This window comes from Chiloscyllium plagiosum, unplaced genomic scaffold (assembly GCF_037043375.1).
Source record: "Chiloscyllium plagiosum isolate Xiang-an unplaced genomic scaffold, Cpla_swu_hap1 HiC_scaffold_39, whole genome shotgun sequence".
Lineage (NCBI taxonomy): Eukaryota > Metazoa > Chordata > Chondrichthyes > Orectolobiformes > Hemiscylliidae > Chiloscyllium > Chiloscyllium plagiosum.
Genome location: NW_028270177.1, coordinates 29,431,554 through 29,503,642, shown reverse-complemented (window position 1 = coordinate 29,503,642; position 72,089 = coordinate 29,431,554).

Sequence of the window (72,089 nt, the reverse complement as noted above, 5' to 3'; positions counted from 1 at the left end):
TATTAGGATGTTGCCTGGTATGGAGGGAAGGTCTTATGAGGAAAGGCTGAGGGACCTTAGGCTGTTTTCATTACAGAGAAGAAGATTGAGTGGTGACTTAATTGACACATATAAGATAATCAGAGGGTTAGATAGGTTGGACAGTGAGAGCCTTTTTCCTCAGATGGTGATGGCTAGCATGAGGGGGCATAGCATTAAATTGAGAGGTGATAGCTATAGGACAGATGTCAGAGGTAGGTTCTTTACTCAGAGAGTAGTAGGGGTGTGGAACGCACTGCCTGCAACATAGTAGACTCGCCAACCTTAAGAGCATTTAAATGGTCATTGGATAGGCATATGGATGAGAATGGAATCATGTTGGATAGATGGTCTTCAGATAGGTTCCACAGGTAGGCACAACAGCGAGAGCCAAAGGGCCTGTACTGCGCTGTAATGTTCTGCGTTCTATGTTCTATATGAATCTGGAATAAGAATATAATCTTAAAACATGACAATCTAAATATAACATTAAGTGAAAGATGGGGTGGGGAGGAACTTTTTAACACAGTGAGACTTATGCACTGACAGAGGTTGTGACTAAAGGAGCAACCATATTTCAGAATATGAGATAAGTGATTAGAGGAGAATGGCCTAAAGTGATATGAGCATATAGTAAGTACATGGGTTTACTGCTTATATGACAAGAAAAGACGAAGATGGACTGATTTGTCCAAGTGACCTGTTCCTATGCTGTAATTGCTATTCAATGTGCTGGTAGTCCCTATGTTGCAATGAGTTCCATTCTTGAGAATGGTCTCAAATTAAACCTTATGCAAGTTGGAACACAACTCAGGACAACATAAAATAGCCATTCATAAGCACAAGGAAAAATCGATATGTCAAATCTTTAAAATTACTATCAACATATCCCTGAATAGGGTCGTAAGTATGAGCCCTTGTAAGTCAGGTGTTTGTAATGAAAATAATAAAAGTAATATCTTGCTGACACTCTTTCCCAGACTGGTTTGTTTTTAATGCATGACCTTTCAGTATGAAGTTTCCTGTCCCAATTGACTGTGTTGCCATCAGGCTATTCAGACTTGGTGTTGCTGGTTGTGTTGGAAATGCAAGTCTTTTAAGGGTAACAGCTCCAGAGTTGATGCAGAGCAGGTGAATTTGTATTTAGGAGCTTTATTCTTCTCCAGTGAAGTGGAGGTTGTTTTTGGAACAAGGGAAGGATCCAGAAGTGAAATGTGGAAGCTGATGTTTGTACTAAACTATATATTTACAGCAGGCCCTGAAAGTTTTTTTGCTGCCTAATTCAACATAAGAATATTGGTTTACTCAGCAGCTGTTACAACTTTCTCTGTCTCCATTCATCTGGTGGTTTTGCTGTGCTCAGCATTGGCCACACTATTGGTCTCTCCTGTCACAAAAACAAGAGCAACCCAAAGAGACATGTAGACCAGATTTTATTCCTTAGCAATTGTGTTTAGACTATAACTTGAGTGGAACACATGCAGATATGGAGGCTTTTACATCTGTAAGCCAACAGAAATAATTTTACGTCATTTAAATGAAGATACAAAATATTAGGTGCCTTATGTTAGAGACACATGTTCTACAATATCTAAGTTTCAGGGTGGTATTCAAAGCCTTGCAATAATTTAAACATAAGAGAAAAATTGCTTTGGGTCTTTAGTGAGTAGATGTCCTGATTTTGCTGACATAGCAAGCTTAAAAAACTGATGGAATGCTAAAACTACTCCAGAAAAAAAAAGTGAAAATGGGAACAATTCTGCTTCCCGATCTCCAACTAACAGTTTTTTCAATGAGAACTTGAACATTTTTGAGATTGTTTTAATACTTCTCATGACCAGTCTCCTTCAAAGCCTCCTCCAACCCTGTACTCCAATATTTGATCATCCAATTCTTCATTCAACCTTTCAATCTTTAGATTGGCAATTTTCCTTCAGGCTGATTATTACAGGTTCTGATGTCTTCCCTTGCTGTGAATCATTTGCTACTCCCTTTTAAAAGTTTTCTTCATGAGCTGAGCTTTTGGTCAATGTTCCCTAATTCCTCCTCTTTGGCTTAGAAACTATTTTTCACAAGTTTGAAGGGCTACGGGACATCTTTTCTGTGTTATCAATGGCAATTTGACAGCAGGCTTTTATTATCGTCGTTGTGTTATGTTCATTTTAAAAAATATATTTTCACTCAGTACATTGTAATCTCTTCCTTCATCCTTATTCTCAGTTTCGATTAGTCTTCTCTCATAGTGGTGAGCTGGTCTTTTCATCTAATTCCCTCTGGTGCCTTCGAACTCTTCACAGACCATGACATTTTGTGGGTTGAGTTCCTGCCTTGGGATTTTTTTGCAACAGTTTCAAGCTCAGGACTTTTCCTTGCCTCATTCTGTCAAGCAGTCATGCCTCAGTTAATTAGTCCAAGGTTTCCTTTGATTTTTTTTCAGTTTTCCTAAACTTGAAGGGAATATTTGCTTCATAAATTTGTTCCGTGAAAAAGTTTGAAAATTGTCAATGGTATTTGCACTTAGATGGCCTACTTCCTCGTTTGGCATTGTCTGAGACTGAGTTTTCTCATTAGAAATGGTCACGAATTTAATTAGTACTTTATCTACACTTTATATGACACATATTCAGGACAGTTCATTCCTGTCTTCTTTCAGGTTTCTGACATTTCTTTATGACATTTTTTTTCTCCTCAGGGTTTTATTTTAGTTGCTATATATTATTGTAAACAATGATATGGCAGAACATAAGAAATTCAATATTGATTTGCCATTGTTAAACTGTAGCTGCAAGCTTTCTGAGATGAAATGGTTGCCAACCCAATATGGAGCATTCATTTGTTTGAAGTAAATGAAAGGTTCTAAGCAGCATGCCCTATATGACTGGAATTATTATTCTATTATTGATAGATTCCAGAAATGATTTGGATCTGGATAATCAATTTCTTTCCACCTGTACGGTCAATATTTATAGATTGGATAATATCTGTTGTTTTTCAAATTTTAAATTGCTGCTTACAATCAATGAGTCTCACAACTGATTCAGGTCCAATATCAACAGAGATTCTCCTTCCAAGTCTCATCCTCAAGGTTGAGAGATGATCTTATAGAAATTTATAAAATCATGAAGGGTATAGATAGGGATAATGGTAGGTGTCTTTTAGCTAGGATGGGAGGTTTGAAGACTGGAGGCATATTTTTAAAGTGAGAGGAGAGAGATTTGAAAAAAGACATGAGGGGCAACCTTTATACACAGACAGTGGTTCACATGTGCGACCAACGTCCTCAGGAAGTGGTGGATGTCGGAACAATTACAACATTTAAAGTAAATTTGAATAAGTACATAAATAGGAAAGGTTTGGAGGGATATAGACCAGGAACAAGTAGGTGGGACTGGTTTAGTTTGCAGTCATGTTCAGCATAGACTGGTTGGACCGAAGTGTCTGTTTCCATGCTGTACGACTCTATGACTCTCCCATTACATTACTGTTGGTCCTTTGCAGCACAGATCCTGCTGTTAGTGTACAATCAGCCCATCACTCCCATTACTTTTCTGGTCCAGGTTTGAGTCATGAACTCTTGCACTTGGAAGAACATTCAACCGCAGCTCAATCACATGTGTAGACAATACTTTGCCTTTGAGGGTGCTTGAAGTACAGTGGTAGTGTCCCTACCTCTGGACCAGGAGGACTAGGTTCAAGTCCCAGCTGCACCAGGGATGTCTAATAATATCTGTGAATAGGTTGCTTAGAAAAATAGGTTAGTTTTTTAAAATAACTTTGCTTTTGTATGTCCAATTTCAGAACCTCAATGGCACTCATTGGTTTTAATAACACAGAATAGATTGGAGTGTGCAGTGATTCTGTGTTTAAAGTAGCATTCTCCATACTGGTAAGGGTTGCTCATTAGCTGTCTAGGGCATGTATCTGAAATTGCTACATCACATTTACACAATAGGAGGCCTGTCAGTTATTTGATGTCCCTTTGTCCAATTGCTTTGAATTACTGCTCAGCAGTCAACTTGATGGTCCTTAAATGATCTGCCAGAGGCTGTAGTCCAAAGGATAAACACGGCACATTTCATACATTATTATCAGATGCATAAGAACTGTGAGATACTGCTATCTCTGGGCCTGCAGTTGGCACCAGCAACATGCTGCACAATCCAAGTGAAGCCCATTGATCAATATGCTGTGGTCCTATTGCCAGCCTCACGAAATGCTTGAGGCATGTATTCTGAATGGGATAGAGTACAATTTCCAGGTTTCAAATAAGTTTCACTTTTAAAATAGAATCCCTACAGTGTGGAAACAGGCCCTTCAGCCCAACACATCCACACTGACCTGCTGAAGAATAACCCACCCAGACCCATTCGCCTGTCCTATTATTCAACATTTACCCTGACTCATGCACCTAACCTACACATCATAGGCAATTTAACTTGGCCAATTCACTCAGCCTATGTATCTTTGGATTGTGGAAGGAAACCTGAGCACCCGCAGGAAGCCCATGCAGACACGCGGAGAATGTACAAACTCCACACAGACAGTTGCCCAAGGCTGGAATTGAACCCTTGTCCCTGGCACTGTGAGGCAGCAGTTCTAATCACTGAGCCACAATGCCACCTTGTTCTGCTTGAGAAAAATCTTCTAATCAGGAAAAGTATTAACAATGGTCAATGAAAAATGAGCTCGGCGCATGACTCTTAATGGACCATAACTTAGCCCCATATTGCTCAGACCCATAGTAGAGAAGGTACAAGATTTCTGTTCATTGCCTTTTGATAATGGTAATACAAATGTTTGGGGATGCAATATTAACAGTGAGAAGTGGAGAAACCATCTACATGAGTGGAAAGCAGATTGCATCAGAGCTGATGTAGAGATCCTGAACCAGCAATAATGAATTTAGACTGGGGAGTTAAGCAATAACTGAGGTTCAAATTGCCTTTGAAGGCAATAAATCCCAGGAAATATGTAGGATGACTCAAATCTACCTATTTTACATTTGCACAAAGTCAACATTAATCCAATGTATTGGTGCTGTGTTCAAAACTTTAAGCAAATGCTTAAATGATTTGTGGTGACTGCAAGAAAGCTACAATTATTTTTGGAATAAAAATGGCGCTTCATACCCAAAAGGGAAAAAAACGCAAACTGGCAAATGAAACCTCCTGATCTGAACTCCTTTTGTGTACTTCAAAATGGAGATAAAGTATCACCAATATATTGATTTTCTAGCATTACCAGTTTTTAACTGTTTTTTCCCTCTCACGAGTGTCATTTTAATGATGACAATCTAATCAATTGCTTGTCATGGATTGATTAACTTCGTTGGTTAGTTTAATTGAAAAAAAAAACAAATTGCAAGTTATGAAGCAGTTTTACACGAAACCAATTTGTTTCTATGAGAAACAAAAACAGAGACTGCTGGAGAAACTTAATGTCTGGTAGCATCAATGGAGAGAAACCAGAATTAGTGTTTTGAGTCCAGTTAACTTTGCTCAGAACTTCTGTGAGTACAGCTTGCACAGCCATAGTCTAATTGCCATGAAGATTTGCAACATTGCATGCACACAGCGCATGGAAACCTTAAAAAGTGAATGGGACTATGCATATATGGCACCCAGTCACAGAACTTGTTGCTATTACTGACTAATATGGTGCGCCTTAAGTGAATATAAATGTGAAGCAGCCATATAAAAGGCAGCTATTGAAGTGATGACTTAATGTGTGGCTCTTACAGTGCATGCATTAAAATGAAAACAGATTTTTGGCTGTTTTGTCTTGGTGGTTTCAAATATATTCATTTCTTGTTTGGAAACTGACCACTGGAATACTGGGAAATGAACAAATATTTCAACAGAAGTCAGTCACAAGATTCCATCATTGTTCTCACTTCAAGACTTAACTTTTAACTCCAAAAAGTATACCAATTGATTTAGTTCTGGTAGTTAGTTGTAGAATTACATTATCCTTGCAGAAATAAATCATTTCACCTATTGTACTTGTCCTGGTTGTCTGAGAGGGTCACCATTGGGCCCACCTTTCCTCATAGCCCTGTGAATTTTATATCTCAAACATCATGTATATTTTTGTGACATTTTCCATTTGCTTGATGGATCTAAAACAGGATTGAGGAATAACACTAGCAAGCTTATTTATCTAACAGTGCTTCTGATATACAAAATACGGAATTATTACATGGTAAGTGGGTTAAAAATGGCATCTGTAAAGCTTTCTTTAGATCTGTTAAGTGAACAATTTATAAGAATTGCACTGCCAAAATTGAATTTTGATTTTGGAAAAACATTTTGGTGATTTGAAATACATCTATTTCTTTTTAATCCCGATTGTAAATCTGATAAGTCGAAGGTGTTGTAACAAAAATTATTCACAATGTCTTTGGTAAGATGTTACCTTTAATTATGAAATTAAGTTCAATCCAACCCTTGATTTTGGCAATGATTGAGCTATAGCTACCAGGAGGTAATGTGCTGGCAGCATTTTCTGAAGTGGTGACTGGAGCCAAGAATTTTTCCTGAGCTTTGTTTCCCCCAGTTAATACTGATACCTCTCATTACCTGACACACTAGTTTCTTTTGAACTACAGCAGTTATGGCTATCTGCCAACTTCTGGTATGAGCTGTTGGGTTTCAGGCACTTCTTAATGACAGAGAAATAATTCAGAAATTATTGAATATATAATTTACATTGTTGCACACTGATGGATTGTTGCAAAGAGGATGGTCTTTCTGGATCGGTAACCAGAGGACACAGATTTACAGTGATTGCCAAAAGACACAGAGGCAATTTGCAAGAACATTTTTCTACGCAGTGAGTCTTGACCTGGAATGCACTACCTGAAATGGTGGTGGAAGCAAATTCAATAGTAGCTTTCAACAGGGAATTGAATAAATACTTGAAGAAGAAAAATTTCAAGGACTGTGGGAAAAGAGTTTGAAAGTGGAACCAATTGGATAGTTATACCTGGTGTAAGTGCCATCTGCCAAATAGCCTCTTTCTATGCTGCATCACTCGATGGGTCTTTAGTATGCCTCTTTCACTTTCTAGTACATGTCCAGAGAAGGGAAGAAAAGGATTCCGTACTAATACTGGATTAGATTTTGACTACACTGTTATCTTTGCAAATTGTTTTGATGTCGAGGTGCCAGTGTTGGACTGGCTTGGACAAGGTCAAACATCACACATTAGGTTATAGTCCTACAGGTTTACTTTTTCAAATAGATCCATTGGATTAATACCTGGTGTCAGGTTGTTTTGAACACTGGAGACCACAATGCTTGTGGGAGAGGTCAGATATTGGCTGGGAATTAATGGCGATGACGGAGATCTTGCCCATTGGCTGGTGAGCTGTTGCGAGCACCATTTTCCCACCAGAGGGGGTGACAGCTGCCGGTAATCCACCCATCCGAGTCACAGGAGAGCAACAGAGGGTTGGGGTGACATGGGCTGGGGATCATGGAGGAGATGGATCACAGGTGAGGACAGGGGATTGGCTTTCAGTGAATTCCTTATCTTATGATGTCAACTCCCTCAAACGGGTACCTCTGATCAAGGGAACCCCCTTCCATGGGAGATTTTAAGCAACACTGCATGGATTACTTGTCATGTTCCCTTCATGGTGAGCCCACTCGCCTGCCAATGATTTAATATCAGCAGAATGAGGTGCATAACTGAGTATTAATTTCCTGCTTAAGCTAGTATTGAGTGGGAACGACATTCCTCAGCCTTCCTATGTGAGCATTGGGACAGAATGTGATGGCAGCATAATCTGCACTCATCACCCTCCCTTGTGATTTAGTGACACTAGATGTCAAACTCAGCACCAGAGGGGCATTAAATTTCACCCATTGTGTGGGAAGCAATTGCAATTTGAGCACAAACATCTCTGGCATTTATAGCAGCCAACTGATTCTTGCTTAACTCTGGGCTTGCCATTAATTGTATTGGAACTGGCATGATAAAGGCAAACATGGCCTGACTATTACTCCACTGCTGAAAGGACCAGTTGGAAGATGGAATCTAGAGGATTTTGGAGTTGGATGCAAGAGAAGTCAAGGTGTGAAAATGGCGCACCTTCATTTCAACAACACTTTGATGTTTAGTTGTGGGGAATTGTTCCTCAGCTTATGAAGGAAGAATCTTGCTGCTTCAGTAAAGGAGGCATCGCTGGAGGTAGCCCAAGAATGCAGCAGTGGGAGCAGTGTGCCAATCTCCTGAACTTAATGACCTCACCTCACCTGACCTGACCAGGAAAGGCAAGTAGAGTTACAAATGCACTCCATAATTGTGCGCATCACCCTAGCCTCTTTAACCTTATTGTCAAACATAATCCATTGCATCACTCCTCACACTCATTACTTACAAGTTTGGTATCTTTCACTTGCATACATTGCTTGCAGCTCTGCTATTCAAACCACCAATCAATCACTACTGCCCTTTTGCAAGTGTCAATCTCTCCCTGATTGCATTAACTACACTGCATCCATCAGGTCCACAAACATTCTTGTAGTCATTTAAATAACTTTGCTCTGTCAGACTTTAGACAGAACCCATAGGTAAGGGAGCTCTGGGAAGTGGTAGCTTTGACAGTCGTAGGTAGCATATGCCATCAGTTCCATCACACTGCCGTTTTGTGACATTGAGGAAGCTTGGTTAGCCTCTTCTTTGTATGATGTGTGTTGTGGTGATGCCTCATGCAAACTAGATTCCTTGACTGCTGGCCTATCAGCTGCTGTTACCCTCTCTGCTCAAGTCACTGAACAGCTGTTACTGCTCTGGTGGGCACACTGCCCTTTTATCAGAGAGTCAACTTAGATGCCACCTTCTCTCCTGTGATGCAAAAAACTCCATATTGTAGAAAGTAAACTCTATAAAACTACTGTGAACAAACCTTTTTCTCATCCATAGATAGTAAAACATCTGCATACTCTGTGCTCTTATTAATCAAAATCAGCTTCTTTGATTTTCACCGTGCTATATTCTTGCATTCAATAATGTATTTCAGGAAGTGCATGGAACTGATGCTGAAATGCATTCAGTTTCGCAATTACTGTGGGCAGAATTTAATCCTCTCTTCTGGTGGATTTTGGGGGTAATTAACTTTTAAGGTTAATTGTTAATCTGAGAGCACATCTGAACTTTTGTTGACTGTAAGCTGTGTTGTCAACCGATGCTGTGACAATGTTGTGATACTTATTCCCATGTTTAACATGATATCCATGAGCTGTTCATCAATATGAATGTCTACATTTCAAAATGTTTGGTCTGCTTCACTGATTTCCATAAGAAATCTTGGGGTTCTCTTCAACTAGACACTGGTTTTTCTCTTCATACCTTTATATTTCTATGGCTGCCTCTTGCTTTGGTACATTTTCTAATAGTGACCCTATTGTTGTGAGAAAAAAACACTCAACTTGAAAGGCTGACTGCTATTCTTGTCTGTGAGATAATTTGGCTCCACAGCAAATTTTTTATATCTGGTGTCAAACCTAGCTATTGCATTGACTGGCATGTTTGTTGTGGCTTTGTAACTCAAGAAATAATCAATGCTGCTGATCTCCTCCACCAAGTTTTATCTTTGCCTAACAGAAAGCTTTTACTCCCAGATCTTTGTTTCACTTACCATCAGAATGGCTTTCTCTACTGTTGGTCTTCTTTGGATTGTAATAACTCTGATGAAGTTTCAAGTGTAATGCCTACAATAATCCACTCTCTTATGAACTCTGACTTTAAGTCACCATAGTCACATTTTTATACTAGCCTGAAAAGATCATCAATCCATGAATGCTGGACTCTTTTGTTAAAGGTTACCTTTTCAAGAATTTTATTAATTCCGAAGTGGAAATAAATGTTGAAAATTTTCAATACCTCTTAATATTTTTTCTAATGTTTTAATTATCCAATTATAATAGCTGTACTCTCAGTTGGGTACAGAAATAAATTTATTTGTTCAGATTCTGCATTATTATCCAATTTAGAAACTGTCTCATACCTCAAGAATTGTTTTCTCTAGATTGTTGAACCTGCTGCTATATTTGGCCCATTTCTAAAATTCCTCAAAATACAACTCCCAATGGCAAATGTGATGAGCTATATCATGCTCTTTAAAGAATTTGTTCTGCTGTAACTACAGTTCTTTTAAATTTCACGAATGGATTAAGAAATGTGTCATCTCTTGTGGTTGCAATGGATGTTCAACTGTGTTTCATGGCTGTAATTAAGGCTTTCCAGTATGTTATGATTTCCAATGTATTCTTCTTGTCTCCCAAAAACACTTGTGTCAGGCTTATTGTATTATTGCACAGATCTCAGAGAGGCATTTTAGCTATAAGTCATCGAGATGATATCCCATATTGAAGCTAAATATAAGAGATCTCAAACTTATTCTGTGTACATTCCATTAGATGGCAGCTAGTCTGCTAGCAGCTAGCTCATCAATCTTTCCAGCAGCTGGTTGACTAGATGTAACATGGTAGCAATGTCAGTAAACAATTAAAAGAGACTGTATATGTAAGTCTGTTGTAAAGTGAAAGGTAGATAAATATACCCTAACTAACCCTGACAAGGTGGCAATAACTCTTTTTAACTCAGGCACATCACACACTGAGATAGTCAAAGGAGTCCAAAGTCAGGGAACACAACTTTATTAAATAAAACAATATTTATCAGACTTTATTATTGTAATTAAACTAAACTCTCTCAAACTCGATTAATCTCTTTGCAGGACTCTTTAGTAAACAGTCTCAAATCTACATTAACTGTATCCTTCTGACACATATTTCTGAAGGTTTGCTTCACCCTATCCACACGTCAGTACAGCTGTATTTGAGCTGTTTGTCTGAAAGGGTTAGTAATTCCCATTCAGTAAGGCTGGGGCAGACTGTTCCTCAGTCTTTGAAGGTTGGCTGATGTTTCAGGATCTGCAGTTGTCAATTTTGTCTTCCCATGTCATCTAGGGCTGGTTCTGGTCTTCGGGTCATCTCATCGAGGTGGTCTTCAGGGCATGGTCAGTCTGATGATGCTCACCACGAGGTACAAGGAGCTGGAGATGCTGTGCAGCTTGGCTGCCAAAGGGGCTCTCTGGGGACGCTGTTGAAGAAGGGGCAAAAGCAGAGCCAGGCTGCGACTCCAGATTGCCCACTTATCCCTCTCTTCATTCCCTTCTTGAAGATTCTGTGGCCTGTGTCCAATACTAGCATCAGGCAGGGGCAGGAAGATCCAATGAGGTGGCTATGTTCCATATTTATAGATGGCAGAACATAGTTATGAAACTTCTGCTGTTGAGTGCTGTCCTTGCTACACTATACCTCTGGCCTCCTACTGAGCTGGGCACCACCAAGTCTGTGTAACATGCTTCTAGCAAAGCACTTTCACTGGAGTAAACAGTGTGGCCATTAACACCAGGCCAGGCAGCTCCAGGCCTGTCTAGGTCTGATGGAAAGTTGATTGTCCAAGACCTGGCGACATGAATACTGTCTGTTCCAGCTCTATAGTTTGCAAATTGCAGAGTCCCGTTTGGTTTAAATCCAGTTTCCATATTTGGAGATTTTATCCAAGCTTGTGAAAAACCATCAATATTTCTGTAACAATCCTGGAGGTCATGGGTCACCTGACAACAAGTCAAAGATGTCGTATAATAAACTTTAAAATATTTGACTCAATATAAACCTGATTCATTGTGGTACATATTATGTGGGCTAATGTAATACAAAACCATGAAACTTATCAAGTTGGCAGCATGTGGTCATATCATGGCGACAGTCATAGAAGTAAGTGAGTATTTGAAGATGGTGACAGCAAGCAGTCATGAGGAGCTGGCAGCAAATTGGCACCTGATTGGCATTTGCAACATGTTGTTTCTCCCAATGGTCATTCTTCTTCACCCTATTTGAGTTCAGAGCTGGAGTTTCATTTTAAAGATGATGCAGTATTACATCTGAAAGATGACACCTGACCCACCTTTGTCCCTCTTCAGAAAGTGCAGTCTTCACATTCAGGATAAGTTCAAACTGCAATCAGATTCCCTGGTACGAAACAACAACATTTATAGAATTGAACATTCCACTGATTGTTGGAACTCTATTTCTGGTGCTTTGAAGAAAAAGGGTACTCTGCATGGTTGTTTAGATCCATGGGTGCCTGAACATTTGACAAAAAGATTTTTTTCCTGAAAGAGCTTAAGAGTGGTCAGGTGGTGGGAGTCCATCAGGGAGAGGCCAAGGGGCAGTTTGTGGGGGAGAACCAAACAAGAGTTAAAAGAATCAGGGGGGTTTCTCATTGAAACATATAAAATTATGAAGGAATAGATAAGATAGAGGCAGGGAGGTGGTTTCCACCGGCAGGTGAAACTAGGATGAGGAGGCATAGCCTCAAAACAAGAGAGAGCAGATTTAGGACTGAGCTGAGGAGGAATATCTTCACCCAAGGAGTTGTGATGTGGAATTCCCTGCCCAGTGAAGTAGTTGAGGCTACCTCTTTGCATGTTTTTAAGGCAAATATAGATTTTTGAACAGCAAAGGAATTAAGGATTATGGTGAGCGGGTGGGTAAATGGAGCTGAGTCCATGGTAAAGATCAGCCATGATCTTATTGAAAGGTGGAGCAGGCTCGATAGGCCAGATGGCCTACTCCTACTCTGAGTTCTTATGCTCTTATGAATGTGGCACAAGCCCTCATTAGCTAATGGAAACAGTATAGAAACACATTTTCAACACCTTTCCGTCTACAAAATATTTGGGTTTTCTTTCATGGTCTACTTTGCTTAGTTTTCCACTACACCTGACCAAACTAAATTATTTCCAAAATTCAGCCTGAATTTCTGTGCTGTTTAAGATTTCCACTTTGTTAGGAGAGAGTTTTGGTTTTGGCTTACATGTTCTGGTCAGTTCACTGGCTCAGTTTGAACTAGGATTGCTTCCGCAGTCCATTGCCTTGTGATAGTTTCTATCCTCTTCAGAAAGGGCCAAATCAGCTTCTCAGGTCATTTGTCACTCTGCGAAGCAAGGCTGCCATTTGAAGTGAGGGTGTGTTCCCTTCTGACTTTTATTGATGGTGAGGCAGACTCCATGTTTTAATTTGCAAATTGTCTCTCTTGAAGAGGTTGTGCACTATCAATGTGCTTGAGGTAAAGGTTTGGATGGGGATTCTGATATGCCAGCATCCTTTTCGGATTTAAACTCTATCTGCACCCATAGCCTCCTCCAGATTAAAATTCCTTCCATTATATGTTTAGGAATGAAAAGAATTTCAACCATACTGATCCCACTCCACTTGATTGGAGTTGCAAAATGCAGCAACTTAACCTTGCACAGAAAAATTATTAAATCAAAACATTTCTAAAAGTAGTCTTTAAATATTGCGATGCAAGTATTTGTTGTACTGCTCAAAATGCAAAACAAAACAAAGCAAGCCAATGCATTTGCTGAGGCATTTTTGAAGTCGATAACAATATTTAGATAAAGTGGGTCCTTCTCTAGTTTTAGGTTGAAATAGCTCTTGACTCGTTGTCTACATATTGCATAAGTCAAGGATGAGAAAACGCCATTGACCCACTCAAGCTCATTCTTCCATTACCTGAACTCTGTTGCAGCATCTCTTTGTGCCCATCTCAATCACCTCACCCAGAACATTCAATTGTGTCGCTTTATTCCAACAATTTGAATATAGGCCCTTTGGTCACATTTCCCTGGTTTAATGTAAGGTATTATTTTATGGCCATCATACCTGTATCACTTTATATTTTATGAATTCTTTTTGTTTCTGTATGTTACATTATCTATTTTATTTAATATGGAAACAGATTTAATTGTAATTTTCAAAAACGCAATGAATTTACAATGTAGAGGAAAAGCAAGAGTTTGCACACTTATGGAGACACAACAATTTTTGAAAAGAACCAGGAAAGGCAAAATGGACCATATGGTCTCCATCTTGCCATTGCTCCAGAAGGGAAAAAAAACGGTAAAATTGTGAACGATGCATGTGAGCCCAACTTGTAATTTTTCAATGAACTCGTGAGTTGTGGGTGTTGCTGGCTGGATAGCGTTTATTGCCCATCCCTAGTTTCCCTTGAAAAGGTAGAAGTGAGCTGCCTTCTTGAACCGCTGTAGTCTATGCGCTGTAGGTTGACCCACAATGCCATTAGGGAGGAAGTTCCAGGATTTTGACCCAGCAACAGTGAAGGAACAATGATAAATTTCTAAGTTAGGTTGGTGATTGACTTGGAAAGGAACTTGCAGGTGGTGGGGTTCTCATGTATCTGCTGCCTTTGTTGTTCTCAACAGACGTGCCCATGGGTTTGGAAGGTGCTGTCTTATGATCTACCATAAAGTTTTGCAGTGCATCTTGTAGATAGTGTACCCCACTGCTACTGAGCATTGGTGGTGGAGGGAATAGATTTTTGTGGATATGATGTCATTCAAGTGAGTTTCTTTGTCCTAGATGGCGTTAAGCTTCCTGAGTGATGTTGGAGCTGAACTCATCCAGGCAAGTGAGAAGTATCCTATCACACTTCTGAATTGTGCCTTGTAGGTGGTGGACAGGTTTTGGGGAGTCAGGACAAGGGTTATTCCTTGCAGTTTTCGTCGCCTCTGACCTTTTCTTGTAACTGTTTTGTTTATATGGCATGTCCCCCCATTTGAGCTTTTGGTCAATGATAATCCCCAGAATGTTGATATGAGGGAATTCAATGATGGTAACAGCATTAAATGTCAAGTGGTGGTGGTTAGATTGTCTCTTATTGGAGATAGTCATTGTCTGGTATTTGTGTGTTATTTACTACTTATTAGCCCAAGCCTGGATGTTGTCCTGATCCTGTTGCATTTTAACATGGACTGCTTTAGTGTCTAATATGTTGGAAATGGTAGTGGACATCGTGCAATCTTTGGCAAACATCTCCCCATCTGAGCTTATGATGGTGGAAAAGTCGTTGATGAAAGAGCTAAAGATGGTTTGGCCTTCGACACTACCCTGAAGAATTCCTCCAGATCCACGTCCTGGATCTGAGATGACTGACTTACAGCAACCACAACAATCTTCATATGTGTCAAGTATGACTCCAACCGGCAGAGAACTTGCCCCCGATACCCATTGAATCCAGTTTTGCTTGGGCTCCTTGATGCCATACTCGGTCGAATGTAGCCTTGATGTCAAGGGCTAGAGACAAAAAAAACCTGCAGGTGCTGGAATCAAAAGAAGACTGGCAGGAGGCTGGAAGAACATAATAAGCCGGGCAGCATCAGGAGGTGGAGAAATCAATGTTTTGGGTGTAATCCTTCTTAGCCTTCATGTCAAGGGCTGCCATTCTTACCTCACCTCTGGAATTCAGCTGTTTTGTCCCTGTTTGAACCAAGGCTATAATGAGGTCAGGAGCTGAGTGCTCCTCGCGAAACTCAAACTGGGCGTCACTGAACAAGTGACTGCTGAGCATGTGCTGCTTGATATTACTTTGGATGGCACCTTCCATCACTTTACTGATGATCAAGAGTAGACCATCTTGTCAGGTGGATGCCAGTGTTGTACTGGCAAAGCTTGGTTAGGGGATTGGAAAGTTCTGGAGCACATGTCTTCAGCACTATTGCCAGAATTCTGTCCGGGCCCATAGCCTTTTCAGTATCCAGTGCCTCCAACCATTTTTTAATATCATGTGGAGCAAATTGAATTGGCTGAAATCATCATGGAGTGATAAAAGATGCGTCTAAACTATAAAATGAAGGGTTTGCATCTGCTTTCATGAAGGAAACAGATGACACCCAGGTTACATTGAAAGAGAAGAACGCTATACATAGGCTTGTAATACGTAATAAAAAATGGGTACTGAAGTTATTCTGGAGGACTGGAGCTTTCCTAATAATACATCATTGTTCAAGAGAGGGATAAACCAGTAAATACAGATCAATCAGCCTAAAATCAGATGTTAGAACATTCTTTGGAAAGGCTGTCATGGATAAATTGAACTTTCATTTGGAAAGGCATAAGTTGATGAAAGAGCACCAGTATAGATTTGTTAAAGTCAAATTATGTGTGAATGGTTTGATTGAATTCCTTGATGAAATGACACAGAAAGGTTAATCAATGTGGTCTAACAGATGCACATATAGACTTTTGGAACAAAGTGTCACATTCAGAAGTTTATGCAGAAAATGGGAACAGTTTGAATAAGGGGAATTGGATTGAATATAAAATTGACTCTCACAGGAAGCTAAAACAAATGATGCATGGATGCTTTTCACATTGGCTAACGGTTTGCAGTGGAATTTCCTAAAGATCAGGCTTTTGAGTTTGTTACTCTTCTCTGATATTTATGAACAAGCTTAACTCTGGGGTAGGAAGCAATATTTGCAAACAATGCAAAACTTGCCAAAGTGTTAAATATTGTTGAGGATACTCATAGGCTTCAGATGATTTGGACAAGTCAGTAAAACAAACAGACACCTGGCTCATGGCATAAAATGCAGAAAAATGTAGAGTTTGAAAGGACAGATGGAGATGGTATGATACAAATAGTATAATTATATAGGTAGGTGGATACCTTAGTTTCCATGTCCACATATTCTTGGTAGGACAAATCGAGAGTGAGGGACAAAACACATGGGCTTCTTGGGTTCTTGTGTCAAGCAATATAAAAGCAATCAGGTCACCCAAAAGTTCTATTTGTCATGAGTTACATATTATGGATGATTCTAGGCTCACAACTCGGGAAAGATGCAAATTGATTCTAAAAGGTACAGAGGATGTTTCCTAAATATTAACAGGAATGAAAGGTATTCTCCTTGTAACAAAAAATGGTTAAGAAGTAATCTAATTTATAATATAATTTAATGTATAATATACCATTGAGCTGAGGAGTTGGGATGTTATGTTGTTCTGTGTGTTGGTGAGCCCTCTTCCGGAGCACTGTGTCCAGTTCTGGTTGCCCTATCCTTGGAAGAATACTATCAAGCTGGAGAGGGTTCAGGATAGATTTACCAGCATTTTGCTGGGTATGGAGGGTTTGAATTATAAGGAAAGGTTGGATAGGCTGGGACTTCCTTCACTGGAATGGAAGAAATTGAGGAGTGACCTTATACACATTATAAAACAATAAGGGATATAGATAAAGTGAATAGCTGGTGTCTTTACCCAAGGGTGGGGGATTTCAAATCTAGGGGGCATATTTATAAGGTGCGAGGAGAAAGATTAAGAAAAGACATGAGGGGCAATTCTTTTACACAGAGGGTGGTTCGCGTGTGGAATGACATTCCAGAAAAAGTGGTGTCTGTGGGTAAAGCTACAACATTTAAAAGACATTTAGATAAGTTCATGAATTAAACATGTTTGAAGGGGTATGGGCCAAGTGCAGGTGGGTAGGATTAGTTGAATTTGGAATTATGTTTGGTTGGACTGAAGGGTGTGCTTCCATGCTGTATGACTCTATGACTCTGATACAGTTTATTGAGGTTGTGGGGAAATGGAGGTGTAATACTAACATCACTAGATTAGTGAAACAGAGTGAATTAGAGGACCTGGCTAGTGCTCTGGATTCAAATCCCATCATGACAGCTGATGGAATTTCATCTCTATTAATAGAGTTTTGATTGTGATGATTTTGATTTTAAAGGAACCCACATAGTTCATTGATTTCCTTCTCTGCTATCCTTACCTGTCCTGCGTGTGAATCAATTGTCCCACAGCAACGTGGTTGACTCTTGTCTGACCTATTAAGTGGCCTTACCCTCAGTTCAAGGGTAAGTAGGCATGCACAGTTCGTGATAGTGTTGTACAGTGTGGAAACAGACCCTGTAGTTCTACTCATCTGTGCTGACCAGATATCCCAAATTAATCTAGTCCCATTTGGCCCATATCTCTTTAAGCCCTTCCTATTCATGTACCCATCTAGATGCTTTATAAATGTTGTAATTGTATCTGCCTCCACTACCATATCTGGCAGCTCATTCCATACACACACAGTCCATAAAGAAGAGGGATAAAAAGATTAACAGAGGCTTTAGTTAAGTAGATACAGGAAAACTATTTCCTTTGATTTGGAATTGGTACCCATAGGGATGGCCTCAACTGGGACCTTGGGTTTATGTCACACTACAGGTGACCCCATTGCACTATAACATACACAGACACTCCTACACACACACACACACACACAAACACACACATATCTATGTTTATGGGGTGAATTTGTACGTGCAGAGTTACATTGTACTTTGCTCAAAAACTGCATGAATCCATTTAAAATTCTGTTAATTCATTTTTTAGATTAGAATCAGTCTAAACAGTATGGCACTGACAGCAGCACACAGGGGGTTAACACCTTCAACACATTATCTGCGCTGACACCAATTGATAAAGTTCACCTGAGAATGTAACTTTTAAAAACATTTTGTGATTTACATATGAAAGAAGTGAAACCAACGTTCTAACAGATGAGAGGCTTAACAAACAATCAAGGTATTTTTCAATGTATAATTTCAGTTACATCACCCTGTAAACTTTTGCTATAAATTCTGTGTCCTACAACTGTGTACTCCACAACCACCTGAAGGAGCAGCGCTCCGAAAGCTAGTGCTTCCAATTAAACCTGTTGGATTATAATCTGGTGTTGTGTGATTTTTAACTTTGTATTTCCTTCGAACATTGTGCCTATAATCAGAGATTGAAACAACAGCCAACTTATACAGCAACTTCAAGTTAACAAAATATTCTAAGATGCTTCAAAGTACTATAGTGAACCATGGAAGGAGGTTTTCAGATGACCAAAGGTTCAGTCAAAGAAGTAGGTTTTAAGGTATGCTTTAAAGGCAGAGAGTGAGTTGGAGAGGCGGAGATGTATAGTGAAGCATTTCCAGAGTTTGCTGCCTCTATATTTGAAGGTAAAGCCATCCATGAAGGGGCAATTATTACTGGCAATGCAGAAGAAACTAGAATTATCAGAGTGTAGATCTCACAGCATGTTGTGGAGATGGAGTAGATTCCAGAGATAGGGAAGGGCATGACCATAGAGGAATGTGAAAAGGAGGATGAGAATGTTAAGTAAAAGGTATAACTTGATCAGTGTTTGAAAGTATTGGCTAATGTTCGACAGGAAGGATAAGGAGCTTTTTTTTTCATTTAGAGGATTGTCAAGATGTGAAACGTGTGACCTGATAAGGAGTGGAATATGATACCATAAATAACTTTAAAAGGGAGTTGAACAATTACTTGAGATTGGGAAACTGAGAAGGTCGCAGACAAAATAAAGGTAAGGGCATGTAGTTAGTATTTCTGGTCTGTCAGAGCCGGAACAAAGAAGTGCCCATTTAGCCAATCATTTGTTCCAGGTCTCTATGGGTCCAGAAAAATGTCTGTTAAGTTTTCAAGTACTTGGAAAAAGGTTTCACTGAGCTCATTGAATTTATTCTAAAAGTCTAATATGAAATCCTTAAAAACAAATATTATTTTCAATGAGATGTCCTGTGGATAGTCTGATGACAGCACTCAGCGAGCAAAGCTATTTAGAAATGAACGATAAAATTGGCTAAGTAATCTTAATTGACCAAAATATTATAGTTCTGAAACCAGTTTTTAGGTGAGACACTTCATGCTTGTAAATGAAAAAAAGAGAATTATCCACTCCCTGAAACAGTATTAAGAGCTTTGACATGGAACAGAAATTGGACTGTAAATACAACTCTATTAGCTGTTGAGGCGTTGAGTACATGTAAAGCAAGACTGAAACATGAGGGAAGAGAAATGAAATGCAGTAAAGTCTGTTTGCACGAGCTCATTGTTATAGATATTGCATAGGCACCCTACAAAGTCATTTATATAATTTGCTTTAATTATGCTTTCATGTTTGAGTCCCTGGCATTGCCAGTAGTTTTTGTTTATTTGATTTATTATTGTCACATGAACCTAGGTACAGTGAAAACTTTTGTTTGTGTGCAATACAGGCACATCATAGCATACAAAGTGCATAAGGGTAATATAACAGAGTGAGGAATACAATGTTACGGCTGAAGAGAAGGTGCACAACGAGCAAGGACAACATTAAATTTAAAATTTGAGCGGTCCATTCAGAAGTCTAATAACAGCAGAGAAGAAGCTGTTCTTGAATCTGTTGGTATTTGTGTTTAAGCTTTTTGATCTTCTGCCTGATGGAAGAGATTATAACCGGGATGGGAGGAGTGTTTGATTATGTTGGTCTGCCTTTCCAAGTCAGTGAGAAGTATACAGAGGAAGTTCAATTATCCAAAGGACACAGGTGGGGAGTATTTTGTTTAGTTAATTGAATGCCGGATAATTGAATGCCAGATAACATTGTTAGCCAAGCATCAGAACCTTCCAATCTTATTTGGATAATCCAAAATTCTGGTAATCAAATGCCGAATAATCGAGGTTCCTCTGTGGAGGGACTCAATGGATAGGAGGTTGGTTTGCATGATGAACTGGGCTGTGTTTATAACTCTCTGTAGTTTTTTATGGCCTTGGGTAGAGCAGTGGCCACACCAAGCTGTGGTATACTCAGATAGAATGCTTTATACGGTGCATCTATAAAAATTGGTAAGAGTCTTTCCTCAACCACCTAAAGCAGTCGAGGATTGTTGTGCATTCTTGACCTTCGCGTCAACATGGGTGGACCAGGACAAATTGTTGATGATCGTCACTGTTAGGAATTTGACGTTCTCGACCCATCTCCACTTCAGCTCCATTGATGCAGACAGGGGCATGCCCTCCACCCCGCTTCCTGAAGTCAATTACCAGCTCTTCTGTTTTGCTGACACTGAGGGAGAGATTCTTATCCTTATACCAACCGCCAAGCACTCTATCTCCTTGCTATCTCTGTATAGTTGTAGATAAACCCTAATTACCCTTGCAATTAAATGGCTCATTAGTTCATTTCAGAGGATGGTTAAGACTCAGTAATCTTGCTGAAAGTCTGGAGTCACACAAAGACTGGACCAGACAATAACAGCAGATTCCTGATCCTAAATTAGTTAGGCATTTGTAACAATTGATGATAGGTTTGAGGTTATCAATTACTGAGACCAATTTTATATTCCAGTCTTATTTATTGAAATTAAAACCACTAGCTGCCCTGGTTGGATTTGAGCCTGCCTACCAGAACAATAGCTTGGAGTTCTGGATTGCTCGCCCAGTGATAGTACCACAGTTTGATAGTACCACAACTCCACCATTTGACCATGAATAGGATTTGAAGTAAAGGGTCTGAAACCAGGCGCTAGCTGATTAAGTGGGTTGTAATACAAAAGCAAATATTATAGTTTGTATCCAATTCAGACACAATGAATTAACTTTAGCATCAAAAGACAATTCCTGATTAATCTGACTGAGTACATTGATCCAATGACTATTTTTCCACTTTTATTCAATTTAACAAATCAAGTTGTGGCTACACAACAATCTGTGACATTTTAATTCTGTATACAGATTTATTAAAAATATTTCCATTATTATTTTATTTTCCATTTTTATTATCTACATCTCACACTTCAAACTTCACAGCATGATGAAAATTGCCTTGATGTAACTTGTTCTAGAAAAAAGTAAAACAAAATCTCATTATGAAATGTGTAAATTGGTAAGGAAATCTGATTTCATAAATGTCCTTAAAAATGTGAAAAGGCATTACACATTTTTCATAAACCTTTCAAATTACACAAGAAACCTAAAGATTGATTTGATTTATTGTCATGTGTACCTAAGTACAATGATAAGCTTTGTTTGTGAGCATTACAAGCAGATCATAGTTAGCAAGGATATAAAGATCATAGGGTGAAACAGCTTGAACAGAGTAAGACATGCAGGTTATGCTGCACAGGACATGCACGAGGCAAGAATAACATTAGCAAGATTAAGTTAAACTTTTTGCATGTTTTAACTATAGTGTTTAAATAAATTATGTTTTGCTTAACTTCAAGTAGTTGGACCAGTTGCATTGCATCTGGAACATGACACTTCACATCTACCTTTTAAAATAAGATAAAGTTAGAGCTTAGGCTACCTTCTTAACAATACTGAGGGGGTCTACTCCTGTCCATTTCAAGATCTCTCAGGATCATAGTCATCTGCTCAACCATATCTTCGGACCCTTCATCTAAGTTACTTACAGAAACTTATATAAATTGTGAACAGTCAAGGCCCCAGCACTGACCTCTCTGATACATCATTCCATTATAGCTTGCCAATCTGAAAAGACCCTGCAATAGGCAGGAAACTTGTTTTCTTAAGACTTCAAAGATGAAATCAGACACAAAGATGCATTAACTCGTCCACTTTATTGACGAACGTCTATGATAGCACAATTAACAAGGACCTTGATGATCACAGTAATTGAACACTTCATATGAATCAATGGAAGGTAGATCATCATAGGGGTAACGTAATTAAAGTTTCATATTATCACTAATGGGATTTTGTTTAATATCATATTAGTGTTACCTTCAGTGTCACATTGATGATGAACTAAAATGATCAATTTAATTACATGAATCTTTTTCCGGTATGCCATTTGATTGTATAGATATGGGGAGTAGATAATTTTGCTTGTTTTTTTTAAATCATTCATGGGATTTGAGTATCACTTTCAATTATAGAATTTAATACCCATTTTTAGTTTTCCCTGAGAGGTTGTTGCTCGGGACAACATTGAAGTATTGTTGTTTATGTGGTGCAGTACCATTTGGGAGGGAGTTTGGGATTTTAACAAAACAACAATCAAAATGCGGAGATATATAGGAGCAGCAAGGTGGCTCAGTGGCTCAGTGATTAGCACGGTTGCCTTGCAGTGCCAGAGACCTGGGTTTGATTCCACCCTTGGGTGACTGTCTGTGTGTAGTTTTTTCCTGTGTCTACATGTCTTTTTTCTCCAGGTGCTCTGGTTTCCCCCTGCACTCCACAAGTTAAATGGATTAGCCATGCTAAATTCCCCTCGTGTGCAGGTTAGGTGGATTAACCATGGAAAATGCAAGGATGGATCTGGGTGGGTTGCTCTCCAGAGGGTTGGTGTGGACTTGATAGGCCGGATGGCCTGAATCCGTACTGTAGGCATTATATGAATATTTCCAAATCCATGCACTGTGTGACTTTGAAGGGAATTTTAATTAGTTTTCAATCAATTGCTTCATTTCCATCATACACCAAATGCTTACATCATCATTTGGAAGACACTCTTGATGTCAAAGTTCTTCACAAGGTTGGTCATTCACACATTCAAAAATTACAAGACATTAATCAGTCTGTTGGTGTAATGAGGCCCAGGTCAAGTATTCAATAACATTTTAGTCAGAAATATCTGGCAATACCAAGGTGTATGAGTCATTTGGGCCTGAGAGACAATGTGATTGGCATACCCTTTGCTCAGAATATCCAAAAATGTTAGTTGTAAAATACCTGGAATACCTCAAATTCTTCCTTAGCATCATTCATAAGGCACTGGAAGCACCAGAGTGTTAATTAAACACTCTGTGTATCCATGGGCCTCCAAACAGAACCTCTGTGCCCTCTCCCCTATTCTCAGAACACATTCCCAACCACCTCCCTCGATAAAACATACATCAGACTTTGGTATGTTGCTTATCCTCCCTGCCAAGTGCAGAATCTGCCAGCCTCTGATAGACTGATAGTGCTCTTTGAGTGCGATTTCCACTTTCAGGAACTTGACTTCAAAGGAAGGCCCATTGTTGCCCAACAAACTGCCTGACTGAGGGAAGATAGAATGGGACTTGTTGGAAAAAGTTAGGTCAGGTGTCTCACTGCCTTTTCAGTAAACCCCTTGACGACACCAAAAAATCCCATTCCCAAAATTCATTCCATAATAGATGTGTAAAATGGACTTTTAAATAATGTATGTACATTATAAAACAAACTGGAAAACAAGACTCTTTGTCAGATTGATGTTTAAAATTTAAAGTGACTGTAAACCTGAATGTTCACAACCCTACACTGCAATCAGACGTCTGCTGATGTTGAATTGTATTTCAGGAGCATTAGGAATAGGCAACGTCCAGGCACCTCGGCCTGGGGCTCGTCTATCCATCTAAATTTTTCTTTTTCTCTTTTTTTTGTCATTTTTCTCATTCTTCATCTCTCTTTTTTAAAAACAAGATTTTAAGTGTTTTTTTTTAACTTACCATGGAGTGACTAAGGCCTAGAGTGGAGTGGGCTGGAGGCGTGGAGTGGAGCAGGATAGTCAGCAAGCCCAGAGTGGAGTGGACACTGTTGTTGGACTGGGGACTGGTGTGAGTGGTCAGTGGCTTACAGGCCCGGTCAGACCATGTGTGGATCTTCTGTATTGATCTACACCAACGTATTGTTTATCTGTAATCTGTTTATCTGACTGTAAACCTTATCCTTTTAGCTTTATTTCTTATTTTCTAACTTCTGTTATGAATCACTATAAGGTAATGTACTTTTTTATTTCTACATTTTATATTGATGATTTGTACCCAGGGACATTGTACCTAAGATAGAGCTGTGAGGGACAACATTGTAAATTTTTCACTGTATGCTTCTACTTCTGTACTTGAGTACACGTGACAATGAACCAAGTTCTGATTTGCTCTAGATTACTGACAATTCAATTGGTGAATTATTATAAATAATTTCTCTTCCCTGTCTGTACTATTAAGAATATCAGATTGCAATGATGGTTTTAGCAGAGCTCCCCATCAGTGACTAGATACTAAAAGTTAACATTATTTTCTTATCTCTTGTTTTTTCCACATCTAAACAGATCTGCAGTTTGCTTTTATGGACGGTTGAGATCCTGCAGATGAAATTGGTCTTTATTGGCAATGCAAAATTGACTCAGGCTTCTCAACAGGTCTGCTCTCTTCTGCACTTTCACATGACTTGAGCAACTTTATACTGGAAATCTTTCAAATGGGGCTATTAGTTATGACAGTCTTAACTTCTTTAGTTCTTTACACTCATTAGTCTCACCAAAAACCATTTGACCATGTTCTGGTCAAATTGTCTCAAGGAAATAATGGAGGGGCAATAAATGCTGACCTAGCCAGCAATACCCTCATCCTGTGAATGAATGAAAAACAGTTCTGATGTTGTATTGATGAGAAGATTGAGATAGCAGGCACAGACTCAATGGGCCAAATGGCCTCCTTGTGCACCATACCAATTCTATTATTCCACAGAATTCACTCTTTCTTTAAATGTTTGAATTTATTGTTATCATTTTACTTCTCATAAACACCAGCTAATCAAAGTCAAACCAAGTAAGGACATGTTGAAAAAACAAAATCAGGCCTGAAGATCAGTTTATTTGTGAGCTTCCTTTCAAAGTGAAATGTGAACTGGGTATATAAATCTATACATCATCAAAATTGGAAAGAGGTCAGATGGGATATCTAATACGAATCTCATACCTTGTTGTGCTCAAATTTGAATAGGTGACCTCTGATTTTCTCATTCGACACTTTTCAATTTCTCTTGTTAATTATCTTTTATAAGTCGGATGTGGGTATGTATATGAATAATGTGACTGATGCAGCTCAGCTCAGATCTATAGGCTCTGTAATATGTGGACTGCATTTTCTTACTGTCATGAAATCTTCCGTTTTCTTTTTCATTTTTACTGAAGATGTTCTTCTAAGGCCCAGCATCTCACAGAAACAGAGGCAAGAGAAACAAGGGAAGGCCATTTAATTCCTTGAGCCTGCTCAGTTACTTGGTTAGATCATGGCTGACCAACTACCTCAACACTCTTTTTTTTACCCACACTGTTCCCATATCCTCAGATGCCTTCAATACTTAGAAATCTATTGATTTCTGGCTTTAACACAGTCATGATTGAATTTCCACAGCCCCTTGGAGCAGAGCAATCTAAAGATTTGATCTCCAATTCATCCTCATCTCAAACTTGAATGACCTACCCTTTATTTTGAAATGGTGTTCCCTTGTTTTAGACCTGCCAGTCAGAGCAAACATCCTTCCTGTATCTACCATGTTGAGCACTGCAAGAATTCTGGTTTGGGATTGTGTGTCTACTGACGTAATTATCTCAGATCATTGTGGAATTCAGTTTCAGTTTGACATGACAAATAGCTCCCTCTGCCCTAGTCTCGTGCACGATGAATCTTCAGTGGTTGCACTAAATTTGAAGGTTTCATCAATTTTTTTAGTTTTCAACTTTGATGCAATCGACTCAGCAACCACTAGTTCTTTAGCTCCCTCTTTTAGTTTGCAAAGGCAGCTCCCAAGCCCTCTTTAACTTGAGATTTGATACCATTTCCAATTTTGAACTCACCAATACTATCCTTTCAATACAACCCATAATGTATTACCTCAAATTCCTTCTGACTAACTAATAATAACTACTGACTGAATGTAATTCCCTCTCAGTGTTTCAGTATTAGTTCTTTACATTCACAGGCACTGTTCCTAAGTACCTTCAAAATTGTCTTTCTCTTAAGAAAATCTGTCACAGATATCTCTCCTTTACCAAATAACTTCAAATTGGTTTCCTTGCATTATCCATGTTCATGTTAGCAGCAGTTAATTCTGCAATTGACTTTTCAACTGTGCTATTTTTAATTGCTATAGCTTCCAATCACAGTGTTGCTTGATGAAAATCTTTCTCAATGTAATGTCTGACCTTAATCGTAGGGTGTTTTCCTTCCTTATTTTGCTTACTTTCCCCGCTCCCACCAATACTGGGCATCTTATTTCCTTCTTAACCTTGGAGACTGAGATCTACACATCTCACAATTTCACACCAATTCCAACATCTTTATAACAAAACAGTTTTAATTATGTCGTGCAGTTACTTCTCAAGTGGTCCATTTGAAATGAATGTAGGTCACTAAAGAGTGATCTTTGACCAAAATCTTTCTACCTATTTGTCACTGATGCTTCCTGGAGCACTGCCCACTGATGCACCTTTTATCTTCCTTCTTGATTGTTTCTCTATTTCTGTGCCCCAACCCATCACCCTCTCTTTTCACTGCATTACTTATGAAGTACGGTTTTCGGAAGAGCTCGTGTACAATCCTCTTCCGGACTGATTAGTTGGTACATGATTAGCTGTTGGTTTGTGAGCGTATTCTCAAGTTGTTTTCCATTGAGTTACTTACAAACAGAACTCTGCCATATCCTGCTGTGATACTGGTCTGGTTTCAATCAACCTACATGGATTTCAATCATCATGTTGAGCTTAATAGCTGCATTCAGTCTAGCAGTATCTAGTATTCAGGTAATTACTTTCGAAGAAAAGTTGTAAGGAGAAACCAGGGAAGCATAGACCGGCGAGCCTGACCTTAGTGGTGGGCAGGTTGTTGGAAGGAATCCTGAGGGACAGGATTAGATTAGATTAGATTACTTACAGTGTGGAAACAGGCCCTTCGGCCCAACAAGTCCACACCGCCCCGCCGAAGCGCAACCCACCCATACCCCTACATTTACCCCTTACCTAACACTACGGGCAATTTAGCATGACCAATTCACCTGACCTGCACATCTTTGGACTGTGGGAGGAAACCGGAGCACCCGGAGAAAACCCACGCAGATACGGGGAGAACGTGCAAACTCCACACAGTCAGGATGTACATGTACTTGGAAAGGCAAGGGCTGATTAGGGATAGTCAGCATGGCTTTATGTGTGTGAAATCATGGCTCATGAACTTGATTGAGATTCTTGAAGAAGTAACAAAGAGGACTAATGAGGGCAGAGTGGTGGATGTGATCTTTGTGGACTTCAGTAAGGTGTTTGACAAGGTTTCCCATGGGAGACTGGTAAGCGAGGTTAGATCCGATGGAATACAGGAAGAACTAGGCATTTGGATACAGAACTGGCTTGAAGATAGAAGACTGGTAGTGGAGGGTTGTTTTTCAGACTGGAGGCCTGACACCAGTGGGGTGCCACAAAGATCAGTGCTGGGTCCTCTACTTTTGGCCATTTATATAAATGATTTTGATGTGAGCATAGGAGGTAAAGTTAGTAAGTTTGCAGATGACACTAAAATTGAAGGTGTAGTGGACAGCAAAGAAGGGTACCTCAGAGTACCACAGGATCCTGATCAGATGGGCCAATGCGCTGAGTAACAGATAGAGTTTAATTTAGATAAATGTGAGATGCTGCATTTTGGAAAAGCAAATCTTAGCAGGACTTATACACTTAATTGTAAAGTTCTAGGGAGTATTACCTTGGAGTGCAGGTTCTTAGTTCCTTGAAAGTAGAGTCGCAGATAGACAGGATAGTGAAGAAGACGTTCGATATGCTTTCCTTTACTGGTCAGAGCATTGAGTATAGGAGTTGGGAGGTCCTGTTGCAGCTGTACAGGACTTTTGTTTGGCTACTTTAGGAATATTGCATGCAATTCTGGTCTCCTTCCTTTCGGAAGGATGTTGTGAAACTTGGAAGTGTTCAGAAAAGATTGACAATGATGTTGCCAGTGTTGGAGGATTTGAGCTACAGGGAGAGGCTGAATAGGCTAGGGCTGTTTTCCCTGGAGCGTCAGAGGCTGGGGGTGACCTTATAGAGGTATATAAAATCATGAGGGGCATGGATAGGATAAATAGACAAGGTCTTTTCCCTGGGGCGGGGGAGCCCCGAACTAGAGGACATAGGTTTAGGGTAAGACGAAGGATAAAAAAGGGACCTACAGGGCAACTTATTCACGCAGAGAATGGTGGGTGTCTGGAATGAGCTGCCAGAGGAAGTGGTGGAGGCTGGTACAATTGCAACATTTAAAAGGCACCTGAGTATATGAATAGGAAGGGTTTAGAGGGATATAGGCTAAGTGCTGGCAAAAGAGACTAGAACATAGAAGATAGAACATAGAACATTACAGTGCAGTAGAGGCCCTTCAGCCCTCGATGTTGCGCTGACCTGTGAAACCAACCTGAAACCCATCTAACCTACACTATTCCATTCTCGTCTATATGCCAATCCAATGACCAGTTAAATGCCCGTAACGTTGGCGAGTCTACTATGTTGCGGGCAGTGCGTTCCTCACCCCTACTATTCCCTAAGTAAAGAAACTACACCTATATATCCACCATCTGAGAAAAAAGTCTCTTACTGTCCAACCTCTCAAACTCTCTGATTATCTTCTATGCCTCAATTAAGTCACTTCCCAACATTCTTCTCTCTAATCAAAACAGCCTCATGTCCCTCAACCTTTCCTTGTAAGACCTTCCCTCCATATGAGGCAACATCCTAGTAAATCTCTTTTAGATTAGATTAGATTAGATTACAGTGTGGAAACAGGCCCTTCGGCCCAACAAGTCCACACTGACCTGCCGAAGCGCAACCCACCCATACCTCTACACTTACCCCTTACCTAACACTACGGGCAATTTAGCATGGCCAATTCACCTAACCTGCACATCTTTGGACGGTGGGAGGAAACCGGAGCACCCGGAGGAAAGCCACGCAGACACGGGGAGAACGTGCAAACTCCACACAGTCAGTCGCCTGAGGCGGGAATTGAACCCGGGTCTCAGGCACTGTGAGGCAGCAGTGCTAACCACTGTGCCATCGTGCCGCTCCTGTGAACCCTTTCCAAAGCTTCCACATCCTTCTTATAATGCGGTGACCAGAACTGTACACAATACTCCAAGTGTGGCCGCACCAGAGTTTTGTACTGCTGCAGCATGGTTCTGAAACTCGATCTCTCTACTAATAAAAGCTAACACACCATATGCTTTCTTTACAACCCTATCAAACAGGGTGGCAACTTTGAGGGGTCTATGCACATGGAGACTGAGATCTCTCTACTCATCTACGTTACCAAGAACTTTACCATTCTCCCAGTACTCTGCATTCATGTTAATCCTTTCAAAGAGAATCACATCACACTTTTCAGTATTAAACTCCATTTGCCACCTCTCATCCCAGTTCTGCAGCTTATCTATGTCCCTCTGTAGCCTGCAACATCCTTCGACACGATCCACAACTGTACCAACCTTAGTGTCATCTGCAAATTAGTAACCCATCCTTTTATGCCCTCACCTAGGTCATTAATTAAAATGACAAACAGCAGTGGACCCAAAACAGATCCTTGTAGTACACCACTAAATCTCCCTCAATCCAATGCTACTGTATTTTGTGCAGTAGCCTACCGTGGGGAAAGCCTACCTTATCAAACACCTTACTGAAATCCATATAGACCACATCAATGGCTTTACCCTCATCCACCTGTTTGGTCACCTTCTCAAAGAACTCAATAAAGTTTGTGAGACACGACCTACTCTTCACAAATGAGTACCCTCCGTCTTGGATTTTCCCTAAACCTTTCCAGATGATTATAAATCCTATCTCTTATAACCTTTTCCAACTGAAGTAAGGTTCACTTGTCTATAATTTTCAGGGTTGTCCATACTCCCCTTCTTAAACAAGGGAATATTTGCTATCCTCCAGTCTTCTGGTACTATTCCTGTAGACAATGAAGGATAAAGATCAAAGCCAAAGTCTTGGCAATCTCCTCCTTGGTTTCCAAGAGAGTCCTAGAATAAATCCCATCTGGCCCAGGGAACATATCTATTTTCACTCTTTCCAGTATTTCTAACACCTCCTCCTTGTGAACCTCAATCACATCTCGTCGATTAGCTTGTTTCTAAGTATTCTCCTCGAGAACATTGTCTTTTTTCAGTGTGAATACTGATGAAAGGTATTCATTTAGTGTTTCCCCTATCTCCTCTGACTCCATGCACAACTTTCCACTACTGTCCTTGATTGGCTCTAATCTTACTCTCGTCATTGTTTTATCCCTTATATACCTATAGAAAGCTTTAGGGTTTTCCTTGATCCTAACCACCAAAAACTTCTCATGTCCCCTCCTCACTCATCTTAGCTCTCTCTTTAGGTCTTTCCTGGCTACCTTGTAACTGTCAAGCACCCTAACTGAGCCTTCACATCTCATCCTAACATAAGCCTTCTTCTTCCTCTTGGTAAGTGATTCAACTTTCTTAGTAAACCACAGCTCCTGTGCTTGACAACTTCCTCCCTGCCTGACAGGTACATACTTATCAAGGACAACACAGGAGCTGTTCCTTGAATAAACTCCACATTTCAATTATGCCCATCCCCTGCAGTATCCTTCCCGATCCTATGCATCTTAAATCTTGTCTAATCACATCATAATTGCCTTTCCTCCAGCTGTAGCTCTTGCCCTGTGGTGTATGTCTATCCTTTTCCATCACTAAAGTAAATATTACTGAATTTTGGTCACTGTCACCAAAGTGTTCACCTACCTCCAAATCTAATAGCTGGCTGGGTTCATTACTCAGTACAAATCTAATGTGACCTCGCCCCTTGTTGGCCTGTCTACATAATGTGTCAGAAAACCCTCCTGCACATATTGGACAAAACTGACCCATCTAAAGTACTTGAACTATAGTATTCCCAGTCAATATTTGGAAAGTTAAAGACCTCATAACAACTACCCTGTCACTCTCGCTCCTATCGAGGGATCATCTTTGCTATCCTTTCCTATACATCTCTGGAGTTATTTGGAGGCCTATAGAAAACTCCCAACAGGGTGACCTCTCCTTTCCTGTTTCTAATCTCAGCCCACCATGCTACCTTAGAGGTGAGTCCTCAAACATCTGTTCTGCAGCAGTAATACTGTCCTTGACTAACAATGCCACACCCCACCCCCCGTACCATCTTCTCTGTTCTTACTGAAACATTTAAATCCTGGAACTTGCAACAACCATTCCTGTCCCAGCTCTATCCACGTCTCTGAAATGGCCACAATGTAGAAATCCCAGGTACCAACCCATGCTGCAAGTTCACCCACCTTATTCAGATTGCTCCTGACGTTGAAATAGACACACATCAAAACAACTTTTTGCTTGCCGGTGCCCTTTTGCGACCCCGAAAACTTATTTAGGATCTCCCTACTCGCAACTTCCTCTGTACTTGAACTACAATCTTGGTTCCTATCCTCCTGCTGAATTAGTTTAAACCCACCCAAAGAGCATTAGCAAATATCCCCCCCCCCCCCCCCAGAATATTGGTACCTCTCTGGTTCAGGTGACGACCATCTTGTTTTTAGAGGTCCCACCTACCCCAGAAAGAGCCCCAATTCTCCAGGAATCCAAACTCCTCCCTCCTGCACCATCCCTGTAGCCACATGTTCAACTCCTCTCTCTCTATTCCTCACCTCACTAGCACGTGGCACAGGCAACAAACCAGAGACAATAACGCTGTTTGTTCTAGCTCTAAGCTTCCATCCTAGCTCCCTTAATTTCTGCCTTAAATCTCCATCTCTCTTCTTACCTATGTCATTGGTGCCTATATGGACTATGATTTGGGGCTGGTCCCCCTTTAGGATCCCGAAAACACGACTCGAGATATCACGGAACCTGGCATCTGGGAGCCAACACACTGTTTTTCTCTCTTGTTCCCACAGAACCTCCTATCTGTCCCCTAACTATGGAATCCCTAGTTACTAATGCTCTGCTCCTCTTTCCCCTTCCCCTTTTGAGCAACAGGGACAGACTCTGTGCCAGAGACCTGTGCCCCATTGCTTACCCCAGTAAGTCCCCCCCCCGCTCCCAGCAGTATCCAAAACGGCATACTTGTTGTTGAGGAGAACGGCCACAGGGGATCCCTGCACTGCCTGTCTGTTCTCTTTCCATCCCCTGACAGTAACCTTTTTTTACCTGAGGTGTGACTACCTCCCTGTATCTCCTCTTAATACTCCCTCCTCCAGCCGAATGATCTAAAGTTCATCCATCTCCAGCTCCAGTTCCCTAACGCGGTTTTCCAGGAGCTGAAGTTGGATGCATTTCCTGCAGATGCACTGGGCAGGAACACTAGTGGTGACTGTTAGGTTAGCATATCTGGTTAGCATGGATGAGTTGGACCAAAGAGTCTGTTTCCATGCTGTACTTCTCTGTGACTCTATGACTCTAATCAGTCCACCATCCCTTGCCCCCAATGAGATTGTCCATCTTCACAGCAACATGCTCCTTATGTTTCACTCATGGCTTTCCAAATGCAGTCTTCAAGCACTTCCTTGTCCTGTACCTGATCATTTGTGAAATATGCCAGAGCTCTATCATTTTACAAATTCCTTCACATTCTCATTCCTAGCTCCTTGAGTGATCTCTCCTCCTCTCACTCTGATACTTGTTCTCCATTGAGTCCACTCCAGCATGGGTGGTCAGTCTGTTGTTATGCCTCTGCCTGTTGAAATACTCGGTCTAAATTTACTCCTCTTTGTCTCTTCTTTCGAAAGCCTCTTAAAAACCTACCTCATTGTACATTCAATCTCTCCACTTAAACTCTCTCCTGCTTATTGCATGTCCCCTTTCCTTTCTATATTAAGTGTCTTGAGGCATCCAGCTATTTAAGTGGTACTATTGAAATTAAGGTTACTTTTGTGCTCTCAGAGAATGTCAGTACATTTATTAAACTGTGGCTGAAGTGTGCCATCAAATAAACTGTTGATGAATCTACCTCCATATATGTTCAGTTGATGGCACTCCAGATCTTGAGAAGGTCAGCAATGGCACAGAATTGTTGCTGTCTGTCCAATTGTTGTTTTGAAACTGTGTGGATGAATAACTCTTCTGGAACAGTACAGTATCATGTCATGAATACAAATAGAATTCATCCTTTGCCTAATACCTGTTAAATCACCACCAGGCATTTGGAATGACCTCATATCAAAAGCCAATGTGCTTAAACCTTCCATTCAATTTGTTCCCCTTTGAAGAGCAGAATGATTGCTGTGACGTCCGCAGCTATTATTACTGAAGGCATGCTCAAGCTATTGGCTACCATTTGACACAAGGGGAAAGTGAGGACTGCAGATGCTGGAGATCAGAGCTGAAAATGTGTTGCTGGAAAAGCGCAGCAGGTCAGGCAGCATCCAAGGAACAGGAGAATCGACGTTTCAGGCATAAGCCCTTCTTCAGGATTCCTGAAGAAGGGCTTATGCCCGAAACGTCGATTCTCCTGTTCCTTGGATGCTGCCTGACCTGCTGCGCTTTTCCAGCAACACATTTTCAGCTACCATTTGACACAATTCAATCATTGCCTCCCTGCAGACCTTTAACCTCTTCAAATAATTCTCTTTAGTCAATGGCACTTTGGTCCTGTACGTCCTGTCCCTCATCCATTTTTATTGTTGTGTTATTTCCTGTAATGTGTACATTGCTGGCAATGATGTCATCTATTGCCCTTCCCAGGATCGTAGAGCCGCAGAAGTTTTACAAGGTAGAAGAGGCCATTCAGCCCATTTTGTCTGCACCAACTGTTCAAATGAGCATTTTTATTTATTGCCAAACTCCCTTTTCCTCATAGCCTTAACACATTATTTCTATCCAAATTGTCATCGAATATCCTTTGGACTGCCTCAATTAAACTGGATGCACGAGGGAAAATGGCAATGGCCATGCTTCCTGGAATGTTGGTAAAGGTTAGATACAGTTTGAGTGGTTGGCTAGACTACCTTCAAGAACAGTAGAGACATAACTGCTGCTGTGAGACTGGGGTCATACTTAGAATAAACAGGATATGGGTAGCAAGTTACCTTCCTGAAAGAAAAACACCAAACTAAAGGCAATTTTACTTGTAACGATTTCTTTCTTCCAGAGTCTCTCAAAACTGAAATTTAAATTTTATCATTTCAACTCGTGTTCCCCAGAGTATTAGTCCAGTAGCATGACCACAACACTAATGTACCACTGACAGAATTTCCTATCTGTTTTCTGAGTGGTAAAGAGAAGATAAACATACAAAATGTGCAAGTGTTCTTTATGTTGTTAATACCTCCCACTGTTATACTATAATTGGATTCATACCCAATACATACTGTCAATTTTTATTAAGGAGGATTTGCAAGCAAATTTTCAATACTGGAGAATACCCTTCTGAAAGAGTGACATTCGACTCAAAATGTTAACTTTGTTCCTCTCTGTATGGAGCTTCCAGACCTATTGACTGTCTCTGCCGTTCCTCTCTGTGTTTGTTTCAGACTTCCAGCATCCACAGCATCTTTTTAATTTTAACACTCATCAACCTTTTTCATAAACTGGAGATCTCTCTTCAGAATGGGTGTCAGAGTGGATATGGGACTATAAAAGATATTTCCAGTTCATTGACAATGTTGTTGAGACCTAAAACCTACATCCAATGTGTGCAAAAGGTTTATATATCCAGACTTCTAACCCTGTCGAACTACATTCAGTTTTAAGTCGCAGGAGAGAAGTAGTTGCTATGGTTGAAATAAATGTTTTGGTCTCAATTCATCAGTTAGTTAAATGGTTTGGATCCATTGTTTAGCAATAATACTCATCCCATCTGTGTCTGGAATCTAATCTCCATAAACTATGGCCCAGACTTTCAATGGCACCATGTCAGATTTTCAGGTGCAAAGCAGGTACTCAGTTGGCCAGGATGATGCCACTTGTTATAGGCTGGCAGTGTGCCTGCTGCCATATGGGATTAGGTTGTTCTGTAGCTTCCAGGATGCATTCCCAAGTTATTTAACACAATGAATTAAATATCCTAATTGAAGCCTATACTGTTTGCATGATCCTTTTGCGATAGTGAACTACCCAATGTGCCACATGGTGAGCTTAGCTAGCAACTCCTAGTGGCCTATTGAAAGGGTTGAGCTGCAATTTTAGGTTAGTTGTCGTTTGAGGGACCTTGATAACTTCTATCTAATTTTGAAAGCTTCGTCATGACGACTGAGAAGATGGAGTTGGTCTGAATGCTTTATTTCTCTACTACGGCACCTTAGCTGTGCAACTTCAAAGGCCAAGGGGGAACAGTAAGGAAAGAGGAGACAGCAGGGACACATTGCTCACGAAATCTAACCCACTGTGGCTGCTCAAGGCAAACCTATCAGAGAGCCATCGATCAGGTTCCTCTATTATAGAATGATGGTGATGGATAAGCATGCAAACACACACATAAATGATAATATGAACTGCATGATTAGCCCATTCAGTCCCTCGAGCCTGCTTTGTCATATGATATGATCATGGTGATCTGATTGTGGCCTCTGCTTTCCTGTCTTCCAGCCGTATCCTTTCTTTCTTTTGTCAGTCAGAAATCTATCGAACTGAGCTTTAAAAACATCCAATGCCCCTGCTTTCACTGCTCGCAGGGATCAGAATTCCATGGAGTAACATCCCACAGAGAGAAAAACATTCTTATCTCTTTGTTAAGTGGGTGACTCCTAGTTTTCAGACTGTCTCCAAGTTCTAGTCTGTCCATAAGGAGAAACATTCTTTCATCATCCACCCCGTCAAGTTCCTGCAGGACTTTGTGTGTTTCAGTAAAATCACCTCTCATTCTTTTAAATTCCACTGGTTACAGGTCCATGCTAAACCCTCATACTAGGAATCAGTGGAAATCATCTTCTTTGAGCTGCTTCTAAATAAGGAAACCAAAACTGTACACAATACTCCAAATGTGGTCCCACTAACTCCCTGTCCACCTTTGGCAAAACATTCCAATTCTGTACTCAGTTGTCCTTGCAACAAACAACTACATTTCATTTGTCTTCCACGTCTCTTGCTGAATGAGCATACTAGTCTTTTATCTTTAATGTATCATGAAACCTAGATCCCTCCGTAGCATTGAGTTCTGTAATCTTTCTCCACTGAAATCAAATGCTGTTGTTCTGTTATTCAAAGTAGGCGAGTTCGAACTACCACACATTATACCCCATTTTCTATTTCTTTTCTTGCTCACTTAACCTACTTATACCCCATTTGTAGACTCCTTATGTCTCCTTGGCCGCTTATTCTCTGACCTATCTTTATGTCATCAGCAAACTTAATAACCATACATTTGATCTCTTTATTCATATCATTGATGTAAATTTTTAATATTTGAGGAGACAAAATTGATCCCTGTGGAATCAATCAGGAATCCTAATGAAGGGCTTATGCCCGAAACGTTGACTCTCCTGCTCCTCGGATGCTGCCTGACCTGCTGTGCTTTTCTAGCATCACACTTTTCCACTCTGATATCCAGCATCTGCAGTCCTCACTTTCTCTCAGCATTATGGTTTTACTCGGTTTCCTCATGGCTAAGATGCCACGCTAATTTTCTTTCTGCTCCCTATCATCAACCTCCGACCAATCGGTTCAGTACCTGGCAACAGTCATATTATATTTATCCTTTTCTATTTTTATATTCCACCATTGCTCTGACCAAGCTATCAGCTTATGGGTTTGGCTAGTGAAATATAAGGGCTATCCCTAATCCAGTTGGTATATGGTCCCTGTTCGAAACATGTCATTTGCAGAGCTGCTGTACAATCAGAGTCATGCTGCAATCAGAAATGTCATTTGGAAGACCACTGGCACACACAAGCAATACCTCCAACACCTCAGAGGAGCTTTGCAATACAGTTTGGAGTGTGTATCTAGTTTCTGATCAGTGTATTGTGCAGTTCATAACTTGGCTATCATGAGGAACCAGCTGTTAACTAGACAGCTATCTTTTGATCTGAGATGGGTTAAATTTTCCTGGGCTTTATTCAGGGTAAATGGAATTGCCTGGGCACAGAGAATAGAAGGCATTTGGGGAATTGCCCGATTTGTGTCTGTCAACGTTAGTGTATGGAGAAAATGTAACGAGTTCCATCCTAGGTTCTTCCTCCTCACTGTCTGTTTTCACTGCCCCAAGCATTTCCGTTCACCCAGGGACTGGACCATGAGTCAGTATCATATTTCCACTTACTTTCTGTAAGTGAGGACAGTCTGTGAAGAAATTCAAATGTACAATCATGATATAAAAGCAACCAGATATCGAACCACATTTTAATAACAATACTGAAGAGAGTGCTATAAGTGAGATACATAGCTGAACCAAAAAACTAATGTATGAGAAACCTTCCAGCACATACAGCCAATGTTGTTTCAAGATAAATTTACAGTATGAATCAACTGGGGAAAATAGAGACTTGTGTAGTTGGAGGCCTGTAAAACACCCTCAGAGAACGCATTATTAAGTCTGTCCGGTTTTGTATAAGTCTACTCAATGTTACAGTATTGCAGGAAAAGCATGTTCCTTCCTTTTGTAGAGATTGTTATTCATTAGAAAACAGTCTTTTGTATTTGAGATGCTATGCTTTATCATAGCATGCCAACATAATTTTCCTGGCTCGTGTTACTTTGTGGAATTACACCTTTTTTGTCAGTAACTAATATTTATGTTTTGCTGTCTATCTGCCAAACTGTGGGATTCAAAGATCATTTCGCAAAAAAATTAATATTGTAATGTTGTTGCACTTAAATCATTGTTGAACATTTGACTCACTGATGTGATTCTTCATAGGCTATAAATGTGTTGTTGTGCACGTGGCTTTATAATTTCTGTTTTTCCCTACTCAGTTGTTCCAAGGTCACTTAATTTGCAAGCAAAATGGCTGCTTATTTAGAGATACCTGCATGAACTATGTACAAATACAGTTTATAAACTAATCTCTCTTTAGCTAAATATGCAGACGCTCTTTTAAAAAAAAGCATAAATTATTTCTGATCTGGCAAACAAGAATCCACTGTTGAACAGCCACTCAATGGAGAAGGCAGGCAGAAGCAATGAAGCAGGGTAATGAGTAATCTTATTACTCAATGGTCTGTGGTCTGTACTGGGCTCTCGAATGCTAGAAGTGTCAGGGAGATGAATAGCAGAGTGTCCCATTGAAAAAGATGATTAATACCAGCCTCTCACGGACACTGAAGATGTAGTAGCAGCAGCTGGTTGGACAGCAGTTGCATGCTGGGAAAATCCATCGGATGGCATTGGAGCAGAGAGGGCAGAACATGGGACAAGCAATTATTGCAAGTGGGAGTGCAAAGTGGGATGGGGGCAGGCAGAAAAGGCTGCCAGGTCCTTTGACATCTACAGTATGAAATTGGATATTCCAGATTAGGAATGAGAAAGGGGTGAAAAAAAAAACATTTCAAAGCAGTCTAAAGCTCAGGGAGCGCCAGATAAATACTTGAAGTATTGTCTTGCCTCTCAGTGTGTAAACATGTCGAAGGATGGGTAGTTATTCATGCTGGAGGGCTCCAGTCTCCTTTGCAGTGAACTTTTTTTGCTAATGGAATGATTGATAAGATGGAAGTATATGCTTTAAGATGGAATTAATCATTCTGCATGGCAATTTATTCATGTGTTTCATCATCCACAGACTGTGGTGATCACCTTCCTGTAAAACAGAGGGTAAGTTTAACATTCCCTGTTGACAATATCCCTCACCAACTTGATTTCTTTGGAAATTCTTTGAGAAGGAAATTTTTTCAAACATATTACAGAAATATAATGCTGCACAGTCATTATGTTATGTTCCTTTATCAAAGCAAATGCTGAATTTTATGAGCTTAATTACTTTGATGTTAAAATTTAAACTTACCCCAACCAGCTCACAGCTCATGACCCACAATCCACCATGTGAAAATATAAGCTATTTTATTTCTTACTTTGATTTTGACGGTCTGAATCATTCAAGAATTAATAAAAGTTATTTAATTGCTAATTATTAAATAAAAGCAAATTATTTTTGAAAGTTGTCAAGTCTTTCTCTCCTTAATTAACTGTAATTTTCTAGCCTCATAGGATTTGAAATTATGCTGTAGTATACTGGCATCCATGCATGTCAAATGTGTGTCCAAAATTCCTCTCCGCTATTTTGTCAGAAGCCAGAAGCCATTTATTTAAAACTGAAGCCACAAAGGGAGGAATTTCTGACTACCACTTCCATCAATTCAAGAACCAGAGATTTGACATAAAGCTTGCTGCTGTTTCCCGGTCAACTTATTGCTTTGAAAATACATTTTTAATTTGTGTGATACTGTGGAGAGAACGATGCACAGTGGGACATCTGTTGATGTTTCCTTTGCATGAATAGATCCACCTAAACCTCAAGATTTGGGGTTAATTAGCTAAGCTATATAAAGTCTTGCCCACCCAGTGGACTGCCTCTAGAGGTTGCATGCACCTGAGCATTACTTCAACTCTTTAAAGGGCCACAGCATCTGAATCTGTTGTCACATTGATGTATTAATGGAGCTTTGCAAAGCATATCCTTTGAGTATAGCCTAGCTGCATGACGCATGTTCAATTGCTGACACACAGAGTAAGTTGCAGGTTGTACACATGCCTGTCATTGTATGTGCTCCTTACATGAACAACTCTTCAAATTTTCTTTTTTCTCCTGAAGACACTTTGGGATGGAAGCTTTTTTTGTTCTCTCTTCTGTAGCTAATGAAACGCACTAATGGAACAGGAGATGTCAAGGAAGTCAAAAAGATGCTAGGGAGATGGGAATGTAGGAGCAGGAGTAGGCCAATCAGCCCCTTGAGCAACTTCCACCATTCAATGAGGTCATGATCTAACTCTATTAACCTCCCTCTTGCCCATATCCCTTAATATGTTTGCTTAACAAAAATGTAGCGATTGTCAATTTAAAATTAACAACTCAGAAGACAGGAGAAATAAAGCCGAGCGTTGAGTATGCTTTAAATGCAGAATTATGTCAAAAAGACAAAATTAAGGATGCTCTACCTGAATGGAAACAGCATTCACAACAAGGTAGATAATCTAAGACACAAATAGAGATTCATTGGTATGATCTAATAGATGGCTGCATGATGACCTGAGAACTAAATATTCACGGCAAAGTTTGGAATATTGTCCCGTTCTGGTCACCTCACTACCAGAAAGATATGGAGGGTTTGGAAAGGGCACAGAAACAGTTTATCAGGATGTTGTCTGGTTTGGATGATATTAGCAATATGGTGATTTGGACAAACTTGGTTTGTTTTCACTTGAACGTTGAAGGAAAGGGGGTGAGGCTGATAGAAGTTTACGAAGTTATGAGAGGCATAGATAGAATGGAAAGTCAGAGTTTTGTTTTCCCCCAAGGTAGAAGTATCAATATTATGGGACATAGATTTAAAGTAAGTTTAAAGGAGATGTGAGAGGCAAGTCTTTTTTTGCATAGAGAGGGCAGCAAGTGTCTCGAATGCACTGCCAGAGGTCGTGGTAGAGGCAGATACAATAGCAATATTTAAGAGGCAATGTTTAATGTTTAATGTTTGACAGATACAAATAGGCAGGGAACAGAGGGATATGACTGGTCAATAGTAATCCCAGGATATTGATAATGGAGGATTCAGTAATGGTAATGCCATTGAATGTCAAGAGATAATGGTTAAATTGTCTCTAATTTGAGATGGTCAATTCCTGGCATTTATGCAGCATGAATATTACTTGCCACATGTTAGCTCAAGCCTGGGTATTGCCTAGATCTTGGTACAATTGAACATCCCCACTTCTAACCTTATGATTGAGGGAATGTCACTGATTAATCAGCTAAAGCTGATTGGGGCCTAGGACACTACCCTGAGGAACTCCTGCAGAGATGTCCTGGAGCTGAGATAGCTCACTTCCAAATCAGCAATCATCTTCCTATGTGCCAGGTATGCATCCAACCAGTGAAACATTTTTCCATGGATTTCTATTGATTCCAGTTTTGTCTTTGATGCCACACTGAGTCAAATGTGGCCTTGATGTCAAGGGCTGTCACTCTCACCTTGCCTCTGCAATTCAGCTGTTTTGTCCCCGTTTGAACCAAGGCTGTAATGAGGTCAGGAGCTGAGTAGCCCTGGTGGAACCCAAACTGGGTGTCACTGAGTAGGTTATTGCTGAGCAGTGTTACCTGGTAGCAGAATTGATGACACCTTCCATCACTTTACTAATGATCAAGAGTAGACTGATGGTGGAGAGGGGTGGCAGGATGGGCAATTGGCTGGGTTAGATTTGTGCTGCTTTTTGTATACAGAGCATACTTAGGCTATTTTGTACATTGTTGGGTAGATGCCAGTGTCATAGTTGCACTAGAACAGCTTGGCTAGGGGAGCAGCAACTTCTGGAGCAATTCTTCAGTCCTATTGCCAGAATGTTGTCAGAGCCAATAAGCCTTGCACTATTTAGTGTCTCCAGCTATTTCTTGATATCACATGGCATATATCAAATTGGCTGAAGATTGGCATCTGTGATGTTGGGGATTAAAGGAAAAGCTGAAAATGTGTTGCTGGAAAAGCGCAGCAGCTCAGGCAGCATCCAAGGAGCAGGAGAATCGATGTTTCGGGCATGAGCCCTTCTTCAGGAATGAGGAAAGTGTGTCCAGCAACCTAAGATAAAAGGTAGGGAGGAGGGACTTGGGGGAGGGGCGTTGGAAATGCGATAGGTGGAAATGCGATAGGTGGAAATGCGATAGGTTGGAAATGCGATACCTTGTTGCTGCCTGACCTGCTGCGCTTTTCCAGCAACACATTTTCAGCTCTTATCTCCAGCATCTGCAGTCCTCACTTTCCCCTCAATTAAAGGAAGAGGCCAAGTGGGATCAGCCTTATATTTTGCAATGATGTGCTGAGCTCTTCCAATACTGAGAATAGGGGTATTTGTGAAACCACCTTCTCCAATGAGTTAATTTTCCACCACCATTCATGCCTGGATGTGGCAAGACTGCAAAGTAGAGATCTGATTGGTTGGTTGTGGGATCACTTGTTGCTTATGCTTTGACATGTAAGTAGTCCTGCTGGAATTGTTGAATTGAATTAACTTTATTGTCATATGTACTCAAATGAGTACAGTGAAAAGTTTACAGGTCACCACTTATGGCTCCATCTTAGGTACAAAGTATCTAGGTACAGAATCTTCAGTGCACGTTTGGTGGCTTCACCAGGTTGACACCTCGTCTTCAGGTATGCCTAGTGCTATCCTGGCATGCCTACCTGCACTCTCCCTTGAACCAGGGTTGATCCTCTGGCTTGATGCTAATGGTTGAGTGGGGGGTAAATGAAGGGCCATGAGGTTAAAGATTGTGATGAATCCAATTCGGCTGCTGTTGATGACCTGCAGCACTTCATTGATGCCAAATCTTGAGTTGCTAGATCTGTTCAACATCTGTCACACAACGTGATGGGAGGTATTATTAATGTGAACATGGGATCAGGTCTCTTCAAGAACTGTGTTGTGGTCACTTTTAGCACAATTGTCATGGACAGATGCATCTGCAGCTGACAGATTGTAAAGGAGGAGGTCATGTATATTTTTCCCTCTTGTTAGTTCCCTCACTACCTGCCACCAACCCAGTCTAACTGGGTCTTTAGGACCCGATTAGCTTGATCCGTAGTGCTCCTGCCAAGCCACACTTGGTGGTGAACATTAAAGTCTCGCTTCTCCATAGAATCATCAAATCATACATACAGAAGAGACCTTTTGGCTCATCAAATCTGTACTGTAAAAACTACACTCGTCCCACCTTCCTGCACTAGGCCCACAGCTCTGAATGTTATGATCTTTCAAGTTCTCATCCAAGTACTTGGTAAAGATTGTGAGATTACCCACTTCAACTATCCTCCCAGGCAGTGCATTACAAACCCCCACTACCCTCCTGGTGAGAAAATATTTCCTTGAATCCCCTCTAAACCTCCTGTCTTTTACTTTAAAATTATTCACCCTTGTTATTGACACTGAGTTTAGGTTCAAATGTATTTATATTCTCTCGTTAGAAAACGTTGTGCACATTTTCATCTTTATGAAAGTTCTAAGTGTTTGTAAAATGAAAATACAAATAAATAGATTAAATAAATCCTGCCATCTAAGAACTGGATTCAATTTGCAGTAAAACAAGACATGTTGTATGTCTTTAACTCAATTGTCTATGTTCTATAATAAATCGTCAAAATAATATGATAAATGAAGTAAACCCAGAAAATGTTCAAAATGTTCAGTGGGCTTGATGACAACTGTGGAGAGGAAAAAAAGGGTTAACATATCAGGTCAATGGCCCTTTGTTCGAACTTGGAGTGATCGAGATTTAATGTTTTTGAACTAGGCATGAGAAGGAGAAACGGGAGGAAATCCAAATGGAAAGTTTGTGCTGACTGGAAGACACGCGATTAAGTGACACAAGGGATAATAATGAAAAGTGAGAAGAATTGTAATGGGACAAATAAGGAAACAAGAAATTACATTATATTATGATTCTCAAAGCCTAGATTAATGAACATGACATTTCCAGAAATGTGATAGCTAACATTTCTCAATGGCATAAACTCAGTACAATATATAAACCAGCAGTACTATCTCCTAATTTTTAGAAGCTATCTTAAAAATGGAATTGTTAACATTGAATTAGAAATTACCATCATGATAGTGACTGAATGTTTAATATTCCTTTGATTGTCTGCAGGAATTGCCAGATAGGTGACTATTGCATTAGGCATCTCTAATGTGTCTAACAATAATTATAGCATCTTCAAATTAAATTTTCACTTATTTACAAAATGCAGATGGAAAATAAAAAAAAAAGCAAAGGGGGATTTTGTGTTCAAGAAGCTGTTAACTATTATGTCTACTTGTTGAAGAATCCAATTGAAATGTTTATGGATTTCAACAATGTAAGAAGATGATGACTTGTTGGACCGATTAAACCTTCACACGTTGAGGACAGACAGTCTAAGTCTCAACTGTTGCAGCTTTTGTCAGTCTCAGCCCAGTGCTTTTAGCTGTCCCTGCCAGTCTTTTCCTGACTTCAGCTCAAAGCCCACCCAACCATCACAGACAGCCTTCACCAAGCTCTAAACTATATGGCCCTTTCTTCCCAAGTCTGCCCTCAGTAGATATGAAGATTCAACTGCAACTTGATTCATTTCCGTGCTTGAGAGTCCTTCACAGATTCACATTATTTATAAATTCCATAACTTAACACATTGCAAACAACTAACTACTCTCTATCTGGTTAACATCATGAACTGCCTATAAAATTATCACCTATTCTCACTTTAGAATCATCCATTCTACTTAAAAATGTTTAACATCTCAGATTCGAGTTCATGTCATTTTAATGCAAACATCTTTTGGTTTTGCATTGTGTTTGTGTCTGGAATTTATCAATTAAATGAACAGTTCTCATGAACAGAAGTTGGTTTCTATACCTTTAGCAGCTCAATGTTTAATCTTTCCTCTCACTATCATTGTCCTGCTATGCATTAATTCCAGCTAAGAGTATGGTGCTGGAAAAGTATCGCAGGTCAGGCAGCATCGAGGGAGTAGGAGAATCGACGCTTCGGGCAAGAGCCCTTCATCAGGAAAGATTTTCTGCTCCTCGAATGCTGCCTGACCTGCTGTGCTTTTCCAGCACCACACTCTTGACTCTGATCTCCAGCATCTGCAGTCCTCACTTTCTCCTATGCATTAACTCCAGCTGATTTTGAATTTTAGCTATACTATACACCATTCCAAACCCAACAGATCCATTATTACTGTCTTTCCTGTCTTCCAGCACAAAAATAATGATAATCTTCATCTTAATCCTCAAATTGTCAAGTCCCAGTATCATAAATTTCTCCTGATGTGAAGCTCAAAGTAAGCTCAGACACTGGCCAACAGCAAGTCTTATCCTTTCTCTCCACTATTAGCATCAGATGCAAATTAAGAACTCATGGTATAAGGAAGGGCAGGTCAATGAGGGGGTAAGACCCCAAATGCGGTCATGAGCTGAAACATTGGTGCTTTGCATGCAAAAGCAGTGCTGGCCAACATGGAAGTCTGACTGAGTTATAACTCGGTGCTCTCACTTTAAGCAGACAAGTCCCTACTTTCCCAGATTCCCACGTTGCTCTCAGGGACTCCTCTCCCCAAATTCCCCATCCCAGCTCTCATTGACAGTTCTCATTTAGGAGTCATAACAATTTTAATGCTTTAAAATGGGGGCTTAGAGGGAAAGTTGTGGAAGGTTCTGGTAATATATTAGTATGGATAGAGGATTGTCTAACTAATTGGAAACAGCGGGTGAGATTATCAGGATCAATTTTGGGTAGGGTAAGTGTGATGATTGGAGCACGACAGGGATCTGCCGGGGGTCTCAATTATTTACAATTTAAATCAATGTTTGAATGAAGGAATCATGTGTATGGTTGTTACAAAAACAGAAATTGCTGGAGAAACTGAGCAGATCTGGCAGCATCTGTGGGAAGAAAGCCGTGTTAATGTTTTGAGCCTGGCGCCTTTTAATCAGAACTGAAGAGTCACCAGCTTTGAAACGTCAACTCTGCTTTCTTCCCACAAGTGCTGGCAGACCTGCTGGGTTTTTCCACTAATTTCTGTTTTCGTTTCAGACCACCATATCTTCATTTTATTTTAGTATATGGTTGTGAAGTTTGCTGATGACACTAACGTAGGTAGGAAAGTAAATTGTGAAGAGGTCATAAGGAGGCTGCAAGAGGATTAAAATAATTTAAGTGAATGGGCAAAAATAATGCATGCAAATATCACGTTGCCTACTATGGCACAACATTTAGAAACACAGTGTGTTATTTAAATGGTAAAAGGTTACAGAACTGTAAGGTACAGTGAGAACTGAATGCCCTGCTGCATGAATAAAAGTAGTAAACAGATAAATCAAGTAATTAGCAAGGCAAATAGAATGTCATCTACAGCGAAGGGGATAGAATATAAAAATCGGTAAGTTTTGCTACAGTTGTAAGGGGTGCTAGTGATACTACATCTAGATTGAGTACTGTTTTGATTTCATTGGGATATAAATACATTCGAGGTGGTCTACTAAAGGCTTACTCGATTTGAATTGGGGATTACCTTATGAGGAAAGGTTAGACAAACTGACTGTATCTATTGAACATTAGAAGAATAAGAACTGATTTTATTGAGACATAATACGATGTGAGTACTTGAAGGGTCAATGCCAAAAGGATGTTTTCCTTTTGTGAGAGAGATATGAACACAATTTGAAAAAATAAGGGATCTTCATTTTTAAGATGGAGGTAAGGAGATTTATTTTCTCTGCCAGAGTGTCATTTCCAGAGAGAAGTGGAGGCAGAGTCATTGAATATTTTTAAAGCAAAGATAGACAGATTCTTATCAACCAAGGGAGTTTTTGCACATACAAACATTGTGAAATGTTGTGCCAATAAAAAATATTGTGGCACTCCAATAAGCTCAATAAAGGCCTTCAGATTAGGAGACCCACTCAAATACAAGGAATCCAAGTATGACATTCTCAGAGCCACGAAGACAGCCAAGGACCAATACTGATCCAAACGAGAGACTCAGACAGACACCCGGCGATTATAGCAAGGACTGAATGACATCACAGGTTCCAAAAAGAGACAGTACAAGATAGCAGACAATGACATATCCCTCCCAGATCATCCCAACGCCTTCTATGCTCGGTTTGAACAGAATTTCGGCAGAGAGGTAACACCTATTCCAACAAGCCCTGATGAACCTATCCCAACAGTCACTTCATCAGAGGTCAGATCAGTTTTCCTTCGTGTGAATCCAAGGAAAGCGATGGGACTAAACGGAGTACCAGGCCATGCACTCAGAGCAAGCACAGATCAACTGACAGAGGTCTTCTTGGACATCTTCAACCTCTTCCTGCAGCAGGCCGCTGTCCCTGCCTGTTTCAAGAGGGCCAACATCATCCATGTGCCTAACAAGGTTCATGCAGCATGTCTCAATGACTACCGCCATGTGGCCCTAACTTCAGTGGTCATGAAGTGCTTTGAAAGGCTGGTCATGGCATTAATTAACTCCAGCGTGCCAACTACTCTTGACCCACTCCAATTTGTCTATCGGACCAACAGATCACGTCAGATGCCATATTACTTGCCCTTCACTCCTCCCTCGAACATCTTGACACCAAGAACAGCTATGTAAGAATCCTACTCATTGACTACAGTTCGGCCTTCAACACTATTATCCCCTCGAGACTGATTACTAAACTTAGTGATCTCAGATTGAGCCTCACTCTCTGCAACTAGATCCTCAGTTTCCTGACCCACAGGCCACAATCAGTGAAGATTGAGGACAATATCTCATCCTCACTAACACTCAACACTAGAGCCCCCAGAGGTGCGTACTCAGCCCTCTACTGTAGTCACTATATACTCATGACTGCGTTGTCAAATACCAGACTAATGCCATTTACAAGTTCACTGATGATAGCACCATAGTCAGTCGGATCTCAGATAGCGACAAAACAGAATACAGACAGGAGGTGGAAGACCTGGAAAAATGGTGCACTGAGAACAACCTAGCTCTCAATGCCGGCAAAACCAAGAAACTCAAGACTTTCAGTGGGATTTTACTCATACACCCCATACATTAACAACACAGAGGTGGAATGAGTGGAGAGTGTCAAGTTCCTGGGAGTCATCATCCACAACAAGCTTTCTCGGACTGTTCATGTGGATGCACTGGTTACAAAGGCCCAACAACATCTCATCTTCCTCAGGCAGCTGATGAAATTTGGCATGATGGTGAATAGAGCAGCAGGTCAGGCAGCATCCAAGGAGCCGGACAATCGACATTTCGGGCACGAGTCCTTCTTCAGGAATCATGCCCGAAACATCGATTCTCCTGCTCCTTGGATGCTGCCTGACCTGCTGCGCTTTTCCAGCAACACATTTTCAGCTCTGATCTTCAGCATCTGCAGTCCTCACTTTCTCCTCCATATGGTGAATACCCTTGCCAATTTTTATAGGTGCACCATCAAGAGCATTCCTTATGGATGCATCACTGGTATGGCAACTATTCCATTCAAAATCACAGACAGTTGCAGAAGTGATGAACTCGGCCCGGACAATCACAAAGGCCAACCTCCCATCTATAGAATCCATCTACCAGGCCCACAGTCAAGGAAAGGCCGCCAGCATTCTCAAGGATCCATTCCACCCTGGCAATGTTTTTCTACAACCTCTACCATCGGGGAGAAGGTACAGAAGCCTGAATGGACTCACAAACTCTGTACCTGTGTGTTTGTTTTTGCAGCTGTTTACCTATTATTAACTATCTATGCTACTTAACTCTGTGATCTGCCTGTATTGCTCACAAGACAAAGCTTTTCACTGTGCCTAGGTACATGTGACAATAAATTCAATTCAATTCAATTCAATAAATGTATATGTATGGGATGGACTGATGTTATTCGTAGTACTGGCAGCAATACTGCACACATACATTTTACATTTTACACGTGTGTATTGAGAGGGTCTTGGGGTAGTGAGAAGACATTCTCTAGAATTAAAGGGTATGAGCGGAGTAGGTGGGAATATAGAATTGAGGCCACCGAAAAATCACATGTCATGATTAGAAGATGGGCAAGTGGGTTCTCTCCCAGGTCCTGGATGAAATTTATTCCTTAATCCGCATCACTAAAAAATCAAATTGCTTTCTCATTGCCACCTTAACAGGGTTTACTGTGTGCAAACTGGAATTTTAAATTTTACAATGATGATAATACTTCAACACTTCATTTGGTTTAAAGTACCTTGGTGCCGGTGTTGGACTGGGTGGGCAAAGTCAGAAGTCAAGTGACACCAGGTTATAGTCCAACAGGTTTATTTGAAATCAAACTTTCAGAGCGAAGGTCGGAGTGAAGTCACCTGACAAAGGGGTTACGCTCTGAAAGCTTGTGACTTCAAATAAACCTGTTTGACTATAACCTGGTGTCGTGCGATTTCTGACTAAAGTACCTTGGGACCTCTGGAGATTCTGAAAAGGTGCTGTATTAAGCCAAGTTATTTCCTTTCTGACTCAAGTCCCAAGTGAAATGCTATTGACAAGTTACTTTTAGGATGGCCAAGTGATTTATGGCACTAAAATCAAAACAAAACATTCTACTTAGATGAAGGATCTTCATTTGAAACATAAACCTGTTTCATCTGATATGTATTAGAACCATTTTGTAAATGCATTTCATTTTTTCCTCTTCATATCCGCTAATTTATAGATATATTGACCGAAGGAATAAATCTCGCAGAATGATTAAATTCTGAAGTATGTTCATTATGATCTACAGTCCAAAAGGATCATTTAACAAGTCCCGCAGGATGGGCGTTCTGCTTTAGTTTGTTCAGCAGGACATCAAACTGCTGCATTAAATATATGGTTTCAATAGATACTGACAGACAAAAACTGGACTGTAATAAAAAGGCATTCATTTTGTTGAAATGGAAAGTGAATCTTGAAGAGATCAACCCATTGTTCTTTTTAAAAACTGTTGCAATCATTTTTCACTCTTATTCCGGAATATTCAGACTGAAGTGATGAGAACTAATGACTTCATAAGGGGACATCAGCTGGTGACAGTTCCTGGGGGAACTGAATTAGTTAGTCACAGTTGAGGTTGATTTTTACGAACTCTTGCACCCAGCAGGTGAGTTTCCTCACTGGGAGAGCACATTCATAAATTCGGCTGTGATCATTAATCCAAGGCACTTTGGCAGGCTTCTCGTTATAAGGCACAGTAATTCAGTTCTGAGCCAGTCACAGACACTCCTGCAAAGTCTCCTGATTAAACTTTTGACAAATGGCGCTTATAACGCAAGTCAAGAGGGAGGTTAGAAACAAAGTTAAATTAAATCATCATTCTTGCAATGGTATGAGTTTTAAAAGAATGAAAAGAAGACTTGCAAATATATGACATCTCTCATGACCTTTGAACATCCCAAATCACTTTACAGCTAATGCAGTAGCTTTAAAGTGTAGTCACAGTTGAATTGTGAAAACTCAGCAGCTAATTTGCAAAGAGCAGGGGCTCACACACAGTAATACAATCATATTGAGCTATAGATATCGGCTAGAACGTCAGGAATGTATCTTTACATTTAAAAGGATGCTACAAGATGTTTTCGCACCTGCATGGAATGGGAGATAAGGTCTCCGTCTAACAGTTCAAACTGAAAGATGATGCATTGGTGCTGGTGTTGGACTGGGGTAGACAATGTTAAAAATCACACAAGAGCAGGTTAGTGTCCAACTCCTTCATGAAGGAGCAGTGCTCCGAAAGCTAGTGCTTCCAAATAAACCTGTTGGACTATAGCCTAGTATTATGTGATTTTCAGCTAAAAGATGGAAGCTCCAACTGCACTCCCTCAGTACTGTGCTGCAGGGTCAGTCTACAATTTTTGCTCAAATTTTTGGATTGGGACTTGGATTCATAACTTTTCACTTTGAGATGAGGGTTTCGTATTTCTCCAAGGGATATTGATGGCACAGATAAGGCTAGCGGCTGTCAAGAGTCATCACTGCAGGTCTGCAGTCACGTGTAGACCACATCAGGTAAGGACAGCTGATTTCCTTCTCTAAAAGACATTAATGAACCCCACAGGTTTTTACAACAGTCAACATACAGAGAAATGAGATCAGTGTCACTTCTGATTAAAATTGACAAGAATGAGGTCAATTCTCACTTGAGATAGTATTTTCTCTCTTGCCATTCTCAATGTCTTGACACTATTCTAGAATGCTGTTGTGCATCACGCTATGTTTCTCAATGGTCTGGATTTTAATATTTTGCTAATATAAAATGCATTTGATACAGGCAAGATAAAGGCAGCTGGAAATACAATAGCTGAGTCTTTCAACTAGTTGGGGTTGTTGGCATTGGGTATGGGAGAAGAGGTCAGTTGGGTTAGATTGGTGGGAGGTCATGACTCAGTGAGGGTGGATACTGGTGCCAGGATTGCCATTCACCAGTCAATTATCTTACCAACCTGTTACTCATTAATATTACGAAGCATATGAAAGAGAAATCTTCATTTTTTAATTTATTCACTGGAAGAGGGCATCATTGGCTAGGCCAATAGTTATTGCCCATTCCAAATTATCTGGAGGGGAGTTAGGAGTCAACCATATTGCTGTGGTCTGGAATCGCACGTGGTCCAGAGTAAGTAGGGGTGGCAGTTTCCTTCCCTAAAGTGACCCAGATGAGTTTTTCCAACAGTTGGCAATAGGTCCATGGTCATCATTAGACTCTTAATTCCAGATATTTATTGAATTCAAATTCCACCATCAAACCCAGGTTCCCCAAACATTACCTGGGTCTCTGGATTAATAATCCAACGATAATACCACTAGGCCATTGCCTCCCCTATATCATGAAAGATTGCACCAAACAAAAAATGAGTGGGGAACAATTTGATAAAGAAAGAGAGTGACCCCTCCTCCAGATTAGAAAATCCCTGAGGTGGAATGTTCCCAGTCTCTCACTCTTAAAAACTGGGGAACCTTAATTCCTGTTTTCTCATGCTGCTGGACTACAGAAATGATGAAGAGAGACAGAATAAGTTAGATCTTTTCTGATTATGTGAAGTGTGTGATGCGATCATTTTCTGTTCATTGAAATAATGATAGGAAGAGGTGGAAGATAACAGATTGTCACCAGGCAGGAATGTTTCCTGCCCTAAAGGACACAAATGAACTAATTGTGTTTTTAACGCCAACTGGAAAAGGATTCATGGTCATCTTTAGACTCTTAATTCCAGATTTTTGAATTCAAATTCCACCATCTGCCCTGAAATTGAACCTGGGTTTCCAGTACAATATGGGCAGCACAGTGGCTCAGTGGTTAGCACTGCCGCCTCACAGCACCAGGGGTCTGAGTTCAATTCCACTCTTGGGCGATTGTCTGCATGGGTTTCCTCCAGGTGCTCAGTTTACTCCCACAGTCCAATGATGCGCAGGTTAAGTAGATTGGCTATGCTAAATTGTCCATAGTCTCCAGAGATGGGTAGGCTAGGTGGATTAGTCATGGAAAATGCAGAGTTGTAAGGATAGGATGGGTAGGTCTGGGTGGTACGCTCTTCAGAGGTTCGGTGTGGACTTGATGGACCAAATAGCCTCCTTCCACATTGTAGGGATTCTATAATACAACCAGATTATTGCCTCCCTATTGAGGAGTGTAGTGTAGGAGTGATATATAGATGTAGATAAGGTGTTAACGGTAGGTACACTTGATCGAAATACACCTCTGCAAGCAGGACACTATGGGAGCAAGGGTGGAAGTTAATGGGGGAAAAATGTATTCAAAATGTAAGGCAGTATTGATTGTCTGAAGTTGTTAAAATTGAAGAAGGCGGTAAAGTGCCTACGTGGAACAAGAGGTGCTATTCCACCAGCTTGCATTGTATTTCCCTGGAGCCCCTTAGTATCCCTGGTGTAGCTCACAACTATTTTCAGCCTCTGGGATTTCCAACCTCTTTGGAGAGAGTCCAGTTTAGTTTCACTAACTGTCATTGTGAAGAGTAAAGCACAATTACAGCCTTCAAGCCAGATCAAAAATGCTATAACAGCTGTTTTCTATGTGATCTGATGAGGTCAGACAGCAGTTTGGTCATATCTCAGGGAAACTGGTCTTCGGCACCAGCTTTCTGCCCAACATAAGCAGAGTTTTTCTTTTCTATTTTTTTGAAAAGAAGTTGCATTCTGGTACTGAAAGGAATATTGAATGGAATTTGTTTTAACTATCAACAGAGGCATAACAGTACCAAATTAGCTACTTAAAAAGTTGTCAAATGTCACTGTAATTATGTTGTCAGAGGGAAGTGAATAACGAACAATGTAAATTGCTACTGAAGTCTCTAATTCTGGTGTGCAGAAAAGAAGCTGACATATCCGATATATACCTCCATAGATAAATGCTAAGCGAGTCGAACTGAGTTCCATCATCTCAGTCCATCATTCATTGCAGAGTAAATGAACTACAAAGCTGGCAATTTTGCATCACAAATAAGGCAGTCAAGACATAAACACCACAAGCTGACAGGCCAGAGGCAAAATTAACAACTCGCGCACACAAAAAAAAATACATGGATGATTTATTTTTGGCATCCGTCTCATTTGCAGACAAAATTCAGCAGCTTACAGCCCGTCAAAGTCTGACATTGGCAATGATGCAGGTCAAAGATTTTGTATAGAATGGTGAAAGTTGGCAAGGTACTTTGATAAAGAACACCTGGGTTCTAATAAGGAAAATAAGCATGCTGTTCTCTGTCAAGGTTATCTGACAACAGTTGCATCATTAATGGCTGTCCGTTTAGCTAAACTGCCAGGTTATCCATTCTTGGCAGGTGCCTGACGATTGTACAAACAAGCAATCAGAGGTGTCCATCAGCAAGATCCTGTATTGATGGCGATCAGATATCAGTGGTGTTAAAAAGTATTACGCTTTCCAAAATGCACCTTTGAAAGTTTTTGAAAATATTAAACATGACAGTGTTCTGACCACAAATGATCAGAATCTAACACAACTTAGTGCTAATTGAATAATAACTAGCAAAGAAGACTTATTATTCAGAAATGACCCCGTTTAAACCTATATATAAGCATACATTTAAGCACATGTAAACACCTACACACACAAACATTTACATGTACTCTTATTTTCAATTGTTAATACACATCTGAACAGTTGTCCTTGTGACATTAGTGCATCTTAAATGTCCATAGCATCTTTGGAGCAGTTCACATAATTTTTTTTGTTCTAAATTTCAGTTTTTATTGCTTTTAGATTTCGTTTATTTACCTTATGTATTTGTGGCTTCATTTGCTTTACAGCTTCCCCAGCAGTATTACATTGCTAGAATTTGTAACTTCCATTGCTGATTGCATAGTTATGTTTAGAGCTATCCCTTTTCTCCTGTGGTGGCTTTGCATTATGGAATTGGAAGATGAATAGATTATAACACTAAAATGACCATTAAATTAGGTTATGAGATACAAGTGTATGAGTATTTACTTTCTTCACCTGAAATTCCTCCTCATTATTTTTGCGAGAGTTTTTCTTTTGTATTAGTTTACAAGCTGTGGGTGTTGCTGGCTCGGCCAGTATTTATTACCTGCACAGAATTATTGTTGAGAAGGTGATGGTGAACTACCTTCTTGATTTGTTCAGTTCAGGGAGGAGTATGTACACCCACTGTGATACTAGGAAAGGATTTCCAAGATTTGATTGATTAACAGTGAATGAACAGCAATATCATGTCGAGTTACAATGGTGATTGGCTTGGAGAGGAATGTGCAGTAGTGGTTTTGCAACACATTGGCTACCCTTATCATTCTGGGTAGTACAGGTTGTTGGCTTGGAACACACTGTTGAAGGAGCCTTGGTGTTAAGCTATGCACTAGCCCATTTATTTTAAACTTGATAAAATCAGCATTTAAGTAATAGACACTGGATTTCTTTTGATGTAAATATAGTATACTCAAGAACCCAATCGTAAACGTGACTTTCTAACACAAAAGACCAAATGATGCAATACCATTCAGTAAGTAAATGTCTAACTGCTAAGACTTTGTATCACTGACACTTGAGAATAGAGAATTCAGCTTACTAATTTAACAAAAAGTTAAATGTATCTTTACGCATTTTTAATTTTAAGCTGTTTCTACTGTTTCTGGAATGCCTGCACATCCACCTATTATCTCCTAACGTTCGTTTCAACCAATCAACATGGGCTATATGTGAGCATACATTCACTGTGGAGGAGGAGACATAACTCAGGTAAACTGGCTGCACAGCACATTGCAATGTTTAGCTACTTGCTTGAAGCTCTTTTCCATCTATAGAAAACATAGGAAAGGGCCATTTAGCCCTTATTGGGGGTTATTAATCTTGCTTTTGAACTACTATCTCAGGATATAAACGATGGTCTTATGAAATGATTAGACAAGAATATTCCAAGTATGAAGACTTGTCCATGGGATTGCTCAGTTGGACTGAACGTTTGCTCAATTTTCTGATTTGTAATTCAGATAGCTCATACACCATTCAGGAACGCACGTTTTTGAAAATAGCCTTTCAAACGAAAAAGAGAGAACTTGCATTCAGATAGGTTCTTTTGTGACCACAGGATAGTGATCCAAAACTACTTTACAGACAACTAAATACTTTTAAAATGAAGGTACCATTGTAATGTAGCTAATTAGTTGCACATAGGTAGGTCCTTTTATTTTCTAATCAAATTGTTCAGAAATGTTATTACACACCTCTGGGAATTGAAACTAGACCTCCTGGTCCAGAGGTCAGGACACTACCACTTCACCACAGGAGCAGAAAGATCCTTCAAATAGTAATCTAATACATGTTCAGATCATCTATTTTAGGTACTAGTTGAAGTTGATGACCCACATGATATTTCACTGTTATGAAACTTTGTTGTAATATGTTGCAGGGTCACGGGAGTTAAGGTGTGCAAGCACAATTAAAAACTATTTCAACCAGGTCTTGAATGGTTAAGCATACAAAGAATGCTGACATTTGGCAATTGATTATAGTGATATTGGATCATTTTAGTCAAGACGAGCCTAAAGATTTAATTGGTAACTTAGGCTAAGTCATTATTGATACATAACGAAACACAACATTCAATATTCGCAACAATAGACAATAATTTGGATCAAAGTAAATTAACACAGCTGAAACAAGCAGCAAACTAGCAATTTTATTTCCCATGTGATTTTGGCTCTACTGCCACCTTAGGGTGGCACAGTGGCTCGGTGGTTAGCACTGCTGCCTCACAGTGCCAGGAATACAGTTCATTTCCTGCCTCAGGCGACTATCTGTGATGATTTTGCACATTCTCCCTGTGTCTGTGTGGGTTTCCTCGCCGGGTCCGAAGATGTGCAGATTACGTGGATTGGCCATTCTAAATTGTGCGTAGTATCCAGGGATGCACAGGCTAAGTGAATTAGCTATGCAAAGTGCAGGGTTACCGAATGGGGTGGGTCTGGGTGGGATGCTCTTCAGTGGGTCAGTGTGGGTTGAATAGCATTCTCCCACACTATAGAGGTTCTGTGATTTTCACATAAGCAGGACAGTAAACTCATGTTCACATGATCACCTAAGAGTTATTAAAGTATTCTATAAAGTTGAAGACACAACAGATTTTAATTTTGTCAAAAGTGAAATCACAAAATCGTAATACATTTGCAGATTCTGATTGTAGAATATGGAATGGGACAAGGGCAAAACAATTACTGACTCTGGAATTACAGTTCAGGTATGTTCAGATTGTTGGAATCAGATTCAGATTTAACTTAAGGGTTCCTTCCAGGAGAAGAACAGCAGGTCTTGTAGATAGATTCGAGTCGAAAAGTATGGCATTGGAAAAACACAGCATGTCAGGCAGTTTCTAAGGAACAGGAGAATCAATGTTTTGGCAATAAACCCTTCATCATTCCTCACTCTGATTTCTCCAGCATCTGCAATCATTACTTTCTCCTTGCAAATGGATTCACTGGTCTACTTTCTTGGTATGGCCAATTCTTTACAGGTGAACATGGAAGTTTGGAAACAGGCTGGAAGACTTTTAAAAGACTTTGAGGTCTCTCTGTTCTTTCTTTGTGATGCTATTCTGCAGACTTCCAGCTCTCTTCTGAGTTTTGAGATAAAAAAGTTCAGTATCAGTGAACCTGTATTAATCACATGAGTATTGATCATTGATAGAAAATAAAAAGTTGATAGTGGTCCTTGCTCAAAGAATCTCTTCAGTTTTTATGATTAAAGGCCATTAATAATTAGTACAAGGTAAATGGTGGTTTTTAACTTGTATATAACTAAAGAAATCTGATTAGGCATGACTATTCAAGGGAGAGAACCTGCCCATTATCATTCATGATGAAATTTTCCAAAGCTTGATACTCTATGTTCAAGTTACAAGAGCCACGTGATCCTCTAGGTTGCTACCTTAAACTGTTCATCAGTGTATATTTAAAAGAAACAAATACAGTTTTAAAATCTGCAATGTCTTCATGCAAATACTGACATGATACATTGAATAGTCACTATTCTTTGTTCAAGATCAAGTTACCTTTTCTAAAACATTATACTCAGATACGTAGGCACATCTCAAGTTTACATTCAGTCCAACCATAGATGAGAATGTTATCATTGATGTTCAACATTCCTTCAAGTCCTTAAAGTGTGAACTGAGTCATGAGCTGAAATAAAAGTGGCATGGTGGCTCAGTGATTAGTCACAGCAGCAGGGACATGGGTTCAATTCCATCCTCTGGTGACTGTTTGTACAATTTCTCTCCAGTTATCCTACCTAGCACTTTCATAATTTTAAAGGTCTACATTAGATTATCTACCAGCTTTTCAATTACATTAGGCACCTCACTGTGTCTCAGACCTGAAGTTTACTCTGTTTCGCTCTCCATAGATGCTTCCTGACCTGCTAAGAGGTCCAGAAATTCCTGCATTCATTCTTTTTTTGTGTGTACTTTCATATAAAAGAAAATTTGTCACGGTGTGTAATGGCAGTGAAATTAAAGTTGTTCCTTCTACATCAATATCAGAAGTTAAACTTGAAGAGTAATGCAATAGTGTTGTGTATGATAATGAAACAGTGACATTAGCAGATGTGTGTTGGACAAGAGAAGGAACAGTCTGTACCAGAGGGATGTACTCACCCAGAAGAAGAGAGTACATTATAATGTAAATAAAGGATGTTATTAAGATCCTACTAGAGTCAGCCAATCATGACTCTTACATTGAGAGAAACCTTTCTGATATAGACCACTTCGTGAGTTACTGCAGGAGAAAACAAAACTCGATTCAAAAGTGGGACCAAACCACAAACCTAAAATAATAATCTGGAGCAAAATAGTTGGTGAAAACAATCAAAAAGCATTAATTTATGGATAAGTATGAATGAATAATTGCATTTCTGTAGCACTTTCCTGACCTTGGGATTTTCCAAAGTAATTTACAGCCAATGCAGTTGATTTTAACATATTTAGTTTCCAAAGAATGATACACAGATGTGCACATTTGCAGGTGTCAGTTAGTTTCCAGTGATAAGTTAAACAATTCAGTAGAATATGTGGCAAATGTTAGATACATGAATGACAATGAACAACTTATGGAGTTATGAATGAATTATCTGGATATGGTAAAGTTGACTTATTTTTGCATTGTGGTCGCAGAAACAAAAGAATGGTGTTGGCTGAGAGTCATCCTGCAGAAAACCCTCGAGATTCTGAGTAATAATAGTTTTCCACCTTGCACAAAATAACTTTAATGATAGCTAAGGTTAGAATAGAGTGTAAAACCTCAGTGTCCTGATGGGCGGCTTAGATTAAAGTGGTGCTCAAGATGTCTCATGAGCCTTAGGTATGTCACAATTCCAAATTCCAGTGAAGTCAATAATTGTGGAGAAACAGGAAATGTTGCATCAAGTATTATTAATCTACAACAATTCCCTGTAATCCTGTGTTCTATTGACAACATTATTTATAAGATGTGTATGCCTTTCATTGAGTCTAAGATTCACGAATGGGGCCATTAAGTGGTATACAAAATGGCAGCCAGCACCTAACAAACTATTCTTTGCTTGAATCATTGGTTCTGTAGTTCATTGGGATTTCAACACTATCTGATCAGGAGGCAACTCAATGCAAACTTCAAAGAAGTGACCTCAGTGGATGTTTATTTCACTTCTCCACTTGAGCCCACAATCTTCACCGAGACTGAAGGAGGGCTGGGACATTTTCACTGGAGTGTGGGAGGGTGAGGGATGACATTATAGAGATTTATGAAATCATGAGGGATATAGATAAGGTGACTAGCTAAGGTCTTTTCCCCACATTAGGGGATTCCAAAACAAGAGGGCATAGATTTAAGGTGAGAGGGGAAAGATTTAAAAACGGACCTAAGGAACAGCTTTTTCACACAGAGAGTTGTGTATGCATGGAATGAGCTGCTAGAGGATGTGGTAGAAGCGAGCACAGTTACCACATTTAAAGGATATTTGGACAGGTACATGGGTAGGAAAGGAGACTTGCACCAACTACAGGCAAATTTGACAAGTTCAGTTTAGGAAACCTGGTCAGCATGGATGAGTGGGGTTGAAGGGTCTGTTTCCCTGCTGTATGATTCTTTGACTCAGAATATCTGGACCATTATTTTGAGGAAATACAGAAGGAGAAACTGGTGTGCAAGGAAGACAAATGGAATTGGTCAATTAAATAGATTTTGCTTCCTGTTGACTTAGTACAATGTCAATAAAATCAATACTTCAGAAGAGCAGATCCAGTAATTTACCTGAGGAGCTCCAACTGACTTTGTTCACACTGTCCAAAGAGGACATTATCTGCATCAATTTGGGAGGAATCTTTCCACCAAACTATGGAAGAGCTTGAGTAGGGAAACTGTTGCTCCATGTATATGGGAAAACCTATTGGACTCTTTCAGCAATGAAGCAACTGATTGGATTTCAACTGGAATGAGGGCCTGAGTCAGGGAAGTCCTGATTGCCAAGAGCTACATAGAAACATAGAATGAAAGTAGATGCTGTAGATGCTCATGAAGCCCAGCAAGCCTGCTCCGCCATTCAACAATATCATGGCTGATCATCTGTCTCAATACAATTCTCCTGTGCTCTCCCCAGAGCCTCTGGAAATCTCTTTATTTCTTTTATGAGAGAGGCTGGCAGCTCCAAAGACTGGCTATGCTACACTCTGTATTCTCAAGATGGACAATCACTCATGAGAAATAAATGTGTTGAGGGGAGTGAATCTTGTGGGCTGGGTGTTTGTGACAGAGGCAGTGGGATCGGAAGCAAGGGCACTTGGGTGAGGTGGGTGGCTCTCAGTGACAACCCTCTGCCCTATGTTCAGAACCTCAATTGCGCATGGGTTGATGCAGATCAAGGGTTCCCTCCACCACCAACTTACCCGACCGACAGCCTACTGTCACTGGTTAAGCAGTACGGTTGGCATGTATCTTATCACAGCTGGAACTGAAATAACTGCAGTCCAGGCAAAAGTGGTCAAAAAGTGGTCAAAAGTGACCAATTAAGAGTCTCATTAGTGGCAGTGTGAGATGGGAAAGCTTGGGTCTTCCCGTCCAAAATCTAATTTGAGTACAATAGTCGGGATCTGGTGCACCAGCAGCCACCTAAATACATTCCCTTCCTACCTCCAGGTATGCTGGTCCTGGGCCTGGAAGATTCTCCCCTCAAAAGGAAATTTAGCAATATGATAGCGGTCAAGTCCAATCGTGTCAATTTTATATCTGGAATAGTAAAGACAAACATTTATCAAAGATCTAAAAATGCTGTTACTTGGCTGTCCAGTATAGAAAACTCAATATCTTGTTGATGCTTTTTGTAAAAGGCAAAAATCAGCGTGACAAAGAGAGAAACACAATTTGTTCCTTGGTGAGAATATTACTTGGGAGCTGATGTTTGGCACAATTATAAGCTTTAGGGTTCATTTCTAACTAGCCTCCATCTTGTTTTTTGAAGCTTTAAATGATGAGTTGAAGCCCAACGCCAAATAGTCATCAGCTCCAAATATTTAATTTATCATTTCATTACTTGATTTTAAAAAAAATCAACTTCCACTATCTTTGAGTTGTCTCAAATAGCAACATGCCTAAATAATGCTATCAAAGCTTTGTTCTGTAATGTTTCTATTTCTATCCATAGAATATTCTTGCAATATTTCTTATTATATTTTCCATTTAAGGGTGTAATGGAACTTTTGTTCCTGCCAATACAATTTATTGCTACTGTGTTTGTGGCCCTGCATTAGCAAGAATATCATGATATTATTCTAACCCAAATTTATTCTGTTTGCTTTCATAGTTTTCAGATGCAAAACATTATTTTATATTTATTACAATAAACAAAGATGTCAGAAAGCTTCCAGCTTTTAATTCCTGGAGTTTTGTTATAATGATGAATTCCAGACAACAAAAGAATGGTGTAGAATTGATTGAAATCGTAGGTAAAATTGGCAAGATGCAGGTGCAGGAGTGCAATGGAGTATTACAACAAAATTTTCATGATTAAATCTGAGTCAGGCAATTTTTAGCCCAAATGCTATAAACTCAAGATGGCCTATGAAAGAGAGCTGGTAAGTTGCTTCGCAATATTTCAATTACTGACAGACACGCCAGCTTTGAGAGCAGTTCATATGTGCAAGCAAACTTGAAAGAAAACAATGAGTATATTGCCCTTTATTATCTGCAGTTTAATCTCTTTGGCCTACCTGCTTCATTGCACCGTTAAAAGACAATTAATCCTAATAACCAGTCATCTCATATCCATTTCTCATCTTGGCAGCTTTACTTATAATGACAAAATGGGAGTGGTTGAGCCCAGCAACTGGGCGTATGCCATCTGCATCTTAAAAAATAGAAATGGTCATTGCACATAAGGTCACGAATAAGTTCCTGCTCACAACGTGTAACTTCAAAGAAGTGCCTCTGTATTGAGAAGCTTTACTTTGTATGTTATTCCACAGTCATTAAAATCTAATATGCAGCAAGCCTTTAAAAAGTGAACACAGGAGTTAACCTTTTTACTATGAATAGTACTATTAACTACAGTACAAACATCATTAATGTTGACTTGACTACATTCTTACTAAATCATAATTATGATGATGTACAATGCTTATTTGGAGTTCCTTAAAAGTGACACTCCTTTGATTAATAACTAGATTTAGCTCCAGTATTTGTGCAACAATTTGAATTTATATAAATTTACCAGCGAAATAAATTGCAGAGGCACTTCATAGTGATTTGGGGGAAAATCAATCCTAAGACAAAGAACAAGATAATTAAGAATGGTAAGCAAAAACCAGCTGCAGGTGAAAATATCCAGTCATGATTAAAAATGCACATGCAACTAATCTAATTTGAAAAAAAATTCTAAGAATTTATACTACAAATAGGAGCAACTTTTTATTGTATGAAAGAAGAATATCATTCAGAAGAAATTTTTATACTGTATTTTTTTCTTTTGGCAATCTTGGGAGGTTGATTGCAAAACAAAAATGTGTTTAAGCTTTAATTTTCAAATATGTGCAAATCAGTCTTCATAAAATGTACAGATGCTCAAATATGTGGCTGACTCATGGTCTGAATGTTCTCTTTTTCTCAAAATTACTGGAAGTATTTCCTTGCTCCAATGCTTCCAAACTGTTAGCAACAATGTGGGAAGACATGATTCTATGATGTGCAGCTTCTGAGAAACAGATTTGGTTAGTGGTAAACATAAATGACATCCTATCACCATCCACAAGCAACATAATCCTTCAATATTGCTAGTGCCAAAAAAGAAACATTGATGTGGTTAGGGAGTCTGCAAGGCAAATTGACAGCATTGTTAAATGAGGTTTGGAAGCAAGGTTAGACATCTTGTTCTGTTCATGGTAGCTTCCATTCCAGGAGTGGCTAAAGGAAGGAATTTAATTTAGCATCACAAGCCTAGTAACTTGTGAGGAAACCACAAAAGAAGACAAAACAGATTGGGGGAAAGTTTGGTTATTTAAACAGATGGATTAAGGTAAGATATTAATGTTTTGTTTAAAATGGCATCCTGCTGTAAATGCAAACACAATGACTACTGAGTGTTTTACTTATACTGAGTATGCCAGCGTACTTTGTGAGAAGGTGCCTTTAAGTAATGAATAGTAAAGGAAGAAATCAACAGCTAGTTGGCAATTCATGCCAGAGACAGTTTTATGACATCATTTGGTGTTAAATGGTGACTTTCTGGCAAGTGACAAATAGTCTATATTTCTTGACTGAAGTTTATCAAGTTCTAAGTATTCTTCAGCTGAACTAAAGATTTTTTTAAAATGCACATTTGGAATAGTATCGTGAATTGACCAGTGCATTTTATTCCCAGTTGATACCCAACTTGATCAAAGATTCTGTTTGGACAACGACACAGAATGGAGTAACCTCTCTTTAAGCACATTATTACAATAATAATTTTAATTATTAAAGATGAAACATTAACAATAGAACAATAGAACAATACAGCACAGAACAGACCCATCGGCCCACGATGTTGTGCCGAACATTTGTCCTAGCTTAAGCACCCATCCATGTACCTATCCAATTGCCGCTTAAAGGTCACCAAAGATTCTGACTCTACCACTCCCACAGGCAGCGCATTCCATGCCCCCAACACTCTCTGGGTAAAGAACCCACCCCTGACATCTCCCCTATACCTTCCACCCTTCACCTTAAATTTATGTCCCCTTGTAACATTCTGTTGTACCCGGGGAAAAAGTTTCTGACTGTCTACTCTATCTATTCCTCTGATCATCTTATAAACCTCTATCAAGTCACCCCTTATCCTTCGCCGTTCCAATGAGAAAAGGCCTAGCACTCTCAACCTATCCTCGTACGACCTATTCTCCATTCCAGGCAACATCCTGGTAAATCTTCTCTGCACCCTCTCCAAAGCTTCCACATCTTTCCTAAAGTGATGCGACCAGAACTGCACACAGTACTCCAAATGTGGCCTAACCAAAGTCCTGTACAGTTGCAACATCACTTCACGACTCTTGAATTCAATCCCTCTGCTAATGAACGCTAATACACCATAGGCCTTCTTACAAGCTCTATCCACCTGAGTGGCAACTTTTAAAGACCTATGAACATAGACCCCAAGATCCCTCTGTTCCTCCACCTCACTAAGAACCCTACCGTTAACCCTGTATTCCGCATTCTTATTTGTCTTTCCAAAATGGACAACCTCACACTTGGCAGGGTTGAACTCCATCTGCCACTCCTCAGCCCAGCTCTGCATCATATCCAAGTCCCTTTGCAGCCGACAAGAGCCCTCCTCACTATCCACAACTCCACCAATCTTCGTATCATCTGCAAATTTACTGACCCACCCTTCGACTCCCTCATCCAAGTCATTAATAAAAATTATGAACAGCAGAGGACCCAGAACTGATCCCTGTGGAACTCCACTTGTAACTGGGCTCCAGGCTGAACATTTACCATCTACCACCACTCTCTGACTTCGACCGGTTAGCCAGTTTTCTATCCAATTGGCCAAATTTCCCTCTATCCTATGCCTCCTGACTTTCTGCATAAGCCTACCATGGGGAACCTTATCAAATGCCTTACTACATCCACTGCTCTACCCTCATCCATGTATACTACATCCACTGCTCTACCCTCATCCACATGCTTGGTCACCTCCTCAAAGAATTCAATCAGACTTGTAAGGCAAGACCTACCCTTCACAAATCCATGCTGGCTGTCCCTAATCAAGCAGTGCCTTTCCAGATACTCATAAATCCTATCCCTCAGTACCCTTTCCATTACTTTACCTACCACCGAAGTAAGACTAACTGGCCTGTAATTCCCGGGGTTATCCCTATTCCCTTTTTTGAACAGGGGCACAACATTCGCCACTCTCCAGTCTCCTGGTACCACCCTCGTTGACAGTGAAGATGAAAAGATCATTGCTAACGGTACTGCAATTTCCTCTCTTGCTTCCCACATAATCCTAGGATATATCCCATCAGGCCCGGGGAACTTGTCTATCCTCAAGTTGTTTAAAATGTCCAACACATCTTCCTTCCTAACATGTATCTCCTCTAGCCTACCAGTCCATTTCACACTCTCCTCTTCAACAATACGGTTCCTCTCATTCATAAATACTGAAGAAAAGTACTCATTCAAGACCTCTCCTATCTCTTCCGACTCAATACACAGTCTCCCACTACTGTCCTTGATTGGACCTACCCTTGTTCTCGTCATTCTCATGTTTCTCACATACGCATAAAATGCCTTTGGGTTATCCTTGATCCTATCCGCCAAAGATTTTTCATGCCCTCTCTTGGCTCTCCTAATCCCTTTCTTCAGGTCCCTTCTGGCTATCCTGTATCCCTCCACTGCTCTGTCTGAACCCTGTTTCCTCAACCTTACGTAAGCCTCCTTCTTCCTCTTTACAAGACATTCAACCTCCCTCGTCAACCAAGGTTCCCTCACACGACCATTTCTTTCCTGCCTGACCGGTACATACATATCAAGGACACGTCGTATCTGTTTCTTGAAAAAGTTCCACATTTCCACGACATCCTTCCCTGACAGCCTATGCTCCCAACTTATGCTCCTCAGATCCTGTCTTACAGCATCGTAATTACCCTTCCCCCAATTGTAAAACCTACCCTGTTGCACGTACCTATCTCTCTCCATAACCAAGGTGAAAGTCACAGAATTGTGGTCACCATCACCAAAATGTTTGCCCACGAACAAGCCCATCACTTGTCCCGGTTCATTACAGAGTACCAAATCCAAAATGGCCTCCCCTCTGGTCGGACAATCTACATACTGTGTTAGAAAAGCTTCCTGGACACACTGCACAAACACCGCCCCATCCAATCTACTTGATCTAAAAACCTTCCAATCAATATTTGGGAAGTTGAAATCGCCCATGACTACTACCCTGTGGCTTCTGCACCTTTCCAAAATCTGTTTCCCAATCTGTTTCTCCACATCTCTGCTGCTATTGGGGGGCCTATAGTAAACACGTATTCAATTAACAAGTATTCAATTTTCACAGCTATTCACCTTTTCTAATTTAATAACTTGAACCTTGTCAGTTAACAAGAACAACCCAATAATAATTTCATTTTGGAAAGAACAGACTTGAAAAATTAAATTGTTGTATGGTTTTCAAACAGCTGCAAGTGTGTGCCAAATTGTTGTTTGGTTATAAGATGGAAGATAACTTAGATTCATTCTGTGAATAAAAAGTTATGTAACTTACAACTTCATAAAATTTTGAATTATAGTCAGATGTGTACAGATAGATGTCAATATGAACATGCCAGTTCTGTAGATGTCCATGCCAATTTTTTGCAGACAGAAAGAACATGTGCAGACATTGTGTTTGTTTCAACTGAATAAAATAGATCACAGCCATTTTCTTGTTCATTCCTCAAAGCAATGTCTTAATCAATTAGAATTCTGCCTGGTGTAAATCTAAACAATGCTTGGAAGTTACCTGTCAGTTATCATCTAACTGGTGCATTTTCGACAGCAATGTCTATGGACAAGGATCCATAGCAAGCAATTAACACTCTCATATCGATGTATAGTGTTGTCCCCCTTTACATTTATATTCTTGTGAAGGTCCTAATGATTGCAAGGTGAAAAACTTTGACAAAATGTGCTGTAAGTCAGCAATATTCAAGCATTGTATACTTTAAAGCTCAAATAATTGGCATAACTGGGACTTCACTAAAGAGGGCAGCAGAGAAGGTTAGGAAGCTGTGTGGTGGAGTTGGAGGTTGGTATTGTGTGTACCATTGTCAGTAATGCTTGCAATCTTTTGGGAGCATGTCATGATGCAGTAATATTTATAAATTAGCCTAAATTGGCATTGTTATATCATTTCACCAAATTGAAGTGCAGCATTAATAATGTAACATCTGTTCTTGTGATGAAAGACCATTTAATAATGGCAGAAAAAGTCATGCCTTCAAGATCATTGGTCAGACACTTTCCTATGAAGGTCAGCCAACATCAGAGGAGGAGGAAAATCGACGTTTCAGGCAAAAGCCCTTCGTCAGGAATGAGGCTGGGAGCCTCGCGGGTGGAGAGATAACTGGGAGGAGGTAGGGCTGGTGGGGGGGAGGTAGCTGAAAGTGCAATAGGTGGATGGAGTGGATTAATAGGTTGGAGGGGAGGGTAGAGTGGATAGGTGGGAAGGAAGATGGACAGATGGGATAGGTCACGAGAACGGTGATGAGCTGGAGGCTGGAACTGGGGGAAGGTGGGGAAAGGGGAAATGAGGAAGCTGGTGAAATCCACATTGATGCCAGGAGGTTGGAGAGTCCTGGAGTGGAAGATGAGGCATTCCTTCTCCAGGCGTTGGGTGATAAGGGAGTGGTGATGGAGGAGGCCCAGGACCTGCATGTCTTCGGCAAAGTGGGAGGGGGGGTTAAAGTGTTCAGCCACAGGGCGGTAGGGTTGATTGATGCGGGTGTCCCAGAGATGTTCTCTGAAGCGCCCCATTGTCGAACACTTTAAACACCCCCTCCCACTTGCACAAGCAATTAACACTCATGCAGGTCCTGGGACTCCTCCATCACCACTCCCTCACCACCTGACACCTGGAGGAAGAACGCCTCATCTTCCACCTCGGAACTCTCCAACCCCATGGCTTCAATGTGGATTTCACCAGTTTCCTCATATATTCTCCCCGCTGCCCTCCCACCCCCACCCCCATCCCTGGCACCTTATCCCAGTTCCAACCTTCCAGCTCAGAACTGTTCTCATGACCTGTTCCATCTGTCCATCTTCCTTCCCAACTATCTGCTCCACCCTCCTCCCTGACCTATCACCTTTATCCCCACCTCCATCCACTTAATGCACTCTCAGCTACTTTACGCCCAGCCCCACCCCCTTCCCATTTATCTCTCCATGCCTGAGGCTCTCCAGCCTCATTCCTGATGAAGGCCTTTTGCCCAAAATTTTGATTTTCCTGCTCCTTGGATGCTGCTTGACCTGCTGTGCTTTTCTAGCACCACACTCTCGACTCTAATCTCCAGCATCTGCAGTCCTCACTTTCGCCTACTTTCCACATTGATTGGTCTTCTCCTCAAGAGGAAATTTTTTGATTAGATTAGATTACAGTGTGGAAACAGGCCCTTCGGCCCAACAAGTCCACACCGACCCGCCGAAGCGAAACCCACCCATACCCCTACATTTACCCCTTACCTAACACTACGGGCAATTTAGTATGGCCAATTCACCTAACCTGCACATCTTTGGACTGTGGGAGGAAACCGGAGCACCCGGAGGAAACCTACGCAGACACGGGGAGAACGTGCAAACTCCACACAGTCAGTCGCCTGAGTCGGGAATTGAACCCGGGTCTCTGGCGCTGCGAGGCAGCAGTGCTAACCACTGTGCCACCGTGCCGCCCACAAATGTTGGCCTGAAGTAAATCCCTTCTAGAAAACTACATCAAAGCAGATCACAATGAGTTTGGGAACAGAGGTATAAAAGCAGGGATGCAAGGGAGATTATTGATAGGTTGCAATGAGGCACAATCCCTATGTGTGGACACATGATGCACTGTATTACATTGTACATTTAGGGCAGCACTCAGTGGTTAGTGCCTCACAGCGCCAAGGACCCGGGTTCAATTCCACCCCCAGGCGATTGACTGTGGAGTTTGTATATTCTCCCTATGACTGAGTGGATTTCCTTTGGGTGTTCCAGTTTTCTTCCACAGTCCAATGATGTGGAGGTTAGGTAGATTAGCCATGCTAAATTGTTCATAATGTCTAGAGATATGCAGGCCAGGTGGGAAATGCAGGGTTACCGGGATAGGATAGGTGTTGGGGGAGTGTCTGGATGGGATGCTTTTCAGAGGGTGGGTATGGACTTGATGGGCTGAATGGCCTGCATCCACACTGTGGGTATTCTATGATTCTATGTATCATACTCATGCAGTGCATTCTAAATTGAAGAATGCTCCACAAAAATGAGCCTCTGAAAGCTATAACATTCTACATCTGTATTGAAACTATTTTCTGAAGCATCATTCGATAGTGTTAGGGTCAAGTATTTGAGTACACTCTGACATTGGGTATGGAGGCCTCAAAGACACCGTGCAGAAATAATGTCTCTTGATGATCCTTGAGAAACAAGTATAATTCCAGGTACTGAGGTAGTAGACCAGAGAAATTCTGTCAGACTAAATTAAAACTTTGAAATTTAAATGTGACAACTTCTAGGGCAGGCAGGTCTTCTAGAGGTCTGTGGAAGGACAGTCATTAAGTAAGTTTGAGATAGCAGTTAATAGATTTCTAGCTACTACTGGCATTAAAGGAGGTAGGAGTAGAGCGTAAATATGACATTGAGGTAGATGATCAAACTTGATCTAGAATGATGTGGAGGTGCTGGTGTTGGACTGGAATTGACAAAGTTAAAAATCACATGACACGAGGCCATAGTCCAACAGATTTATTTGGAAGTACTAGCGTTTGAAGCGCTGCTCCTTCATCAGATAACTAGCTATAACTGGGTGCTGTGTGTTTTTTTAACTTGATCTAGAATTGGATGTAGGTTTGCTCGCTGAGCTGAAAGGTTCATTTCCAGACGTTTTGTTACCTTACTAGGTAACATCTTCACTGGACCTCATGGGAAGCAATGTTGAAAATTCCTGCTTTCTATTTATATGTTTGAGTTTCTTTGGGTCGGTGATGTCATTTCCTGTGGTGATGTTATTTCCTGTGATGAAGTCACTTCCTGTTCCTTGATCTAGAATGACAAAGCAGGCTCAAGAGGTCTGAATAGCTTATTCCAACACCTATGTTCCAATGTCCCTACCCAATCTGGTATAAGGATAGTTGGCACATGTTTGTACATTGAATGGGAAATCAGTTCTGAAGAAATATATACCCCTTGCTACTACATTTTTGGTGTTCCTTGTGGCAGCAAATTGAGGCCTTCGCATGACTGAGCAATAGCTTGGATCAGTGTAGAACTGAGCTGGAGCAAAATGTGTGAGAGATCAAGATGAACTCCAAGGAATGCTGGGAGATGAGTTAAGACATGAGATCAAAGAGGTCTTCAGCCAAGAGAAGTGACCACCTTGCCAACAAAGGGGTGGAATATGGGAGGTGAATGGAAAAGTTGTATTAGTTTCTGAAGGTGACCATAGGTGAAACATTGAAGGTATGAATGAAGAAAGCTTGGAGCAAGCTTCAGGAAGAAGGAGGAGCAAAGTCATGGGAAGATTTTTAAATAATTTCACTTGAGGTAATCCTGCTTGGTTAGAAAAGCAAAGGTGTTTGGCAAGACAGAGGTAATAGACAATTGGGGTGGGAGTTAAGCAGCACAATCATAAAGGTGCTAATGTTACTTACACTTGTCATCTTGTTTTACATAAAGTTAAGGTAATAGAGCATCAAGGCAGATGAAAAGTAAAACAAAAAGTTCTTCAAAGAAAAATTACTAAGAGTGGTGATCAATTCATATTTAATGCTGATTTTCAGTCTCCTTTCTGAATTACCTTCTGCTGTGACAGTAATCTTCATAAAGTGAAATATCTACTCAAACTCTTATATAGATTATTAAATACTGCCTGTATGCATGTTCATAATTATTTTATGACTTAAGAATTTTTTTAAATGTGAGGATATCATTATTTTGTTTCATTACAGTTGTGCTCAATGTTTGGAATAAATATAGAACACTGGTTTAGCCTCAATTTTTTTTATTTGGTGATGGACTGTGGGCATTTCTGACTAGGACAGTATTTATTCCCCATCCCAAATTGGAATGTTGCATTCTCTTCTGGGCCGCACAATTTAGAAAATATGTGGAAACATCAAAGTATCCAAGAAAGATCACTGAGAGTGATCCTAGAGATGAGTAGATACTTTGGAGAAGTTGGGACATTTTTAATGGAGAAGAGAAGGTGAGACAGTTTTTGAGGGAGTTATTCAAAGTCAGCAAGATTCTAGACGGAGTAATAAGAACGATGTCATAGTCTGAAGGATTGAGAACCAGAGGGTGCAGATTTATGGTAATTTGCAATGAAAGCAACGGCAACATGAGGAAAAATACTTTTATGTAGCGCCTGGTTATGACCTGGAATGGACCGTCTCTGGTGGAAGTAGAGCCAGTTAGGGCATTGAAATGGGAATTGGATTATTTTTTGAAAATAAAGAATGTGCAAGGCTATTGTTAGTGGGGAAAAGATTGGCACAAGGTGAATTGTTCTTTGGAGAGCCAGCAGAGACAGGTCAAATGGTCTTCTTCCATCCTGTAATCATCCAGTGAATCAGTGGTTTTGATTGCCAGTCAAGAATACAAGGGCCTGCCATGATGGACTTTCCTCGTGAGTGGGTGAATGATGGAAAGTCATGGGCTGTAGGATTTTGTTCTCATGATCATAGCCCCTGCAGTTCTGCTTCTTCCTGAAACGCTTGATATGGGGAAGCAGGCTCTGTCGATGATATTAACATGCAGCCACTCAATATATTCCCCTCAAATTCCTATTCCTTTGCTATTTTGATAGTGTCTCAAACAGCGTAACTCCTCATCTTTAGGAGAGAAAGAAAGTATTTGACAGATCTACATTGTCTGTTCATCATATCCAAGCTGGCATCAACAAAATTCACATTTGTCAAGATTAAATTCAAACACTATTCTAATCACTTTGTAAATTATACCCAAAACAGTTTCATGATAACCTTCACAGTTTATCAGTTTTTGTAAACAATGGGGAAGACAATATATCTCTGACTTTGGAAAAGACCCGTTGTGCTAAAATAACACTGTGGCATCGAGCTTAATGCAGAATTCTTTGCCATACCTTTGCTCACTGTCATTGAAAAAGCAAGCATATTAATCATAATCACACTGACTAATACTAACAATCAGTCACAACAGGCCGACAAAATGTTCATCTAGTGTGACATAAAATTTGCCCTAATCACGCTGATTTGTCCTGGCACTTT